Below are 72,089 nucleotides of genomic sequence, written 5' to 3' on the forward strand. Positions count from 1 at the left end.
AAAGAGTGGGATCGATTTGTCCTACTTCAAATCCACGATCTTGTAGCAACTCGGTAAGGTGGTCATACCACGCACGTGGGGCTTGTTTAAGGCCATAGAGTGCCTTATCGAGTTGGTACACGTGATCCGCGAAGTAGGGGTCCTCGAACCCGGGGGGTTGCTTGACATAAACCAACTCATTAATGGGACCATTAAGAAAAGCACTTTTCACATCCATTTGTTGCAACTTAAAGTTGTGATGGGAAGCATAAGCAATCAACAAACGAATGGATTCAAGACGAGCAACGGGAGCAAAGGTTTCACCGTAGTCGATACCCTCGACTTGGGAGTAGCCTTGTGCTACCAATCTTGCCTTGTTGCGAATGATGTTCCCATGAGCATCTTGCTTGTTCTTGAAGATCCACTTTGTTCCAATGACGTTGTGGTTCCCCGAAGGTCTTGGCACCAATCTCCACACCTTGTTGTACTCGAAGTTGTTTAGTTCTTCATGCATGGCATTGAGCCAATCCGAGTCTTCGAGCGCCTCATAGACCTTTTGGGGTTCAACACAAGAGACTAACGCATGATGTTCACAATAGTTAGCTAATTGTCTACGAGTGCTTACCCCCTTTCTTAGACTTCCAACCACGTTTTCCATGAGATGGCCTTGTGTGGTTAGTTTGGAAGCAATCTTCGCGGCACAATGCTCTAATTCTTCCTTGGGTGTGGAAGGAGGAAGGTTAACTTGATCATCTTGAGCGCCGTCTTGAGCTTGCTCATGATCTTGAACTTGCTCGAGGGGGAGAACTTGACCTTGGGCATCATTTAGAGGTTCACCTCCATCTTGAGGTTGATCTTGCCCTTGGTCTTGTTCATGAAGGTGAGGGCTTTCACTTTGTTCTTCGGAAGCGTGTGGGTCTTGGGGAGGTGATGGCTCCACTTGAGTGGAGCGTTGTCCTTCTCCTTCGGCCACAAGGGGTTCCTCAATGGGTAGGATATGACCAATACCCATTCTTCTTATGGCTTGGGGAGGAATTTCATCACCTACATCACAAGTACCACTTTGCTCCACTTGGGAGCCGTTATTTTCATCAAACTCTATGTTACACATCTCCTCAATGAGTCTGTTGGACTTGTTGAGAACACGGTAAGCATGAGAGTTTGTAGCATAACCAACAAATATGCCCTCATGAGCTCTAGCTTCAAATTTAGACAAATGAACACCTTTCTTGAGAATGAAACACTTACACCCGAACACCCGGAAGTACTTGAGATTGGGCTTGTTCCCGGTGAGTATCTCATACGGAGTCTTGTTCAAGCCTTTGCGGAGATAGAGACGATTGGATGCATGACAAGCTGTGTTGATGGCTTCGGCCCAGAAGTTGTATGGAGACTTGAACTCCGCCATCATGGTCCTTGCCGCATCCATCAACGTCCGGTTCTTTCTCTCCGCAACGCCATTTTGTTGAGGGGTATATGGTGCAGAATATTGATGCTTGATCCCTTCATCACTAAGAAACTCATCCAAGGTGTAGTTCTTGAACTCGGTGCCGTTGTCACTTCTTATTGTCAAGATCTTTGCATCATGTTGATGTTGAGCTTCATTTGCAAAGTCGATGACGGTTTGTTGGGTCTCACACTTCCTCTTGAAGAAGTATACCCAAGTGTATCTTGAATAATCATCCACTATCACCAAGCAGTACTTTCTACCCCCAAGACTATCAAAGGATGGGGGCCGAAAGAGGTCCATGTGGAGGAGCTCCAAGGGTCTCTTCGAGTAGATGATAGTCGTGGGAGGGTGTCCCGTCTCATGAAGCTTTCCTTCGATACAAGCACTGCAAACACGATCTTTGGCAAAACTAACATTCCTTAGTCCATGGACATGGTCCCCCTTGAGAAGACTTTGCAAAGATCTCATATTGACGTGGGCTAAACAGCGATGCCAAAGCCATCCCACATCAACTTTAGCCATCATGTCGCGGTCTTAGTGGGTTGCTCCGAGAAGTTAACCACATAGAGACCGTTCTCGACATGCCCAACAAAGGCTACTTTAAGAGTCTTGCTCCACAAGAGGGCCACGGTACCAATATCAAAGAAGGTGGCAAAACCCATGAGTGCGAGTTGACGAACGGAAAGTAAATTGAACGCAAGGGACTCAACAAGCATGACTTTCTCGATCGTTAGATCATGAGAAATGACAACCTTGCCAAGACCCAATACCTTAGAATGTGAGGCATCACCCCATTCGACATTGGTGGGCATAGATGGGATATTGTGCACGTCCACCACCAAGTCCTTGCTCCCGGTCATATGATTTGTTGCTCCACTATCGAGCAACCATGATCCCCCACCGGAAGCAAACACCTACAAGAGATCAATGCTTGGTTTTAGGTACCCATTGAGTAATGGGTCCTTTGATGTTAGTAACAAGGGTCTTAGGAACCCAAATAGACCATTCAATGTACTCATAAGGAGAACCAACAAATTTACCATAAACATGTCCATCACTAGCATGGCACAACACATAAGAGGGGTTAAAGTCGCCGGCTTTGTTGGGAGAGATGGCGTTGCGCTCTTTGGCTTCACCGATCTTCCCATTGTTCTTATTCTCCTTAGGAGCACCTTCTCCCTCCTTCACAAAGGTTTGCGTGAGCGGAGGAGGTCGATTGGTCTTGCTCTTCTTCTCCTTGTTCTTCTTCTTGTTCTTGGACTTGGGTGCGAACCCAACTCCCTCCTTTCCCACAACTTCCTTTTGATTGCTCAAAAGGTCATTTAGGTTCTTCTCACCTTGTATGCATGACACAAGACCTTTCTCGAGTTGTTCCTTCAACTTGGCATTTTCCTCCACAAGATGCACATGCTCACAACATGGGTTAGTAGCATTTGCATTATCAATTAAGACCATGTGAGGAAATGTGGCCTTTTCCTTAGTTAGCTTAACTTGGAGTTGAGCATGAGACTCCTTGAGGGTGGCATGAGCACTTTTCAAGACCTTGTGGGCCTTGTCAAGTACATCAAACTCTTCCGTGAGTCTAACATGATCAACCCCAAGTTTAGCCTTCTCGGAAGCTAGAACACGAGACACAACAAGAGCATGATCAAGATCTTTCTTTAGTTTAGCATGACCATCGTTGTGTGACTCCTCAAGAGCCAAACGATGCTCACGCTCTTCCTCAAGAGCATTAGAGAGATCCGATATCTCATCGGCATAGTCACGACTATGACTTTCCATCTTAGTGATGGTTTCTTCATGAGCCTCGATCATGTCATTGGCTTCACCAAGTTGTTCCAAGAGAGCAACGAAATGCTTCTTGGATTTGCCCTTGAGCTTACTCATGAAGGACTCAAATTCATTGATCTCCTCATTAGACCCCTTACCATTATCAAAGTCATCCGTTGAAGGAGGGTTAGGAATAATGGTGGTTTGATGTTGGGGGTTACCTTGTTGGTGGCCTTAGCCATGAGGCACTTGGCGGTGATTTTCTCATTAGGTGCATCGAAGAGAGACACCCGAGGAGTTGAGACAATGGCAACGGATGCCATGGCCATTGTTTCACCATCTTCATCATCATCGTCATCCTCATGGTATTCTTCTTGAACCACCAACCCACGAGAAGGAGTCTTCTTGGTGAAGTTGTTCTTGTTGGGGAAGGACTTGGCTTTGTCTTTTCGAACGAACTTGCCACCATTGTCTTCCCGCTTCTCGTATGGACAATCCGCAATGAAATGACTGACATTGCCATAGTTGAAACAAGTTCTAACTCGTTGCTTCCCTTTGAGGCCACTTGAGTTGTTCTTGTTGAAGTTGGGTCTTGTAGTCTTCTTACTCCAAAACTGTCTTGAGGCAAGAGCCATGTGCTCATGATAATCATACTTCGTGTCCTCGGGGTTGCTCTCCTCATCTTCCTCTTCTTCTTCTTCTTCCACACTAACCTTGGCCTTCAAGGCAAGATTGGGCTTCTTTGCCCTTTGGGAATGGAGCACCGCATTGTCGGCGGTCTTATCCAAGATGTTCATTGCAACAAACTCATCCAACACTTCACCAGAGGTCATGGAGTGGAAGTCCAGTCTTTGGCGGATGACGGAGGACATGGCCTTGTTGTAGGGCATCATGGCCTTGAGGAACTTGCGCTTGATCCAGTTGTCATCCGTGTCCTTACTCCCATGATCTCGGAGTGCGGCCGCAAGTTTGGTCACTCTTCGAAAGAGCTCACGAGGTTCTTCATCCTCTTTCATTGCAAACTCATCGGCTTCATCTTGCACCACTTCATAGTTGGAGCATTGAATGCTAGCACTTCCTCTATACATACGCTCGACACACTTCCATGCTTCTTTAGCCATGACATGAGGTCGAAGATGAGGGAGATCTTCGGGAAGGATAGCATCTTGGATGATGAAGAGAGCACTCTCATTGAATTGATTGTCCACTTCTTCTCGAGGGGTGAAGTTGCTTGGATCATGAGGATAGAAACCTTCTTCAATAATTCTCCAAAGGTTAGTATTCACATGTTTTAAATGACGCTTGAAGCGATAAACCCAAGAATCATAATCTTCATTTTTCACATATTTAGGAGGAGCACCGACATGATTCAAATGAGTAGAGGGGATCGGTCCTCTATACACCGGGGGTTCCACATGGGCAAAGATGCCGGTGCCATTTCTACCACTAGTAGAAGGACTCTTTTCATTGTTAGCTTCCCCCTTATCGGAGTTAGCATCCGTCACCTTGTTAGTGGGATCACCCACTTTCATTGGTGAGGTAGATAGTTTAAGTCCCTCTAGAAATTCAGTAAACATGCTTTTAACCTCGGCCTTCATGGAGGTTTTCAATGTGTCTAAAGCCACATTGAATTCCTCATGTGAGACCGAGGTTCCCCCTTCGGCCGAAGACGAGATGAGATTCACACCGGAGTGTTCCTCCGCAACGTCGTTGACGTCAACCATACTCTTCGGATGGCAAAGTCCTTAATAAAGAGACGAGGCTCTGATACCAATTGAAAGGATCGGTATGGTTGACTAGAGGGGGGTGAATAGGCAACTAACAATTTTTAAGCTTTTCTTTACCAATTTAAACTTTGCATCAAAATAGGTTGTCTAGATATGCAACTATGTGAGCAACCTATATGATGCAATATCAACTAACTCAAGAGCAAGCAAGGGATATAACACAAGTAGGCTTGCAAGAGTGAAGGCACGAAATAACCAAAAGTGGAGCCGTTGGAGACGAGGATGTGTTACCGGAGTTCCTTCCTTTTAAGGGGAAGTACGTCTCCGTTAGAGCGGTGTGGAGGCACAATGCTCCCCAAGAAGCCACTAGGGCCACTGTATTCTCCTCACGCCCTCACACAATGCGAGATGCCGTGAATCCACTATTGCCCTTGAAGGCAGCAACCGGACCTTTACAAACAAGGTTGGGGCAATCTCCACAACAATTGGAGGCTCCCAACGAAACCACGAAGCTTCACCACAATGGAATATGGCATCGAGGTGACCTCAACCGTCTAGGGTGCTCAAACACCAAGAGTAACAAAATCCACACTAGAAAGTATGGGGAAAGTAAATATCCTTTGGTGGAAGTGTAGATCTAGGTCTCCTCCTTCAAACCCTAGCACATCAACAAGTTTGAGTGGCTAGAGAGAGAGATCGGGCAAGAGAGCTTGAGAGCATCAATGGTGGAGTGAGAGAGGTGAGAGGTAGGTGTGGTAGGTGGAAGAACCACCTTATATAGCAACCCACTAAAATCCAACCGTTACTGCGTTTACAGTACTGCAGCGGTACAACCGCTCCTTGTCCCGGTACAACCGGGACTCACGATGTAACTGCAGAACCCTACCAGGCGGTACAACCGGACCATCGGGCGGTAGTACCGGTCATTAGCAAATAACCGGACCAACCGCCCAGCTACCGCACAACTACCGCACCGAAACAGAACAGAGTCACCCTTGAGGGCGGTAGTTGGGCGGTGCAGGGCCGGTGCAACCGCCTGGTCTTGATCGCTTGAGAGGCTAAGGAACGAGCGGAAGAACCGCTCGAACCTCCGGTTGTACCGGTTGAAAAGGAACAACCGGACCAACCGGGCCACCACCGCCCAGCCACCGCATCAGAACAGAAGCCTGACTGGTACATGGGCGGTGCATGGCCGGAACAATTGCTGCTGGACTTTGCGGAGTCAGATGGCGGTGCCACCGCCCAGAGGCAGCGGTACCACCGCTCGACAGTAGCAAAGAAGCATCAAGAGCTAGCGGTACAACCGCTCGGACGAGCGGTACAACCGCTGGGAACACACAGCAAGGATTAGATGAAGAAGGAGGCACTCTCTCGACAAGAAAAAGGGGTGATGGAGGTGAACGTGAATGGACTCCCCTATTCTATCCACAGAGAATTCCCTCTAGAGTGTACGGGATCCCTACGACCAAAGAGATAAAAGCGTAGAGGATTCCGTCTTCAAATGATTCCTTCGAGAGAGAACCACTAACCGATGAAAGCCTAATCATTGAGAACCTGAAACAATTAGCACAGGATTAGACCAACAAAGGGTTGTCATCATCATCCAAAACATAAGGTAAGGAAATGCCCTTTCAGCTGCCAAAGCCGAAGCCATGGATAGTCAAAGACATAATTAAGACACCTAGACTATTGAACACACAGGAGAACAGTGTCCTGGGGTTTCCGCCCCTCCAACCGCTCATCGACAGAGTAGCCAGCAGATGTCCCCCCCCGGTGATGTCAAAATCCGGGGTGCATACTTGCTCCTCTTTATGGATCTCCTATGACATCTATGGTTTCACAAGTAGGAAACTAACTTCTTTGGGTTTCTTCAAACTGTACTAGAAAGCAAAGTTTTCAAATCCTTAAAGAAATTCTGGAAATAATGCATGCACTACAAAAGAAATTTTATATACTAACTACTACGAATGACTTTTAATAACTTTTAAGAAGGGTCTTTTCCGAGGAAAAGCATTGAGCTACAAACGTTCTATAGTGACACTTGAGGGAGAGAGATGCAGAAGGGCAAAGGGGAGATCACGCTGGTATCTATTTGCGCTCCTCCCACGGCATGCTCATAACGCCTGTTAGGTCAAGGATGAAAGGATCGATATAATTGACTAGAGGGGGGGTGAATAGGTAACTAATAATTTTTAATCTTTTCTTTACCAATTTAAACTTTGCAACAAAATAGGTTGTCTAGATATGCAACTATGTGATCAACCTATATGATGCAATGACAACTAGCACATAAGCAAGCAAGGGATACAACACAAGTAAGCTAGCAAAAGTAAAGGCACGAAATAACCAAGAGTGGAGCCGGTGGAGACGAGGATGTGTTACCAAAGTTCCTTCCTTTTAAGGGGAAGTACGTCTCCGTTAGAGCGGTGTGGAGGTGCAATGCTCCCCAAGAAGCCACTAGGGCCACCGTATTCTCCTCGCGCCCTCACACAATGCGAGATGTCGTGATTCCACTATTGGTGCCCTTGAAGGCGGCGATCAAACCTTTACAAACAAGGTTGGGGCAATCTCCACAACTTAATTGGAGGCTCCCAACGACACCACGAAGCTTCACCAGAATGGACTATGGCTCCGAGGTGACCTCAACCGTCTAGAGTGCTCATACACCCAAGAGTAACAAGATCCGCTAGGGATTAGTGGGGGGAATCGAATATCTCTTGGTGGAAGTGTAGATCGGGGCCTTGTCACCCAATCCCGAGCAAATCAACAAGTTTGATTGGCTAGGGAGAGAGATCGGCCGGAAATGGATCTTGGAGCAACAATGGAGTGTAGGGTTGGAAGAGGTGGTCAACTAGAGGTAGGAGACACACCTTTTATAGTGGAGGACAACATCCAACCGTTATCCACTTAGACCAGCCTGCGACATGCGGTACTACCGCTCCAGGAAAGCGGTACTACCGCAAGGCCATGCGGTACTATCGTGAGGGACCACGGTACTACTATGGCAGTTGCAGAGACTAGAACATGCCCAACTGAGAGCAGTACTACCGCGGGAGCGGTACTACCGCTCCCACCTGCGGTACTACCGCGAGGCAGGTAAGTCCTAGCCTGGAAAGGGCACGGATGAATAAAATTACATCCGTGCCTACTTTCGCTGACAAAGAGACGATGCAAACATCCGTCATGGTACTACCGTGCACACAATGCGGTACTATCGTGGGGGTGCGGATGTAAAAAATTACATCCGCCCCTACTACCGTGAAGCAGCGGCACTGGGCCTGGGAACCACGGTACTACGGCTCCAGAGGAGCGGTACTACCATGGGCCCCCGCGGTACTACCGCCCTCGACGTGCGGTACTACCATGCAGGCGCGGATGTAAAAAATTACATCCGCCCCTACTACCGCAAAGCAGCGGTACTTGGCCAGGGAGCCACGGTACTACGACTCCAGAGGAGCGGTACTACCATGGGCTCCTGCGGTACTACCGCGCATGGGCACGGTACTACCGCAAGTGCCTGCTGTACTAACGCTCCAGGGAGCAGTACTACCGCAAGCTCAGCAACAGTAGTCCAGACACTCGCATAGAGGATAAACGGGGAATGCTCCAAAGAGCAAGGGAAAGGAGGAGACAAGGAAGGAAACGTGTACGTGATGATTCCACCCGGACCTTTTCGGCACGAACCCCCTCTTAATAGTACAGCTCTCCTACGACTCAAATCCACCAAAAGAAACGTAGAAAAACGTCGTCTTCAATAGTCTTCGAGGGGCACCGAACCATCTTGTGCCTAGCGATGAAGCAACTGAGAAACTCAAGGCACACAATTAGTCCGCAAAAGCATTGTCATCAACCAGCAAAACACTTAGGGATAAATATGCCCTTACAATCTCCCCCTTTTTGGTGGATTGATGACAATACGGGATTTGCACAAGGGGAAATAATAATGAGCAGAGGCAAACCCCTCCTCTCTAAAATGTAGACGGGCTCCCCCCTAGATGTGTGCAATCTAGATGGATGCTTTGGACTGCACATCACACAAGCTAGGATCAACACTCCCCCTATATTTTAGAGACAAGGCAAGTAAGACTAACAATCTAAGCAAGTGCATAAACAAAGGTAGCACAATATAACACAAGCTCACTAGGATAGGTAGAGTGCATACGTCTTACACCATATGAAGGACAAACTAAACCAAAGCAACCAAAACAACCGAAACAGGTTCAAACGAGACACGCAAACACACCGAACACGACACACGACTCGCAAATCCCTACACTCTCTCCCCCTTTGGCATCGAGACGCCAAAAAGGCAGAGAGGACACCTACACACAAGGGGTGGCTCAAGCAGAGAAATCATCCCTACGATCCTCGTTAGACCCGGCGGCAGGAATGGTCTCCTTGACGTCCCCCTCAGAATCAGTCCACCTCTAGCCTTGTTTCTTCATCCACTCAGCCTCTAGAGTGATGTGATCCTCAGACCCGCCAGACACGTCTTCTCCATAGAGCTTCAAGATCTTCTTGTCACGGCGGCGACTCTCCTTGGATGCCACGTGAGTCCTGTACTGCCCCTTAGCTTGCATGCAGAAAAGAGTCTTCATCTTGTCCTTCAGCTTCTTGGCCCACGAGGGCATAGAGGAACTATGGGAAGACCCAGCAGCACGGTCATCAGCAACATCCTCTGCTACAACTTCATCCTCATCAACAGCCCTCCTAGCAGGAGACGCCTCAGCATGAGTAGTAGTGTTGGCCCAGTTGGGCTTGACACGAAGACTGATGGGATCATGCCAAATCCAGTCAGGAGCAAGGAACTCATCACCAGGGTACTGCTTCACCTAAGTCTTGGAGATCAACAGAAACAGGGATGGTCCATAGATAGGCACCTTGCGGTTGAACACCGCAAACCGAAGCTCACACGACATGATGTGTGAGACATCAAGTGGCCGAGTCTGAGATACGCGAGCCTCCTCGCATAGGAGCATCATATCCACCATATAGGCATGAACCTTGTCCTTGTCACCAATGCGAGGGAACAGAGAGTTGCAGAAGATGCGATACATAATATCCAGAAATGAGTTGAGCACCCATGTCGACTTGCTATTGGCAAGAACCTTCTCAACATAGAACGACTAAAGCTTGTCCTTGTTCGCAGACTCAAAATTGGCATGGGGGCAAACACCCACTGGTGATTCAAGCCAGTCACAGGAACCTGGAGCAGATCCATGAACTCCTTCCAGGTAGCAGTCAACTGACGACCATTGGTCATCCAGGTCATCCTCCACTCCTCCCCATGGTGAAAGAAAACTGAGGCAAAGAACTGACAGATAAGCTCAGGGTCATAGTCAAGATGGAAAGAGATCACACGTTCAATATCAAACTGCTCCACCAAATCCAGAGCTTCTCCAAAGTACTCACGATACTTGTCCTTCCTCAGGTGATGCATGTCTATCCACTTGACATCCACGTAGGTATTTTGCTTGTTCTTGATGACATCCAGATAAGTGAGAGTCTGCTGCTTGGTCCAAAACAACTCACAGCCTCTGACGGTAGCACGAGGATTCACATACGGGTTGATCTGCCTGAGACGGATGTACTCAGATTGGGGTATCTCGTCCATGCCCTTAGCGGGTTCCTTGTGCTTGCTAGCGGTGGCCTCGACATGGCGCTTGGGGGCATTGGAGCCCTCTGTTGCTTCACCTTGATTGCGCAAACGCTTGGAGCCAGTGTCACGACTGGGATTGGAACGGCGAGAGCCACCACCTGAGACAAAAAACGCAAAACACCCACGACAAGCAAGAAGGATCAATGCAAAGACCACGGCAAAGCGAAAGAAACACGAAGAAAGCATACGTGGTAATTGCCATGAGATAGAATAGGCCCAACGGTAGTACTGCCTGGTGCTGTAGTACTAAAATTTTAGTACCGCTCCTAGTCGCGGTAGTACCGTGTGAAGTCACGGTAGTACCGGGGCTAGGAGCGGTAGTAAGATTCTAGTGCCGCAGCTCGTGCGGTAGTACCGCACCGGACGCGCGGTAGTACCGGAAGAGCGGTAGTACCGCACATGTTGCGTGGTAGTACCACACCGCGTCAGATCCAAAACCAAACTTTGAATCTGAGACGAACCGCGAAACCACGGCGGTACTACGGTTGATCAACTCTATCACAGGACAACATATCAGGTATAATCCCTACGCAATACTACTCTCCTACATCCTACTCTTGCAACGACTTAGCCTAAAGTCTCAAGAACAAATGCATCTCCCCAAAAACCTAGAGGCAAAGAAAACAACCAAAAGAAATAGGGATTTGGGGAAGGACCTTGTTCCATGGCAAGAGCACGTGGTGGGGAACGATCCCACCGGACGGAATCGCAGGAGAGCAGCTGGAGGCAGAGATCCAGCGAGGGACTCCAGCCCCGTTCTTGAGCGAGAGAGAGAGAGACGAAGAGGGGAAAACGGATGAATGGGTATGGGGGAGTTAGAACTCCCCCTGCCCGTCCTTATCCCAACGCGTCTGCGACAACGAGGTAGTACCGCATATCATCGTGGTAGTACCGCTTGGGCGGAAGTACCGCACCAAAGCGGTAGTACCGCTCCCCCAGGCGGCAGTAAAAAATTACTGCCGTGCTGGGGCGGTAGTACCGTGCTCTACATGCGGTAGTACCATAGCAGGCTGCGGTAGTACCGTGGGTTCAAGAAAAGCAAGTTTCAAACACACAAAAAGGAGATCTTCGCAAGGAAACTTCGGGCACAAGAGACACGACAAGAGCACGCTCAACACAGAGGCAGAAAAGCAGACGACAACCAGAAACAACCACGCGACACCACCTCTCAAAAAGGAGAGGGCGATGGCCGGAGCCACCTATGTTTGAGTCAATTGGTATGGCACCGCGAAGAATTATCCTTGGGCCCATGACCAACACTCGTCTTTGAAGCACAAGCACCATAAAAAATGGCTAATGTGAAAGAGTTGATCGATTTATGCATAATGGGGGGAGGGAGAGTTCATTGAGAGAATGGCACTCCCCATATGTCCATGATTGCACCTAAACTAGACAACAAGTTGAGTGAGGTGGGGTGTGCACGGGCTCAAGTCACATTGCTCGAATCAATGATATTTACCTCATGCCTTAACTCGCGAAATCTTGCTTGATCCAAGGGCTTCATGAAAATATCTGGAAGGTTATCATGAGTGTTGACATACTTGAGCTCGATCTCCCCTCGCCTAATGTGATCCCGGATGAAGTGATACCGAATCTCAATATGCTTCGTCTTGAAATGTTGCACCGGGTTGAGAGAAATCTTGATGGCACTTTCATTGTCACACCAAAGAGGCACTTTGTCACAAATGACACCATATTCCTTTAAAGTTTGCCTCATCCATAAGAGTTGTGCACAACAACTACCGACCGCCACATATTCCGCTTCGGTGGACGAGAGAGACACACAACTATGCTTCTTGGAAGACCAACTCACCAAAGAGCAACCAAGAAATTGGCACCCTCCAGAAGTGGACTTCCTATCCACTTTGTCTCCTGCCCAATCAGAATCCTTAAATCCTTCAAGCTTGAAGTTTGCTCCTCTTGGGTACCATAGGCCAAAGTTTGGGGTATGAGCCAAATATCGAAAGATTCGCTTGACCGCCACATAGTGGCTTTCCTTCGGTGCGGCTTGAAACCGTGCACACATTCCCATACTCAACATGATATCCGTTCTAGATGCACAAAGGTAAAGCAAGGATCCAATCATAGAGCGATATACCTTTTGATCCACTGCTCTACCATTGGGATCAATGTCAAGTTGGCACTTGGTAGGCATTGGAGTAGAAGCCGGCTTGACATCACTTAGCTTGAATCTCTTAAGCATGTCTTGAGTGTATTTGGCTTGGTTGATGAAGGTACCTTCTCTTCTTTGTTTGATATCAAAACCAAGGAAGAACTTCAACTCTCCCATCGAAGACATCTTGAACTTAGAGGTCATGAGAGCGGCAAATTCCTCATTGAAAGCTTTGTTAGGGGAACCAAAGATAATGTCATCAACATATAGTTGGCACACAAACAACTCCCCTTTGACCTTCTTAGTAAAAAGAGTGGGATCGATTTGCCCAACTTCAAATCCACGATCTTGTAACAACTCGGTAAGGTGGTCATACCACGCACGTGGGGCTTGTTTAAGGCCATAGAGTGCCTTATCGAGTTGATACACATGATCCGGGAAGTAAGGATCCTCGAACCCGGGGGGTTGCTTGACATAAACCAACTCATTAATAGGACCATTAAGAAAAGCACTTTTCACATCCATTTGTTGTAACTTAAAGTTGTGATGGGAAGCATAAGCAATCAACAAACGAATGGATTCAAGGCGAGCAACGGGAGCAAAGGTTTCACCGTAGTCGATACCTTCGACTTGGGAGTAGCCTTGTGCTACCAATCTTGCCTTGTTGCGAATGATGTTCCCATGAGCGTCTTGCTTGTTCTTGAAAATCCACTTGGTTCCAATGACGTTATGGTTCCCCGACGGCTGTGGCACCAATCTCCACACCTTGTTGTACTCGAAGTTGTTGAGTTCTTCATGCATGGCATTGAGCCAATCCGAATCTTCGAGCGCCTCAAAGACCTTTTGGGGTTCAACATAAGAGACAAACGTGTGATGTTCACAATAGTTTGCTAATTGTCTACGAGTGCTTACCCCCTTTCTTAGGCTTCCAACCACATTCTCCATGAGATGGCCTTTGGTGGTGAGCTTGGAAGCAATTTTCGCGGCATGACGCTCTAATTCCTCCTCGGATGAGGAAGGAGGAGGATCAACTTGATCATCTTGAGCGCCGTCTTGAGCTTGTTCTTGATCGTGAACTTGCTCGAGGGGGAGAACTTGACCTTGGGCATCATTTGGTGGTTCGCCACCATCTTGAGGTTGATCTTGCCCTTGGTCTTGTTCATGAGGTTGAGGGCCTTCACTTTGTTCTTCGGAAGCGTGTGGGTCTTGGGGAGGTGATGGCTCCACTTGAGTGGAGCATTGTCCTTCTCCTTCGGCCACAAGGGGTTCCTCAATGGGTAGAATATGACCAATACCCATTCTTCTTATGGCTTGGGGAGGAATTTCATCACCTACATCACAAGTACCACTTTGCTCCACTTGGGAGCCGTTATTTTCGTCAAACTCCACGTTACACGTGTCCTCAATGAGTCTAGTGGACTTGTTGAGAACACGGTAAGCATGAGAGTTTGTAGCATAACCAACAAATATGCCCTCATAAGCTCTAGCCTCAAATTTAGACAAAGGAACACCTTTCTTGAGAATGAAACACTTACACCCGAACACCCGGAAGTACTTGAGATTGGGCTTGTTACTGGTGAGTATTTCATAAGGAGTATTGCTCAAGCCTTTGTGGAGAAAGAGCCGATTTGATGCATGACACGCGGTGTTGATGGCTTTGGCCCAAAAGTTGTATGGAGACTTGAACTCCGCCATCATGGTCCTTGCCGCATCCATCAACGTCCGGTTCTTCCTCTCCGCAACACCATTTTGTTGACGGGTGTATGCAGCGGAATATTGATGCTTGATCCCCTCATCACTAAGGAACTCATCCAAGGTGTAGTTCTTGAACTCGGTGCCGTTGTCACTTCTTATTGTTAAGATCTTTGCATCATGTTGTCGTTGAGCCTCATTTGCAAAGTCGATGATGGTTTGTTGAGTTTCACTCTTACTCTTGAAGAAATATACCCACATGTATCTTGAATAATCATCCACAATCACCAAGCAATACTTTCTTCCCCCAAGACTATCAAAGGATGGAGGCCCAAAGAGGTCCATGTGAAGGAGCTCCAAGGTTCTCTTCGAGTAGATGATAGTCGTGGGAGGGTGAGCCGTCTCATGAAGCTTTCCTTCGATACAAGCACTGCAAGCACGATCTTTGGCAAAACTAACATTTGTTAGTCCACGGACATGGTCCCCCTTGAGAAGACTTTGCAAAGATCTCATATTGACGTGGGCTAAACGGCGATGCCAAAGCCATCCCACATCAACTTTAGCCATTAGGCATGTCGCGGTCTTAGTGGGTCGCTCCGAAAAGTTAATCACATAGAGACCATTCTCGACATGCCCAACAAAGGCTACTTTAAGAGTCTTGCTCCACAAGAGGGCCACGGTATCAATCAAAGAAGGTGGCAAAGCCCATGAGTGCAAGTTGACGAACGGAAAGTAAATTGTACGCAAGGGACTCAACAAGCATGACTTTCTCGATCGTTAGATCATGAGAAATGACAACCTTGCCAAGACCCAATACCTTAGAATGTGAGGCATCACCCCACTCGACATTGGTGGGCATAGATGGGATCTTTTGCACGTCCACCACCAAGTCCTTGCTCCCGGTCATATGATTTGTTGCTCCACTATCGAGCAACCATGATCCCCCACCGGAAGCAAACACCTACAAGAGATCAATGCTTGGTTTTAGGTACCCATTTAGTAATGGGTCCTTTGATGTTAGTAACAAGGGTCTTAGGAACCCAAATAGACCATTCAATGTACTCATAAGAAGAACCAACAAATTTAGCATAAACATGCCCATCACTAGCACGGCACAACACATAAGAAGGGTTAAAGTCGCCGGCTTTGTTGGGAGAGATGACTTTGCCCTTTTTGGCATCACCACTCTTCGCATTGTTCTTCTTCTCCTTAGGAGCACCCTCTCCCTCCTTCACAAAAGTTTGCTTAAGCGGGGGAGGTCGTTTGGTCTTGTCATTCTTCTTCTCGTTCTTCTTCTTGTTCTTGGACTTGGGTGAGAACCCAACTCCCTCCTTGGCCACAACTTCCTTTTGATTGCTCAAAAGGTCATTTAGGTTCTTCTCACCTTGTATGCATGACACAAGGCCTCTCTCGAGTTGTTCCTTCAACTTGGCATTCTCCTCCACAAGATGCACATGCTCACAACACGGGTTAGTAGCATTTGCGTTATCAATTAAGATCATGTGAGGAAAGGTGGCCTTCTCCTTGGTTAGCTTAACTTGGAGTTGAGCATGAGACTCCTTGAGGTTAGCATGAGCACCCTTCAAGACCTTGTGGGCCTTGTCAAGCACATCAAACTCCTCCTTGAGTCTAGCATGATCAACCCCAAGTTTAGCCTTCTCGGAAGTTAGCACACGAGACACAACAAGAGCATGATCAAGATCTTTCTTTAACTTGGCATGGTCATCGTTTTGTGACTCCTCAAGAGCCAAACGATGCCCACGCTCTTCCTCAAGAGCATTAGAGAGATCCGATATCTCATCGGCATAGTCACGACTATGACCTTCCATCTTAGAGATGGTTTCTTCGTGAGCCTCGATCATGTCATTGGCTTCACCAAGTTGTTCCAAGAGAGCAACAAAGTGCTTCTTGGATTTGCCCTTGAGCTTACTCATAAAGGACTCAAAATCATTTACTTCCTCATTAGACCCCTTACCATCATCAATGCCAACCGTCAAAGAAGGATTAGGAATAATGGTGGTTTTGATGTTGGGGGTTACCTTGTTGGTGGCTTTAGCCATGAGGCACTTGGCGGTGATGTTCTCGTTGGGTGAATCGAAGAGAGACACCCGGGGAGTTGTGGCAATGGCAACGGATGCCATGGCCATTGCTTCACTATCTTCATCATCATCATCGTCCTCACGGTATTCCTCTTGAACCACCAACCCTCGAGTAGGAGTGTTCTTGGTGAAGTTGTTCTTGTTGGGGAAAGACTTGGCCTTGTCTCTCCGGATGAGCTTGCCACCATTGTCTTCCCGCTTCTCATAAGGACAATCCGCAACGAAATGGCTCACATTGCCACAGCTGAAACAAGTTCTAACTCGTTGCTTGCTCTTGAAGCCACTTGAGTTGTTGTTGTTGAAATTGGGTCTTGAGTTCTTCTTGCTCCAAAATTGCCTTGAAGCGAGAGCCATGTGCTCGTGATAATCATATTTTGTATCTTTGGGGTTGCTCTCCTCATCTTCCTCTTCTTCCACAATAACCTTGGCCTTCAAGGCAAGGTTGGGCTTCTTTGCCCTTTGAGACCGGAGCACCGCGTTATCGGCAGTCTTGTCCAAGATGCTCATTGCAACGAACTCATCCAACACTTAACTTGAGGTCATGGAGTGGAATTCCGGTCTTTGACGAATGACAGAGGACATGGCCTTGAGGAACTTGCATTTGATCCAGTTGTCATCCGTGTCCTTGCTCCCATGATCTCGGAGTGAGACCGCAAGTTTGGTTACTCTCCGAAAGAGCTCATGAGGTTCTTCATCTTCCTTCATAGCAAACTCATCGGCTTCATCTTGCACCACTTCATAGTTGGAGCGTTGAATGCTCGCACTTCCTCGATAGAGAGACACAACGCAATGCCATGCGTCTTTGGCCGTGGCGTAGGGTCGAAGATGAGGGAGATCTTCGGGGAGAATTGCCTCTTGGATGATGAAGAGAGCATTCTCATTGAATTGATTATCCACGGCTTCTCGAGGGGTGAAGTTTCTTGGGTTATGTGGATAGAAACCTCTTCAATGATTCTCCAAAGATTAGTATTCACATGCTTTAAATGACGCTTGAAGCGGTACACCCAAGAATCAAAATCCTCATTTTTCACAATCTTAGGAGGAGGACCGGCATGATTTAAATGAGTAGAGGGAATCGGTCCACCATAAGTTGGAGGTTCCACATGGGCAAAGATGCCGGTGACATTTCTACCACTAGTAGAAGGACCCTTTTCACTGTTAGCTTCCCCCTTGTCGGAGGTAGCATCCGTCACCTTGTTAGTGGGATCACTCACTTTCATCGGCGAGGTGGACAGTTTAAGTCCTTCTAGAAATTTAGTAAACATGCTTTCAACCTTGGTCGTCATGGAGTCTTTCAGTGTGTCTAGAGCCACATTGAATTCCTCACGAGAGACCGAGGTTCCCCCATCGGCCGTAGACGAGGTAGGATTCACACCGGAGTGCTCCTCCACAACGTCTGTGGTGTCAACCATACTCTTCGGACGGTAAAGTCCTTAATAAAGAGACGAGGCTCTGATACCAATTGAAAGGATTGATATAGTTGACTAGAGGGGGGGGGTGAATAGGCAACTAACAATTTTTAAGCTTTTCTTTACCAATTTAAACTTTGCAACAAAATAGGTTGTCTAGATATGCAACTATGTGAGCAACCTATATGATGCAATAACAACTAGCACATAAGCAAACAAGGATACAACACAAGTAAGCTTGCAAAAGTAAAGGCACGAAATAACCAAGAGTGGAGCCGGTGGAGACGAGGATGTGTTACCGAAGTTCCTTCCTTTTAAGGGGAAGTACGTCTCCGTTAGAGCGGTGTGGAGGCACAATGCTCCCCAAGAAGCCACTAGGGCCACCGTAATCTCCTCACGCCCTCACACAATGTGAGATGCCGTGATTCCACTATTGGTGCCCTTGAAGGCGGCGACCGAACCTTTACAAACAAGGTTGGGGCAATCTCCACAACTTAATTGGAGGCTCCCAACGACACCATGAAGCTTCACCAAAATGGACTATGGCTCTGAGGTGACCACAACCGTCTAGGGTGCTCAAACACCCAAGAGTAACAAGATCCGCTAGGGATTAGTGGGGGGAATCGAATATCTCTTGGTGGAAGTGTAGATCGGGGCCTTGTCACCCAATCCCGAGCAAATCAACAAGTTTGATTGGCTAGCGAGAGAGATCGGCCGAAAATGGAGCTTGGAGCAACAATGGAGTTTAGGGTTGGAAGAGGTGGTCAACTAGAGGTAGGAGACACACCTTTTATAGTGGAGGACAACATCCAACCATTATCCACTTAGACCAGCCTGCGACATGCGGTACTACCGCTCCAGGAACGCGGTACTACCGCAAGGCCATGCGGTACTACCGTGAGGGACCACGGTACTACTGCGGCAGCTGCAGCGACTAGAACATGCCCGACTGAGAGCAGTACTACCGCGGGAGCAGTACTACCGCTCCCACCTGCGGTACTACCGCGAGGCAGGTAAATCCTAGCCTGGAAAGGGCACGGATGAATAAAATTACATCCGTGCCTACTTCCGCTGACAACGAGACGATGCAAACATCCTTCACGGTACTACCGTGCACACAACGCGGTACTACCATGGGGGTGCGGATGTAAAAAATTACATCCGCCCCTACTACCATGAAGCAGCGGCACTGGGCCTGGGAACCACGGTACTACGGCTCCAGAGGAACGGTACTACCGTGGGCCCCCGCGGTACTACCGCCCTCGACGTGCGGTACTACCGTGCAGGCGCGGATGTAAAAAATTACATCCGCCCCTACTACCTTGAAGCAGCGGTACTTGGCCAGGGAGCCACGGTACTACGACTCCAGAGGAGCAGTACTACCATGGGCTCCCGTGGTACTACCGCCCATGGGCACGGTACTACCGCTCCAGGGAGCAGTACTACCGCAAGCTCAGCAACAGTAGTCCAGACACTCGCATAGAGGATAAACGGGGAATGCTCCAAAGAGCAAGGGAAAGGAGGAGACAAGGAAGGAAACGTGTACGTGATGATTCCACCCGAACCTTTCCTACGCGGGCCCCCTCTTAATAGTACGTCTCTCCTACGACTCAAATCCACCAAAAAGAAACGTAGAAAAACACCGTCTTCAATAGTCTTCGAGGGGCACCAAACCGTCTTGTGCCTAGCGATGAAGCAATAGAGAAACTCAAGGCACACGATTAGTCCGCAAAAGCATTCTCATCAATCACCAAAACACTTAGGGATAAATATGCCCTTACAAAGGACAAGACGGAGGCGGAGGCAGAGGGTTGATGCATAGGAGCAGTTGATGAGGAGTGCGGCGCTATAGCCGATGAGCACGAAGGGGAAAGTGGTGGTGGTCCTCACTACCCCATCCTAGGGCGAAGGACCGCAACCCATCAACGGCGTTTCCAGCCTCATCCCCGCAGCAGAACCCATGGTGCAATGGATGCTTGATGGGATCCATGCGGTAGCGTTCAAGGGCGCGATCAACATGTGCATTTAGGTGGCTCGAGCGATAGGAATGTGTGAGCCTGTGAGACAGGGAAAGGAGCTGCTTGGTGATGGCCTCATCATGGTAGCATCACGATTCGGTATGGAATAAGGGATGTGTCAGTGTAATTTACCACAAATAACAAGTATGGGGCATCATACATATGCAGGAACTAGCTAGATGGGTGCACACGAGACAAGGATTTTACCTAGGTTCAGGACCTCGGAGAGAGGTAACGTCTTGTTGCCTGCCTTTGTAGATTTGTATTCATGCTTGTCTTCTATGAGAGAAAGGTTTGTCAGAAAGCACATATCGTGTATGAGATTGTATGAGAAGGTGTGTTTAGCCTACCGATAGGGGGGAACCTAGCCTTATATAGGTGGACAAGGGGTAAGGTTACGTGGGCAACAGTCCTTTTGCATGGTGAGATTGAGTCAGTTTACAACAAAATGAATCTAAATTACATGTATTGTACTCCAAGTTTGTGATGCACCCATGTATAGCTAGAAGACTCTGAGTCGCCAGCCTGGCGCACCCTATGATTATTAAGTTGTATTTTGTCCTCCGTGAGTATATCAAGGGATCATCTAGTAGGTATTGATCGTAATTGTCTTCCCTCCATTGGAGGCGATGCGTCGGCCCCATGGCTCGGTCCTACTGAGTGGACACGCTCTGTGAGGGGAATGAGATCCATCATTATGATTTTCAAAGAATTGAGCAGGACCCTCGGGCAGGTGAAATTGAAGAATTCTCTCTTCCAACCGCAAGAACCTCGCTCTTAGTGAATTTTATTTGCAGTCCTAATGTTTCCTCGAAGCATAAAGGGAGGAACTTGAGGTTGATGAGATTCATATATGACCCCTCAACCATAATCATGGTGTTGTCTGCATATTAAGGATGTCAAATCCCACCCCTCGTGGGATAATATGGCCCATTAGGCAGCGGATGTGTCTCGTGTGTCGTCTGCCTCAAGGACGTTTGAAGCTCATCTACCTCTAGGTTTCAAAGCAACAAGGAGAAGGGTCCTCTTGGTGAACACTCCGCGATGCACAAAAATAGGGGCAGATTACTCCAGTAATGTTAATGGTCATGCGGCCAACTATGATCAGCTACATCTCCCAGCTGACCCATCGCTGACTGAAGTCGCGACGCTCTGGGACTTCTTGATGGAAGTGCCAACCGAGGCGGTCATAGGCCTTTTGAAAGTTCAGTTTCAAGAATATTTCCTTCTAGTGTCTTGGTTAAGACGAGGACCCCGCAACGTTACTTCTTGCTGGATCTGGATCGCAATATCAAGTTGCTTTCCTGCAGTTAAACAATGATAAAATTTTGCACAGATAATGCGGGATGAAAGTTCGATATGTTCCTAAAAATATGCTAATTTGAAAGGTAGGAATTTTTATGGTGACCTATGAAATATGAACTCGAAAATGCCAACCTCGAGAGGAGTAGGCGATCTCACTGTGTAATGCGGGCAAACGGCACCTTCCTTTCCCAGCAAATGGTACGTAAGGCAATGGTTGTTATTGAAGTTCAGATCAGGGAATACCCTAGGTTTCGGCTTTTTCCAGTCCTATGCCCGCTGCCAGCCAGAACGGGATCCAAGAGGTGCAACCTTTGGTAAAAGTCAATTGGTTCAGGTGAATGACCTTATTCTCAACAAGTGACAACCTAGTGGCGCACACTTTGCAGAGGATCCTAAAATCCATGTTGACAACATACGGTAATCGACCGAAATCATCGAATATCTGTAGCCCCTACGTACTACCTTTCGGGGTGGGAGGGGGGCACCATGATGATCCATAGCCAAGTCTAGAGGCGTCGAGGATCCTCACATAGAATACCCGAAACATCCTTATTAGGTGGACCTTGATGACACTCCAGAGCTTCTTGAAGAAGCTAATCGGGAGGCCGTCTGGGCCAAGGACCAAACTAGGGTCCATTGGGTTGATGGCCAAAAGGACATCCTCCTCCTAGAAGAAGGGGGCTAAGAGCATTGTGTTCACCTCCCAATCCACCTGATGGGAAGAGAGCCAAGCCTCAAGCGCCAAGGAAACCCCACCTCGCTTCGATGAAAAATAACTCCTTGTAGAAAGAATATATGTGATCCGGTGCTCCGAGGGTCGGAGATTAGACACTCCTTGTGCCAAAGGCAAGGGATGGAGCACTTTCGGCGCCAACCATTCATTGGCCACAATGTGGAAGTAGGACCACATTTAGTGCTCCTTTGATTCAAATGAATTTAATAGGAATTTTGGAGGATTAAAATCCTTAGAATCCTTTTCTATGTCCATTATTTGATTCATAGGATTGAATTGTATAGTATTTTTTTCTAAGAATTGTTTGTACTACTTTCCATATGATTTCTAGCATCCACTCAAACCTCTTTAAAAGAACAATTTGTTTTTTTCCTATGATGCAATCAAACAACTCAAAATCATGTAGAACTAAGATGAACATGGCATTTTAATCCTATGTTTTTTCCTATTTTCCGCGTTTTTAGAATCCCGCGGATTAGAGATGCCTGAAACCAGCTCGCTCCAGTGCTTGTAGTCGTCGCTAGATGATTCACAGACATGGTTGTAATTTTTATTACCTCTGTTATTCGTTGTATTGACGTGATTAAAGATGTATAGATTGGGAGTTTCTAAAAAAAATGTTGGTTAATTCACCAACAACATGAAGGAAAGTGGTGGCCAAGCATGCAACTTTTTAAACGAGGCAGTACTCATTTTGATGGGCCAATTGATAAAAGGGAAGTGTGAACGAGAGGGAACGCGTCGGCGTTAATTACGTCTGCCAACCGTGACGGGTTGATGCAGCCATGAATGCCAACGAAGTTATCAACCACAAAGCTTTTCTGTGGACATAACTATGCAGTTACACCGATGGTGACGCGCGCAAACGAGGATTCACACGAGAGGCCATTTGAGAAAGAGGCAAGAGCACTAGAGACCTAGAAACTTGCATTGGATGTGATGGTTTAGTCCAGAAACTTGTAAAAGGTGATCAACTAGTCCATAAACTTACAAACTATGTGATGGTTTAGTCCACAGCCAATCAGAGGCGGACAATTGGCACCCAGCTGGCTGCTTCGTGGCACACCTGGTCGGACCGGCATTTTTGCGGAAAACCCCTCAACGCTTCAGGAAATCATGCCCGCATTCCCTATTTCCCTTGTCTTCTTTCCCTGTCCAAATCCCTAGCTCTCTCCCATTTCCCACTTTCCCCTGTCCCCGTCAGTGAGAGAATGAGAGCGTCCGGTGGCGGCGGCGGCTAGAAGAAGAGCGGGGGTGGCAGTGGCTTCCGATCCCATGGAGTAGGCGCCGACGCGAGATAAAGTCGCAGATCCCGGGAAATGGTGGTGGGTATATTCGCGCGGGCGCGCCGCGCATGGGTTGTTTTGTTGTCGGGGGGAGGCGGGAGCGCGACGGCCGCGGAAACGATGGCGCACGGCGGGAGGTGTCAGCCAGGCGGACGGAGGAGGCGTAGCGAGGCTAGCGCTGCGTGACTACGACTGGGTGCCCGTGGGTTGTGCCGACTAACTGACTGTGGCACTCCCTCGATGGTTGATCGCCAGTGCCGTGTCGTCCGTGTCCCCAGTGCTGAACCATAGGTGGAGCACGCTACGAGTACCAACTTTGCTACAACTCGAACATCTGTAAGGTTACAATAAAGTTGTGAACAGGTCGCGTCTATCACTGGCAGGGAATAGGTGGCACCATCAAGCACGACTCAACCTGCAGGCAACCGCATCCAAGCCAGACAAATATCGCAGGGACAAGTGAAGTGATACATCAGCTCTGTCTATTACTGCTTATCAAATCAACCAGATGCTTTCCTGGTTAACGCTACAAAATCATCCACCACTGGATTAGGCCGACATTTCTTTTCTTGGCAAGAGATCAGTAGTGACTAGCTGGTTGACTGTCACTCCATATAAACCTACAACGTCTTAGCATCTTCTTTGCCCTCGATTCCCGGGCACATCATCGATAGTTTCCTTTCAAACCCCGCATGTTCTTTCCAATCAGAGTCATCTGCAGCCCGCAGTCGCTGCCACTGGCTGAGAGCCACTGCCGACGTTCGTAGAGGCCGAGTTGTTAGAAAGGGCTCTGCCCCCTGGCCCTTGTTCATGGAGGCCTCAGCGTCCTTGCCGGGAAGTGGCGGGGCGTCCGAGCTCTTGGAGGCGTGCTGGTTGCTCCTGAACCGGGTCCTCAGCTTACTGAAGGGGTGCCAATGCCACCGGTTCTGCGACTTTATCTGGCCCATCAGCTTCCGATCCCCTCATTCTCTCACCGACGGGGACATGGGAAAGTGGGAAAGTGGGAAATGGGAGAGCTAGGGATTTGGACAGGGAAAGAAGACAAGGGAAACAGGGACTGCAGGCATGATTTCCTGAAATGTTGAGGGGTTTTCCGCAAAAATGCTGGTCCGACCAGGTGTGCCAGCCAGCTGGGCTCCAATTGTCCGCCTCTGATTGGCCGTGGACTAAACCATCCCATGGTTTTCAAGTTCATGAACTAGTTGATCACTTTTTGCAAGTTTCTGGACTAAACCATCACATCCAACACAAGTTTCTGGGTCTCTAGTGCTCTTGCCTATTTGAGAAACCCAGTCGTGCACTTCGGCATAAAAAAGGTACATTCTCCGCCTCACCATTGCTGGTGTGGTGTGCCCTTGCATGCTTGGTTTACTTTGAGTTACGCCTAGCTTGGAGTTGGAGGTGGTCGTCCATGGAGGCCAAGAGGAGGCAGCGCGGCGTGCTGGACCTGGAGGCGTAGTTCGCCTTCTTCCGGTCGCAGCATCGCCACCCGGTGAACGCCGCCGCGCACACGCTGCTCGTCGGGCCCATCCTCTTCACCAACCTCCTCATCCTCCACTTCCTGCCGCTGTCAGTGCCACTCGACCCAGCCTTCACCCTCGCCCTCGCCTACGCCGCCTCTTACCTTGCCGTCGACTGCCGCGCTCCTCTTCCTCGGCGCCTGGGCCGCCAGCCATGCCCTCACCGCCCGCCTCGGCTTCACGCTCTCCTGGAAGCTCGTGCTGGCCACGCAGCTCTTCTGCTGGACCTGGCAGTTCCTCGGCCATGGACTCTTTGAGGTAACATCATTTCATTGTTCTCTGCGTCTCCTTACCACCAGGTTCCTGTCGATTGCTGAATCTGCTCCTTCTTGCAGAAGAGAGGGCCGACGGTGAGAGAACTTCCTGAGGTGTTCCTCATGGAGCCATTCCTCATCCTGCTGCAGGTACAAAACATCAACAAATCTTTCCATTTAAAAAAAATCATGTGAATATGGACCTAGAAAAGATGGTATATATAAGAGTGAATTGCAAAAAACATCGACATTGAAGGCCAGAATTGCAGAAATGACAAGTCTGTAGTTTTGTGCCCAAAAACACTAATTCGCAGGCTAATTTTTTGCAGAAACCACAAGTCGCTCTGTTCGGTCGTTTTAAGTGGGATTATGACAGGTGGGTCCTGCTTTTGTCAACGTGGCGTGACTGTTCCTCCGTTTGGCTCGTTAGACGCCGTCAGACGCCGTGCGCGGGCCGTCTCGAGCCGGAACCCATTTGACCGGTCCATCCCTGCTAGCTCTTATCCATCTCTTTCCCTCCCCCGCACCCTCTCTCCGCACCCCCTCTCTCCTCAGACATGACGACAGCGAGTGGCGGCGGCGACTGCGGTGGGCCTGCCAGTGGCAGAGACGACAGACCACTGGAGGCGGATCTGTGCGGCAGCTCAAACCCCGGCGCCCCTTCGGAGAGCAGCCCCAACCCCAGCCCCCGGCACTCGCTCGAGTTCACGGCGGCTAGATCTTGGGCCAGGGCCATGAAGGCGGATCCAACGCAAAGCCACCAGTGGGGCTCGTCATTCAGCGGTGTCTAGTAAGTTTACCTCATTTGTACAGATTCTAGGGTTAGGGTTAGAGGTAGGGTTAGTATTCGGCGGCTGGATCTTGGGTTGTATCTATGTGTGGTTATTTTGATTTGCAGTGTTAAACCCTAGCTTGGATTATTCGGCAGCTGGATCTTGGGCAGTGCCAATTGATTAGAGCAGTGCCAATTGAGAACACATTAGAGTAGCAATGTCAGCTGTTAATTAGAGCAGTGCCAATTGAGAACACATTAGAGTATCTTATTTTGTTAATATGCAGTGTTAATTATGTACATTAGAGTAGAAAATTAGTGTATCTACATCTGTAGTTATGCACTGAAACACTGAATTTGATTTTATTATGGGCAGTACATTAGAGTATCTACATCTGTAGTTATCCATTGTTAATTAGAGCAGTGCCAATAAAGGGCAAATCAGAGTAGCTTATTTTGTAGTTATGCATTGTTAATTAGAGCAGTGGCAATAAGAGCAAATTAGAGTAGCTTATTTTGTAGTTATGTATTGTTAATTAGAGCATTGTTAACTAGAATTTTTGTTTTATCTTGTTCTGTAGTTTGGATGATGCTGTTTGGGAAGTTAGAATGCACTTCCATGAAAGAGACAACTTGGAGAGATCCCTATGCATTTCAGACATCACATATCACAATTTGGTAGCATTAATAGAGACAGAGGGATATGGGGTGAATGATTACATTTACTTTGTGAGGGAGCCTGGTGTGGGTATTGAAGGATTGGTAGAAATTACTGATGACATGGTCGATGAAATGCTTGACCATATTGCTAGTAAGGATGAGACTGTACTGAATTTGACAGTGATTAGGGCCACTGATCCAAGACCTGCAGATTTGAATTCAGGTTATTTGTATGAGGAGCAGGTTCCTTTGAGTCAATTAGGAGAAATCCCTGTCTATGAAGTCAATCCTTCTGGAGTTCTTTTCAGATCACCTGAGAAATCAAACAAACAGAGGCAGTCAGAGCCACTTCAGTTCTTTGCCACACAATAGAGCTCAAACTTACATATTGCTATGGAGCAAGATGAGCAGGAGACACTAATGGAGCTCAAGAGGAGAACCAAGATTGAGAACTTTAGGAAACATAAGGAGGCATCTGAGCATGTTCAAATGGTTAAGCAAAAACTACCAGTTCTTCTAATTGAAGATGACTCTGATCTGGATGCAGATGAGGACTTTCTTAACAGGCTTAATGAATTGAGGAGGCAGAGAGAGGACCCACTCCTTCATTTTGAAGGAGACACTGATGTGGATGAAGTGTATGGGGAAGATGAGGAGGAGTAGGAGCAAGTGGAGCAAGTGGAGGAGGATGAGCAGATGGTGCATGAGGAGGAGGAGCAGGTGGAGCAACAACAGGATCCACCAAAGAGGAAGGAAAAAAGAAAAGGGCCAACCAAGAGGTCACATTCAAGCTTGGAGCAAAGATTTGAGGATGTGTGGGCACCATCATCAGATGAGGAGCTAGATGTAGGTGATTTGAAGGAGGAATATGATGATGGAGCTGAGAATGCACCTTATATTCTGCCCAATGGAAGGAATAGAAGAGCATATAAAGCACAACCAAGGAAGTGGTACAGTGAAGAAAGAGAGAACCCAGAGGAGCAGTTTTGTAGAAAGCTTTGTTTCCTTAATGTGTACCAATTTAGGAGAGCACTCCAGACATTTCACATAAGTCAGAATAGGAACTATGAGTTCCACAAAAACTGCAATGACAACATCATAGTTGTCTGCACTAATGTTAAATGTCCTTTCTACATTGCAGCTTCTGTTCTTGCAAATGAAAGTACTTTTGGAATAAGAAAGGCCAATTTTTTGCACACATGCCCAGCAGTAGCAAAGAATACCAAGGTGACAACAAAATGGGTGGCACACCAGTGTGAGGATATGCTGAGAATTGATATTGGCACACTAATCACCACAATTATGCAGAATTTGAAGAAGAAATATGGAGTAGAGATCAACCCATATGGCCTATAGGGCTAGGAAACAATCATTGAAGGTTGTCCAGGAGACCAGAGAGGTCAATACATTAGGATTAGAGATTACTTGCAGGCTGTTTTGGACACAAACCCAGGAAGTAGATGTGTTGTGACCACTAAGCATCTACCAAAGCACCCAAGCAAGAACCCAAGGTTCCATGGCATGTTCTACTGTCTTAATGCTTGCAAATAAGGGTTTTTAGATGGATGTAGGCCATTCATAGGTACATTGTGTTGTAACTTGTGTATTGTATTTGTTATTTGGCCACATTAAATACACTGTCTTCTCACAGTTGTCACTTTGCAGGGGTAGATGGTTATTTTATCAAGCTGTCAACAGGTCAGCAGATCCTTGCTGCAACAGGAAGGGATGGAAACAACAACATATATCCTATAGCATTTGGAGTTGTTGACAAAAAGGACAAAGATAGCTGGACCTGGTTCTTAACACAACTAAAAGATGCACTTGGTGGAGAGAGTGGAAAGTTTGGGCACTATACTATCATTAGTGATAGGCAAAAGGTAAACTTCTCTTCTCATATTTATATTGTTCTGTCAGATATCATGTGCACATTGCTTTGTGAACAATTCAATTGGCCAAATATTTAGCTCTAGTTCATATTCTGTCAACAGGGCATTTTAAATGCAGTAAACCATGTATTTCCCAAATTGTCCACAAAGATTCTGCCTTAGACTCATATATCAGAATTTCCAAACAGCTGGTTTTAGAGGTGATGAACTAAAGAAATACATGGATGCAGCTAGCTACTCTTATACTAAGAATGAACACCTAGCTGCAATGAATGATTTGAAAAGAGAGTGTAAGGCAGATTGGGCATGGCTTAATAAAGTACCAATTCATACATGGGCTAGACATGCAATGGATTTAACCTGCAAGACAGACCTAGTTGTGAACGACATCAGTGAGGTGTTTAACAAAATGATCCTAGATGTTAGAGGCAAGCCAATAAAGACCATGCTGGAAGGAATTAGGACTAAATTGATGGTCAAATTTAACACCAATAGAACCAAGACAGAGACAACAAATTGGGAGATTTGCCCAACATATGCAGAGATGTTAGAGGAGGCAAAGTACAACTCAAGGTGGTGCCAATCTTTGATGGCTGGTCCTAACATTTACCAAGTTAGTAGTGGAGATTACACCTACTCAGTCAACTTGCTGCACAGAACATGTGGATGTAGGAAATGGGATATGACTGCTATGCCTTGCAATCATGCAGTATCTGCAATTGTGAAGGCTAAGTTGCAACCTGAAGACTTTGTTGATGATTTCTTCAAGAAGGCAATGTACCAAAAAGCATATGGGCATATCATATTTCCTGTCCCTGGTCTAAATCAGTGGCCAAGGACAAGAACTCAGGACATAGAGCCTCCAGTTTTCAGAGACAAAGTTGGGAAGCAACAAACAAAGAGGAGGAAAAACCCATTTGAGAAGCCAGCACCAAGAGATACATCTAGGATGGCATCCATTACTTGCAGCAACTGCAAACTTGTAGGGCACAGATACACTGTGTGCTCCAAGCCCTTGAAACCAGCTCTTGCAATGAGACAAAACCAGCATCAGGTTAGCTAAGAATCTTTCTTTGTGTTTTTGCAGTTATGTCTCCATGTGGGCACAAATAGAATTGTAGTTATGTCTGAATGATTGTTTTTGTTTTTTAAATGCAGCCAAATAGGTCAAATGCTTCTGCTTCATCTACAGCTGCTGCACCAACAAGGAAGAGGCCATCTCCATCTACATCAGATGTTGGGACTACTCCTCCCAGGAAGAAAGCTGCACCTGCTGCAAGTACACCTACTGCTCCTCCAAAGTGGAGAGCTGCACCTGCTGCTACTGCACCTACTGCTCCTCCCAGGAGGTCTCCAAGGAAGAATGCTACCCCATCATCTACTGCTCCTCCAAGGAGGTCTCCTAGGAAGAAAACTACCCAAGCTGGTGCATCTACTACATCTGCTGCAGGCCATAGGGGAACATTTCATGCTCCAAGACAAACTGGAAGGAAGAGGATAGTTTCCTACAAGACGAAGGAGTACCTATATGCTTCTGGTAACTAGATGTTGAATTTCATGCCTTTGTTGGCTGTTGAACTAGATGCCTTTGTTGGCAGGTTTGTTGAATTTGATGCCTATGTTGGCTGTTGAACTAGATGCCTTTGTTGGCAGGTTTGAACCAGATGCTGAACTAGATGCCTTTGTTGGCTGCTTTGAACCAGTTGCTGAACTTCATGCTGGATGTTGATGTTACTTGATGCCTTTTGTTGCCTTTTGATGGTTGTTGAACTTGAATGCATGATGTTGATGCTTGTTGAACTTGAATGCATGATGTTGATGCTGGTTGAACTTGAATGCATGATGTTGATGCTTGTTGAACTTGAATGCATGATGTTGATGCTTGTTGAACTTGAATGAGTCTAGGGTGGCTCGACGTCAAAAAACCCACCTAAATGAGTCTAGGGTGGCTCGACGTCAAAAAACCCACCTAAATGAGTCTAGGGTACCTCGACGTCGAAAAACCACCTAAATGAGTCTAGGGTGGCTCGACGTCGAAAAAATCACGTAAATGAGTCTAGGGTGCCTCGACGTCGAAAAAACCACCTAAATGAGTCTAGGGTGGCTCGACGTCGAAAAAGCCACCAAAATGAGTGTAGGGTGCCTCGACGTCGAAAAAACCACCTAAATAAGTCTAGGGTGCTTCGACGTCGAAAAACCACCTAAATGAGTCTAGGGTGGCTCGACGTCGAAAAAACCACCTAAATGAGTCTAGGGTGCCTCGACGTCGAAAAAACCACCTAAATGAGTCTAGGGTGCTTCAACATTGAAAAACCACCTAAATGCGTCTAGGGTGGCTCGACGTCGAAAAAACCACCTAAATGAGTAGGGTGCTTCGACGTCGAAAAACCACCTAAATGAGTCTAGGGTGCTTCGACGTCGAAAAACCACCTAAATGAGTCTAGGGTGCCTCGACGTCGAAAAAACCACCTAAATGAGTCTAGGGTGCCTCGACGTCGAAAAACCACCTAAATGAGTCTAGGGTGCTTCGACGTCGAAAAACCACCTAAATGAGTCTAGGGTGCCTCGACGTCGAAAACCACCTAAATGAGTCTAGGGTGCCTCGACGTCGAAGAAACCACCAAAATGAGTGTAGGGTGCCTCGACGTCGAAAAACCACCTAAATTCATCACATTCATCATATTGGAAGATCCATAGATAAGAAATACATAACTAATAAGTAGCATAATTGGGGGGTCCATACATGACCATTACATAACTAATAAGTACCATAACTGGGAGATCCATACATGAACATTACATAACTAATAAGTAGCATAATTTGGAGATCCATACATGACTAATAAGTAGCATAATTTGGAGATCCATACATGACTAATAAGTTGCATAATTTGGAGATCCATACATGACCATTACATAACTAATAAGGAGATCCATACATGACCATGAACTCCATGACCATTACTGCCCAGTGTGGCTCATTCAGCTAAGATTGCCTTGATCCCATTCATCTTGGCCTTCCTCTGCTCCACAACCTTCTCAAGCTCATCAATGCGGGCCTGCAACTTAGTCTTCTCTTCAGCAAGCTTCAGCTTCATGTTCCTAATGACAGTGGCTTGAGATACTGTCAGCTCCTTAACCATGTCATACTTCTCCTGGAGCTTGCTCTCATCAGGCTTCCTTTCCATCTGGGCCCTCCTCTCATTCTCATCCAAAAGGGGTTGAACATCTCCAACCAACTTGTCATAACTGTCCTGCAGCTTGATCTTCTCTTGTGTCAGTGAGTGAACAACAAATGAGTTCATCAGATTGTCCTCATTCCTGTCTCTCTTGGACTGTTCATACATATCCCACAACTTGGACAGTGCATTCTCCATTGTAGCTGGCCAAGATGGATCAATCCATTCAACAAGTCCACAGTTTTTAGCATCCTGTTCAATTACAATGTTAAACAACAACATATAAGCTACATGCCAAGATGAATTCTTTACTAATAACAAGTAGGCACTCCAACCAGTACCAACAATTAGGCAATCTAAATGAGTGCTTACTAACTAAAAGCAACTAGGCCAGCAAGATATAAGCTACATGCCAACATGAGTTCTTTACTAATAATGAGTGCTTACTAACTAAAAGCAACTATGCCAGCAGTACTTAATAACAATTTTTAATGAGTGCTTCCAACCCCAACCACATGCTGACATACAAACAAATCTCACTGCTCCACACTGTCACATGCTGACATATTAACAAATGACCTCATTGATCCACACTGTCATATGCTCACATATAAACAAATAAACATGCCACAACACTATGCACATATGCTCACATAAATACAATGAGTTAATTAACCCAATAAGCATTGGGCAAATATTTAAACAGACTAACTAACAAGCCAGATCTGCTAACTACCAAATTAAGTACTAAACAATGACCAAATGATTAGACCACAACAGCTAATCAACAGAAATTTGACACATACCTTCACAGCACAGCCAAGGAACCTCCTGCCAGTATGGATGCCCTCGAAAGCAACAAGTCTTTCTGCTCGCACCCCGTGTTCATGGCACAAAACAAAATCATTGCCCTCAAATTAAGAGTCATTCGTCGTAGTAGGCATCTGCGGTGCAAAGGAAAGCAAGAGATTTGGGAAGGAAACTTCAGATCTAGCTCAAGAAGAAAATCCCCAAATCCAAACCCTAACCCTATTTCTACCAACTCACCTTCACGATGCCGTCGTCTGAACCAGAGGTGGCGTACTGGTAATAGTTCTCACTGCTGTCATCATCCTCACTCCAGGAAACCATGGCGACGCGGTGGCGGCGGCGACAGCGGCGGTCGGAGATGTGGACGGGTCGACGGCGGCGAATGAGTTGGAGCTGAGAGCGCGAGCGAGCGAATGAGGGTTGGGGTGGGTGGGCCTGTAACGAGTCGCGGGGATGGACCGGTCAAATGGATTCCGGCTCAAGACGGCCCGCTCACGGCGCCTGACGGCGTCTAATGAGCCAAACGGAGGAACAGTCACGCCACGTCGACAAAAGCGGGACCCATCTGTCATAATCCCACTTAAAACGACCGAGCAGAGCGACTTGTGGTTTCTGCAAAAAATTAGCCTGGGAATTAGTGTTTTTGAGCACAAAACTACAGACTTGTCATTTCTGCAATTCTAGCCTTCAATGTCGATGTTTTTTGCAATTCACTCTATATATAATCTGATAGGATTCATAGTTTTAAATAGCCGGCTGCTATAGCCCACTATATAGGCTTTTCAGCAGGGTGCCGCTAAATGGTCGCCTTTACAAATATTCCGCTATAGCTCCGTTATAGCTGGTTTGGAGGCCCGCCGCTATTTTTCCATAGCCCGCTATTTAAAACATTTCGTAGTTTTAAATAGCCGGCTATAGCTCCGCTATAGGAACTGGATCTCTTAACAGTACTACGTAGCTGCTTGGCTGTTGTGTTGTGTGCGCAGATACTCAACAAACTGTTTGGCTATGAGCCATACCCTGGATTCAGCAAGAACGTGGATAAGAAGATGGAGGCCGATCTCAGTCTTAGGAAGAGCAGAGAACTCAAGCAGAGCAAGATGAACTGATCGCATATGTTCCGGTTGATTCTATAAAAGTAGCTGGCAAACTGTGACTACCATTTTGTGCTGTTTGTGCATGTTATCTTAGAAATTGTGCTATCGAACTTTATGTACACACGACGATGTTGTGGTATTTTAGCCTCGTGTGCCAGTCGCCGGGAAGGGGAAGGAGATGCAGCCTCGCCTGCAGCGAGCGCCATACTGAGCGGGCCCAGTGCACGAGAGGCCACTGCCTCTTTCTTTACTTTTCTGTATATCAGGTTTTCTGAATTCATTTTTTGCTTTATTTTTATGCTACCAGATATTCTAAATATATATACAAAAACACTTTACAAAAAACATTGAAAAAAAGTTAAACAAGTATTTGGAAATGTTAACTGTGTATAGGAAAAATGTTTCTCATGTATACAAAAAATATACAATGTATACGAAAAAATTGATCATGTATTTAAAAAATATTAATCAAACATCTGAAAAATATTAATCAATCATTTGATAAATGTTAAATCTGTACAGAAAAAATATTTTTTGATGCCCAAAAATAAAACGTGTCTGAAAAAATGTTGATCATCTATTTAAAAAATGTAAACAAAAAATGCACAACATAAAATTATTAAAATCAGATATACAAGATAAATATTTTAAAAACTAATTCTGTATTCAGAAAAAGTTAAACATGCACATAAAAAGTTCCTGATATATGAATATTCATTGCCATTAAAAATGTTTTCCATGTATTGTAAAATATTTACCATGTATTAAAAAAATTAGCTTATATTTAGAAAAATGTTAAATGTATATTAAAATGTATTAGATGCATATAAAAAATGTACAGTATGTATGAAAAAAATAGGCATAACAACATAAGATTTTAAAAAATATTAATCATGTATTTAAAAAAATGTTAAACATGTATATGAAATATGTTTTCTGATGTATATGAAAATGTTAAATGTGTACTGAAAAAAATTGACATGTGTTGAATAAAAAGAAACATATGAAATTCGATAAAGAAAATAAAGAAACCAATAAAAAGCGCGAAAAAAGACAAAGCAAAAAAAAAGAAGGAGAAAACCGATGTGAAAAGAATGGTAACAGTGAAAATCAAGGAAGAAACAAGAAAAGAAGAGAACATCGACGAAAAGTAAGAAAAAAACTAAGAAAACGAAGGAAAATGAAGAAGGAAAATAAAAAAAAATAACCACTGAAAAATCGGGAGAGAAACAAAGAAGAACAAAGAAAATAGAAAGAAAAGAAAATCGGTTAATAGAATGAAATAAAGAACTGATGAAAAAACAAAAGAAAACAAAAAGGGAAAAACCAGAGCAGAGCGAAGAGCAACACAACCTAACTACATTGAACAACAGCGAAACATCGATATGAACAAGCTGCGCTAAAGTGATGGCCCATACGCACTTTCTGTTTGAGATGGGACGGATGCTTACTCACTACATGCAAGAGATAGCATCCGCGTTGAATGGGAGTGTCCATGGGCCAGATCTAGAACTTGAATTGGAGGCCCAACTTCTCCCAGAATTTTAGGCCAAAGCGGTGTAAACATCGAAATCACTAATTGAGAAGTACTCATTGCAAAGATCACTCCCACCTTTCCAGATTGCGACAAGTGAGACGCTGCATGTGCGTCACTTGTCACAATCTGGAAGTTTTTTTTTCGTAGATCCGTTTATTCAAAACGTTTTATCTCTTAAATCGTCCGCCCAAATCTCGAACCGTTTTCACCGTTGGATTCCTCGCGTCAAGATCTTCAAAACTAGACCCCATGTTGAAAGGTTTTGATAAATTTTTTTTCACGAAAAACCGAAGCGGGAGCACGGGTTTTTCCCTTTCCGAAAGAGGCACGCCCGCTCCTCTCGCGAAATCACAACCGTGCCTCTACGGAAGCAAAACCATGCCTCTCGTGGAAAAAGAAAAAAACACGTTTTTTCTTATTTCCGAGGAGGCACGGCCATGCCTCCCACGAAAGCACAACCATACCTCTTGCGGAAGCAAAACCGTGCCTCTCGCGAAAGAAAAAAACAAAAAAAAAACGTGTTTTTTCGTTTCCGAGAGGTAAGGCCATTCCTCTCGCGGAAGGAAAAAAAGCAAAAAAGGTGTTTTTTTTTTGTTTTCGAGAGGCACGGCCGTAACTCTCATGAAAGCACAACCGTGCCTCTCGCGGAAGAAAAAAAGAAAACGCATTTTTTTCCATTTCCAAGAGGCGCGGCCGTGACTCTCGCAAAAGCAAAACCATGCCTCTCGCGGAAGCAGAAGAAAAAGAAAACGCGTTTTTTCGCGCAAAAAAAATTCTTGATTTTTTTATCCAAAAGCTAAGGAAGACCGGTGGAAAACCAAAACGTCGAAAAAAACCCGTTTAAAAAGCCGAAACGCGTGTGGAAAAATAAAAAAAAATAAAATCCAGAGGGAGCGTCCAGAACGCGACACGTGGCGGGCGACTCAGAGCATGCCAAGTGGCACTGATCGGTGTGAGGCTCCCAAAGGAGCGCTCGTCAACTAGTTGTTCTCTGTAATAGAATTGGCGCTTGCTTAATGCGAGACGGTAGCTTCTCTCGCCGAAGGACTTCTTATCTCCCGTAGCAACTGGGCCAACCCATTTATCCTTTTTTTCTCATGGCTGCCACGCGAAGTTAGCTCATGAACGGTCGAACGCTTCCCTGGTTCGACTCTATTTCTCTTTTCTCTCCTTTTTTTGTTTTTCGTTTGTTTTTCATCTCTTTTCCCTTGTTATTATGTTTTCTTTTTTACTCGGTTCTCACCGGTTTTCGTTTGTATGCGTTTCTTTTATTGTTTTTTTGCTTTTCTTTATTTCGTTCTTGGTTTCCTTCTTGTATTCTTTGTATCTATCTTGGTTTTCTTGGTTTCGTTCTTTTTGCATTGGTTTCTTTGCTTTCTCATTTCTTTTGTTTTATTTTCATTGTTTTTTATTTTCTGTTTTTATTGGCTTTCTTTGTTTTTCTTTGCTTTTTTGTTGATTTTTCACCACTTTCTGTTTTGTTCAACACGTGTTAAACTTATTTTCATTACATATTCAACATTTTCTTATACATAAGATTTTTTATATACATGGTTAGCATTTCCAAGAAATGTTAACATTTTTTCTGAATTTTTATGTCGATTTTTCTCATATACATTATATATTTTTCATAGGTATCCAATACATTTTTGAATACACGTTTAAGATATTTCAAATATATTTTTAATATTTTTTGAAAATATGGTCAACATTTTTCTATATACATTTAATATTTTTTATATGCTTGATTAACATTTTTCAAGTATAAGATTAACAATTTTCCTATACATGATCAACTTTTTTATACACATCTAGGAAGCTTCATATCCTTAACTAACATTTTTCAGTACACGATTTATAATTTTGGAATACATGGTCAATAATTTTTCTATACACGTTTAATATTTTCGAAATGCTTGATTAACATTTTCTAAATACATTATCATTTTTTCAGATACATTATAACTTCTTATCCATTTTTATATGCATTTTTATATACTTATTTAACATTTTTCTAATGATTGGATAACTTTCTGTCTAGTGTTTTTATGTAAAGTTTTTTTAATATATTTATTTTTTAGAATATTTGGAATTATAAATAAAGTAAAAGAAAGAAAACAAAAACGAAAAAAAAACATGAAAAAAATGAGGTTGTGGCTCTCGTGCGCCTGGGCCGGCCTATGTTGCGCTCAACCAAGCCGAAGCAATCGGCCTTTTGAGTTTTTGAAATTTAATCAAACTCACTTGTCACGTCCTGAGCACACGCTGCGTTGTGAGTCTGTTTACTTTTTATTTTTTTGTGTCTTTTTTCAGATTTTTTCAACTGCTGGTCAACGCAAGGTGGTGTTGTACTGCCCCGTGCCCGCGGGTGAAGGTGTGCTGCAAGGCGTGTATAAGCTGTGCTCCATCACGCTCCTTTGAACACAGTACAATCACAGATGTCCACATACATTTACCCCTATAATTACATACACGCACATCATACCTTATGAGCACTTTCGAGATATTGAACTGGCATCATATTTTGAGATTGATGAAGTCACCACATACGTTTTGTATTTATTGAGGAGCTTGTCTTGGATGTAGATATGTTTGCTCGTGTCTGTCTTCCGGGTCATCTGGAGGAGTTGGACTCAGAGACGGCAATGTCGTCATGGTGGAGCGCAAGGTTGTCAAAATGAAAGTTGAATCAACTGGGATGCAACAGGCATATATCTAATTAGTTCGTGGTAATTGTTTAAATATGTCAACAAAATAGGAAATTAATCATAAAATATTTCAATATTAATTAATATGGATGACAGGCATAATGTAACCATGGCTCCCTAACAGGTAGGTAGAACAAAGGGCAGGGTTGATTTTATATCGATGTGTTGCTTCCGATAATTTACCTGTCAGCAAACAGAAAAAACAATGATAGATCAAACTATGTGCTTTTGGTTAGCAACATACACGAAACACAATTTAAGAAACATAATGATGGTATGCCATGAGATATGCTTTCCTAGGTGAGTAATTTATGATCTCCAGAGGCCCTTTACACACTTACCTAAGCTGACAACTAACTCTATAATGCCATTAAGAGTTGAACACTATTATTCTGTACTATTTTTGACTTAATAATAAACCATGGTGCCATGATGGTAGTATATATTTTAGACTCGGATCATGGTATACACAAGGATCATCTATCGATTAAATTAAGTGCTAAAGTATGTGGTGTCAATATATGGAACTAGCTGGGTTGAGATTTGCTACATGCAGGGGAGTACTACAACATCAATTATATCATGCATGATGAGTTTGAGCTTACACAAACTTGTATTATCATGGGTCTACTTTTGAAATATACATAAAAAGGAAGTAAAACTTGTAGGAAAAATTATTGGTAGGTCAAATAATTTCATTCTTCTGGAATGTATGACCATATTAATAATGAAGTACTTGATTAGACTAAAGCTTCCACCCTCTCAGGTATACGCCATGATGGTGTTGCATCTACCCTTATATGCTTAGGCCTGGAACACATGCTCTGCTTTCAGGATTTATCTCTATAACAAATACACTGTTTGAGGAATCGTCAGAGTTTTCCCCGGGTTTAAAGTTTATACTGAAATATGTAATTTTGATTAGCAGTATAAGGGTCGGTAAAATGCCATTCAAGATATGTATTGACGGTAACGCGCAAGGCGCTCTCATAGGTGTGTAATTTATGATCTTAAGATGCTCTATGCGCTCGTGGCTGTTTGGTTAAATATAATTAGCCATGAGTTTATGGAAAACTAGTTGTTAGTTGGTTTTTAGTAAAATCCGTTTTGCTAGCAGTTTTGTGAATAATCAGTATAGGAAAAATAGTGTTTGGGTTAGGAAACTGTAAAGATGGACATGCGATTTACTTGTTTGGATAAAATTCCATATTCCTCTCTCTGTGAGTTGTGGAAGGAGGATGGCATGAAAAAAGTTTGGGGCGTGAGGAAGTTAGTTAGGATCCCGTATTGCTAAATCGCTTTTTTGGGAAAACAACAAATAGTAGTTTCTCTACAAATGTGAAATCCTGAGTTTACTTGAAAAAAGTTCTTCATATACGCGGGTTAGTTAGAATAGCCAAGAAAGATTCTATTCGGTTAGACAGTTTTTCAAGTTTATAGGAATTCTGTTTTGTATGTACTATCTATCCTGTCAACCCTAGCTAAGTTGTGAACTCTATAACACCATCAATACTTGAACGTACTACACTTCTGTCTTGTTTGGACTCCCGACTGAATCATGGTAGTTGTACATTTTGTACTCAGTGCATGTCACACACACCATGATTATCTACTATTGTTAAGTGCTAAGTATGTGTTGGGAAGATATCCAACTAGTTGGCTTGATATCGGGCACATGCAGGGGAGTACTCCAAAGTCAACTATATATCAAGATGGGATCAAGCTTACATAAACAGGTATCATGCATGTTCGTATGATAGTCCAGTATCAGCTCTGAGATCATGAATGGCAAACTGGAGGGGCTAATTTATGGGTGCGTGTGCTTATAAATAGGGTCTCTAGCTAGCTAGTACTCACATCAACATAACCACGAGAAAACACTTCCATTTTTCTAGATAGAGCTTTGAGCCGCAACATTTGCCTTCCGCTCTTGCAATGGCTTCCAGCTCCGTGCTTAAGATGGCCGCCGTTTTCATGCTGGCCCTATTCGCCGGCCAGGCGCTGATGGTTAAGCCGGTGACGGCAGAAGGACTAGGTAACCGGCATAACCTTTTGGAGAAGTATGATGAGACGCAATGTCGCGGATACGCCACATGCAATATTGTATGCTTCTACCAAGTTTTTCAAGTCTGCATCATCTACAGCCCTGTTGCATTGTGCAACACTTGGGCGTTTGAGTTCTGCAAGGACAAGAGATACTGAGGCATAAATAGCAGTGCAGCTCCTTTTGGGATGCATGCACAACTACACAAGTAGCTCACCTCATCAGTGTCAACTATTATTGTTCCTTGGTTATTGGCGTTGTGCGTTGTAAGAGTCCTAATATGTTCCTCCCTTTATTTCCAGCTATCATGTATCAATGGCTTAACCAACTATTTAATTACTTCATTGTCTGGCATCATGGTACTTGTTTAACTAAAAATCCCCCGTCGGATACAAATGTTTGTGTCATGTGATTATAAAATGGTTCCGTAACTGCAACATTTTTCGGTCCATGATGGCCATATAAGCATGCTCTTTCTACCCTTACCCATGAATCTTTTTTCATGAATGACCATTCGTTTGACAGATTTGGAATGTGGTTCGACAAAATGCCATAAAAAAATAAAGGATGTAAAAATATAAGGGATCTTGAAGCTGAATTGGCACTAACCTTGTAAATATTTTACGTAGTGGACAAGACAAATACTACATAGGTCATTGCCACACCCAGTTTTGCTAGATCATTGCAGATGATGCGATGTTTGACAACATATACATTCTAAACGGACACTCAAGGCCCATAGGGTGACCAGTGTTGCTTTCTTGTTAATCCGTGCCAACAGGGTACGAAAGTTTCTTCTTCTGTGAGTCCCTATCTTGTGGAACCCACGTCAACTGCCGTGATTGCATTGGCTTTCAGGGACCGAATACATCGAATCGAGGTTTTCGAGCGTTCTCTCCTTATTTACCTTGAGTACCCAAACCCATTGAGGTCGCCTGCCGGCGCTCTCTAGTAGTCGTCTAGGTGCTTGGGTCATCCTTCTTCTGGCTAGAGTCGCTTTGGCATCGATCCTTTGGACATTTGTTTCAACCCCCCAAGAACGTCTTTCAATGCCCCTACCACATATGCTACTGAAAAGAGTTCCGGCATTGAGCGAGCATTTTCTTGGACTATCCTGATCAAACATCTCTCATGCCTCATTTTACCAACGAAAACTGAAATTATATCCAGGTACGATAGATCCGTGGGAAGTCATTCCTTTGCCTCAAAAATCCGCAATTCCCAGATCAAAAATCCTATTTCCTGCTCCTCTAGTTTCTTAAACCAGCACTGTTTCCTTTTCCAGCAGGGATACTCCCGAAAAAAGGGCTTCCATTCAAAGTGGAAAGAAAGAGACCAGTCCGTTCTCCCTCTTTGCCTAGCGGTTAAGTAGATTGTAGGGCCCCTCCGAGGCCTCGCAACCAAGAGTGTTGAAAGTTGACCAGGAAGAAAATAAGTATCGAGGCTGGAATAGATAGATGAAACTCTAAAATGTTTCACCTTCTTCTATGGTCATTCTTATTTTTATGAAGTTGAAGTTTTGCTCTCACATGTAAGATTCGTCTGGCTTGTGGACATCACAACGCCCATTCACCTGTATCTCTTCAACATGCAAGCACTTCGTTAGGGCCGGTGTTCTTTTGGAAGTGGGTTCACTGTTTACGCCTCCATGGAATCTGGCTAGCTCAAAGAGTCCCCAGATGACCTTGAGTTGCTCCTAGCACCTTGCTAGGCATGATCTATGGTTTTCTCCTCATTCCCAGTGATATCATAAATGATTGGGACGTTCACCTAGAACGGAAAATCATTGAACGGCAGTGAGGAAGGAGTTGGGCGTTTCCTAACTTCCAGTGCCAGAGTGGTTTTTTTACACAAGGGGACGTTCCACCTACATTGCACCCATGATAATCACTAAAATCGAAAAAGTAGCTAAATAATTTGAATTTGCGGGCTCGGCTGTGACCAATTGTTTAGGGTGCTTATTTGGTGGCCAAATGACATCCTAGGAGCTCTTTACATAAAAAATATATCAAATTTTGTCCTCAAAGTTATGTACACATAGTTTGAGCAGAAGTTATATTTTGTATATATGAAGCTCATTTGATACCGTTTGGTCACCAAACTATGCAAGCACCTAGAATACTTGTTCAATAAAATGGCTCCAAAGTTATTTTTGCTATTTGTTATGATTTTACTCTTCAGCGTGGGTAAATTGCACTTCGGTGTAGCCACAACTTTTCCTTCCCGTCCCGCATATATGATGGTAGCAAGCTCGAGGTACCGGTCGGGAGTTTTTAGCTGGAAGGACGTGTCGATCGTGACAACAAGGTCATATCGATGCAGGGGTACTATTCTAGGGACGAAGCCATTAGGAGTTGCTTTTGACCGGGTATCGCAATACCCAAACATTGCTACATTAACATACATGAATTTGTATGATAGTGGGAAGTAACATCGAATTATGAAAATGACACAGGGAGACAATCTTCCCCTTTCAGCCCCCACGATGCGAATAACAACCTTACTCCTACTTGTCTAGAATTATATGTATCAACATGTATAGTATGTGTGACGGGGGGGGGGGGGGGATCCAGCGAGCCTTGTACACTAAGTTTGTAGCACGTTTGGTGACCAGTCTTGACCAGATGTGCAAGTTCGGATCTAGTCTAGGCCTGAAGCTAGGGCTTCCATTCAGTCATCTTGGCCCTCCAAGCAGAAGTTGTAATCTCTTTTTCATGGTGCTAATGTATTTATAAATGGTCTGGGTCAGTTGGCGCCTTCCTTTCCTAGCCTCCCGTTCATGAAAAGCTTGATAATTCCACTGTCATGACATGTCCTCCCTCCTTCCAAGGAGTTACAGGGGTACCCGTCGTCCAAATTTCACTGCTAGGAGTGACTCTCCGTGGGAGTTGGTTTGACATTCGCGAAAGTTTCCTTCAGGCTTACGCGGCTTAGCATGGGCCCGATCCACCTTTTGCCTACAACATATGACCTACCCGGAGACTACATCTTCACCCATGGTGAGTAAACAACTCCTTGGTTGGCCGCTCCACCTAGATACGTGTCGCCAAAAGCAACTCCCGATGTTCGTGTAGCTGAAGTGACGACCAGATCTGAACCCCGTGGATACTTGAACATATAACTTGGAGAGGAGAATATATGTTCTTTCATCAAATATCACGTTATTTCTACGTAGCTACATTGACTATCAAATTTTGCATTCGTTTTATATTTCTCTCAAAATTTGCTAAAACCCAAATATTTTTTTAATACACATGAAATTTCCATGTAACAATTTGCGTAAAACATCATCTACACAACTAATGAATCAACTGGGATGCAACATGCATATATCTAATTAGCTTGTGGTAATTGTTTAAATATGTCAAGTTGAATCAATGATAATAAAAACAAAATAAGAAATTAATTGTAAAATATTTCAATATTAATTAATGTGGATGACAGGCATAATGTAACCATGGCTCCTTGACAGGTAGGTAGAACAAAGGGCAGGGTTGATTTTATATCCGTGTGTTGCTTCAGATAATTTACCTGTCGGCAAACAGAAAGAACAATGATAGATCAAACTACGTGCCTTTGGTTAGCAGCATACGCGAAACACAATTGAAAAAAATGTAATGATGGTATGCCATGAGACACTTTCCTAGGTGAGTAATTTATGATCTCGAGATGCCCTTTACACACTTACCTAAGTTTACAACTAACTCTATAATGCCATTAAGACTTGAACACTATTGTTCTCTACTATTTTCGACTTAATAATGAATCATGGTGCCATGGTGGTAGTATATTTTAGACTCGGATCATGGCATACACAAGGATCATCTATTGATTGTTAATTAAGTGCTAAAGTATGTGGTGGCAATATATGGAACTAGCTGCTTGAGATTTGCGACATGCAGGGGAGTACTATAGCATCAATTATATCATGCATGATGAGATTGAGCTTACACAATCTTGTATTATCATGCGTCTACTTTTGAAATATACATAAAAAAGGAAGTAAAACTTGTAGGAAAAATTATTGGCTGGTCAAATAATTTCATTCTTCTGGAATGTATGACCATATTAACACTACTAGGGAAAAGCCTAGCAGTAGCGCAGGTTTTTGGCCTACCAGTAGCGCAGGTGGCAGCGCTACTAGTAAGGCGCTACAGCTAAAGGTTAGCAGTGGCGTGGGTTTACCCGCGCTACTGTTATATCCACTTAGTAGTAGCGCTTCCTGGAAAGGGTGCTACTGGTAATTACTAGTAGCGCTTCTTGCAGCCCGGGCTACTACTATTATTCCGTATTATATTTCTTTTTTATTTCATGTTGTATTCATACACCTTTATACAAGTTTTCATACAATAGCAATTTAGAGATTGTTTTTACATCATGATGAGTTATTATATCACTGGGTGAAAGAACTGTGGACTAGTTTCAAGTGGATGGACATCCACTTGAAACTAATCCGCGGTTCTTTCACCCAATGATATAATAGATATCATCATAATCATATCATGAACAACTTATCATCATAATACATCATTGTCATATAACACCTCCTCATGATCATCATTTTCATCAATGAGACATCATATAGCAAGTTGGTCACTAGTCATAATCACAACTCCTCCTCCTCATCATCAACTCTAACACATTGTACCACATAATAACACATTGTACCTAGGACCTACTTCTCTTTCATAGGACCTACTAGCTTCTCTTAGGTAAAATAGCATAAAACAAGATAGGCCCTGACTCTCCATTATGGAGAATGGAGATTATCCTGTCTCCAATTCTGGCCCTTCACAAAATATTGCTTCCAAGTAGCTCCCTATGATTGACCATACATTTTTTCCAATCTTTGATTGTCATGTCTTCATCGGTTTTAGAAATCTGATATGGACAAGAGTGATTCGTAGGATGACCTAGCCATATGTTCAAAACATCAAGGCGACCTTTCTGAAACATCAGATGAGGCACACAATCCTTCGGGATTTTCTGTTGAAAAACATAGTAACAACTTTATAGTTAGCAGTGTAGTTTAGTTTTAGAAGAATTTATGCAAAAGATGCACGGATGTCGTAATAGTAAAAAAAATCTTACCATGACATCTCCATGGATGTTACTGTAGTTCAACACGTGCACAAGTGGAACGTATTGACCATAATGTGGAGGAGTTTGATAATAGATATTGCAATTCTCAAGATCAGTAATAAATGAGATCAGATGATTTTTCTCCTGATAAGTTAATTCTGGGCCATCGATGTAGTAGGTTCTGTCTACCATCTTCTGCACATTCTTTGAAGAATGAAAATAAGCTGTCAATGGAAATAAGCTATCAACTATTTTGAAATAAACAATATAAATTACTTAATAACTATGTTTGAGAAACTCACATAGCAGTAGAATTGGAAGCGTATCAACAAGGACCCAAATGTCCATATTGTCTTGGGCGATGTCAGGATCACCAAGATCCATGGTGACAAGCATACCCTCATGAAAATCATACATCTTGCAAAGTGCTTCCCAATTCAAGCAACCAAAATGGTTACACTCTCAGAATTGTACAAATTTACCTCAAAATCCATACCATGATGGGTGCTTAGGTGAATTTTCATTGTTTTCATACTTTCATGATCTTCAAAATCCATCCTCTCCAAGACATAGCGTCTTGCATGGCATAGGATAAGCTAGTCGAATTGTAAAGGACAAAAAATACATGTTGAAGTAGTTGAAGTCGTGCTTAATTACAAAAAAAAAACACTTCTCGTCGTTGCGTACCGTTTCAACATCGAAATTCTCCTGGAGCTTAATGTTGAAGCGCCGACCTTCATCCAGGTGAGGCCTGTCTCGCAGACCTCGGTCGTTGTTGCACCAGTAGCACTCCCCCGGGAGACTTTCGTCGTCCGGTGACGACATTTCCTATGTTCATAATTCAAAGATTAAACTTGTACAATTAAATATATGTACCACAAAAACTAAATTAGATCATTATTATTCATCATAGTTGACTATCGGTCTGCCGAGTCTTTTCTTGAAAACTCTCAGCTCATGTGGTGTATATATTCGACCATGGGTGACGGTCGCTCCTCCCTTCGTCCCCGAGTGCATTACACCAAAATGTTGGGCGACTGAAATTCACGGAAAAATCTGGCATGACCTTTGCTAAAAAAGAACATATCGAGCGCCTGAAATTTGTCGGAACGGAAATTAATCAACACTTCGGCAAAACATAGGCAACTCGGAGGTGTAACCTGCAAACATGGCTGGCCGCTTGGGCAAGCACATATCCTATTTGAGCAACACAAGACATACATGTTTATATCTACATCATATCAGCATTCAAACTTGATGGTCATTGCATTTCAATGGTTGAAAATATGAACAAAAACATTTCAATATATCTTATAGGACTCATATTGACATGGAGATTTGACTGGTCTCACCTCAAGGTCGTAGGGGGTCGGTGACGGGGACGACAGCAGGGATGATGGAGGGGCTCCTTGATTTTTGCAAAAACAAAAACCCTATAAGCTATCAACTAATCAAATGCATATGCCTTGCATAGTGGGCTCCAATTTGAGCATTCAAAATAGGAGTACTTCTCCTATTTGAGCATTTAATAAGCAAAACCAAATCGTAAAATAAATAAGTATTCAAATTAGCATGCATTCAATAAGCAAAACTAAATCATCTCTTGCATCCGTACATCATCGAATATTATCACTAATACATCTCAAATAGTATTATACATATAACATCACTAATACAGCTAAAACCCTAGCAAATGACGGGCATCAGCGCGGGTGGTGGACATCCAAAGAGAAGGAACCATCACAGGATCATAGCTCCAGTGAGATCCCTGAAGAACCTGCCCTCCAACGCAACCATGTAGCAACGGACGTGCTCGTCCTCCTCGCTAACACAGTTACGTACCACCTCCGCGGGGTCCTCAAGCCTCCGCACCGTCACTGGCCCACGCGACGGCCACCAAAGAAGGTTGAGGTCCACGATGGGCTGGCTCCTCACCAAGCTGTGCCCCCCGGAAGGTAGCACCTCCCAGTACCAGCCCGGCGGAGCCCAGTCCTGGACATGGCCCCTCTGATCAAGCAGGCGTCCTCCACCGAGTCGACGACGAGGATGCGGGATAGGCATCGTCGACGCCGATGCGGGAATAATTGCTTTAACTAAAAAAATAACAACAAATGTGATATGTTCAAAACATGACATGTCCACTTCAAAACGAATCAACCTAGAATACTGTTAAATACACCTAAAAATAAAGTAGTTCTATTAATTTTCTTCATAAAAATAAACTAGTTCTATACTAAAATTTTAATTAGACTAGTTCTATTAATTCAACTAGTTCAACTAAGCACTTACTATAAATAAAAATAAACTAGTTTCTTAGTAAAAATAAACTAGTTCAACTAGTTCTATTAATTTTCTTACTAATTCTATTAAACACTTACTAAATAGTAAAGAAAACTATGTTATACAATAGTAAAAAAAACTACAGTAAAAACATAAAAAAAATAAAGATGGAGGGAGGACGGGGCGGGAGGGGGAGGAGGAGGATTGAGGAGAGAGGAGGAGGGGAAGGAGGCCGGTGCGATCGGAGGAGGGAGAGCAGGGAGAGAGGAGGCGTGGGAGGAGGGGGAGGCGGCTGTCGGTGTCAAAACCGGCGGATCTTGTGTAGGGGGTTCCAAACTGTGCGTCTAAAGCTAATGGTAACAGGAGGCGGTGGACACGATGTTTACCCAGGTTCGGGCCCTCTCGACGGAGGTAATACCCTACTTTCTGCTTGATTGATCTTGATGATATGAGTATTACAAGAGTTGATCTACCACGAGATCATAGAGGCTAAACCCTAGAAGCTAGCCTATGATTATGATTGTCATCGTCCTACAAACTAAACCCTTCGGTTTATATAGACACCAGAGGGGGCTAGGGTTACACAGAGTCGGTTACAGAGAAGGATATCTATATATCCGAATTGCCAAGCTTGCCTTCCATGCGAAGGAGAGTCCCATCCGGACACAGGACAAAGTCTTCAATCTTGTATCTTCATAGGCCAACAGTCCGGCCGAAGTATATAGTCCGGCTGTTCGAGAACCCCTTAATCCAGGACTCCCTCAATAGCCCCTGAACCAGGCTTCAATGACGATGAGTCCGGCACGCAGATTGTCTTCGGCATTGCAATGCGAGTTCCTTCTCTGAATACTCCATAGAATATTTTGAACACAAGAATCGTGTCTGGCTCTGCAAAACAAATTCCACATACCACCGTAGAGAGCACAATATTCCACAAATCTAATCTGCTGACAACTTTTTATAGCGTGACATCACACCATGGCCCGGTCATTATTCGAACCATTTTCACAACCAGCTACTGCACACATTGCGAGGCGGTTTCCTTGGCACGTCTTATCAAAGCAGAGTTTGTGTCCTCTTATCACGAGATTCTCATCAATACGGGCGTGGGTAACCCAACCGTGCCATCAATCGTGGCGCTTGGGGAATAAGCGATTTGAATGGGAAAGTGGGGAGGCGCACAGTTTCTACCGCCTTTATAAAGAGATAGGGATTCCCCTTTTTCACCCACGCCTTCTTCCTCCTTCGCTCATCCATTCTCGCACTCTCGAGCTCCAGCGCTCAAGTTCTCACTTCCTCCGTAAAGCCATTCCAGACATGTCCAGAGAGGGAGGCAAGTGGATGGCCTCCTCCATTACGTAGGAGGACATCACGAAGCTCCGGGAGGCCGGATACTTAGCCGCAGACATCGCGCACCGGCTCCCAGACGAAGGGCAGATCATCCCTACTTCGGAACCCCACGAAAGGGTTGTGTTCCTCCCCCACTTCGTCCATGGACTGGGATTTCCCCTTCACCCATTTGTCCGTGGGATCATGTTCTATTATGGGCTGGATTTTCTCCTACATGGAGACCGTGAAGGGGTGGCAGTCGGGGTGGTTCTACATCACCGAGGCGCGAGACGCCAACTGGGCGGCGGCCCCTGAATTTCGATCCGGCATCCCCATGCGGCTCACCTCCTGGAAAAAGAAGGGCTTAGCCTGGCGCGCACCTGTGGAGCTGACCGGACTCCAGAACTTTATCAAAAATATGATAAGCAAGAAGATCAAGCTTGTCAACATGGTTCAGGTCATGCTCTTCCACCGGATCCTCCCGTGTCAAAGAAGGGCATTCAATATGTGGGAGTTTGATTCGGCCAAACACCAGACACCGCAAGAGCTTTTCGGCACGACGCACAAAGATGTCTGGAAGGTGCTGTTCAAGGCCGCCGAAGTACCTCCTCCCACTACCGAGGACCGCGGACTCAGCGCAAAGCGCCCCGCCAATCCGGTAAGCTCTCTAGATTTCACAAGATCTGCCTTTCTCAGTATGTTCGTGGGAGGAATCTAAGCCACCATGCTGGTTTTAACAGGACTATGTGGCGACAGCGAAGCGAATCGACTGTCCGGCTCCGCTACCCGAAGATCCCGCAACTGCTCTCCTGACGGAGATGCTGTTTTCGGTGCCCTATGAGGTGCCGGAGAAGAAGGCCAAGAAGAAGGCCACAGGGACCAGGAAAGGTCTCCGGCGCAAGGTTGTGTCGGACTCATCGTCCGAAGACACCGAGGCGAACTCCTCCAATGAGAATGAGGAGGAGGAAGAGGAAAATCCTCCCCCCCCAAACCAAGGGGGAGAAGAAAAGGTAGGCCGCCCCGTCTGGGGAGGCCGAAGGGTCCAAGAAGGGAAGGACCCTCCCTCCGGACCACTCCACAACAGCCGCCTACACCGACGAGGAGTGGTTGCCCAGGGACAAGCCCCGGGCGAAGTCGTAAGTATCCAGACACTTATAATACTTTTGGTATGTTTTGTTTTATTGCTTCTTATCACATTAAATGCGATTGTGCAGTCCATCCAAAGCCCACATCAACGTATCCTCCTCGGATGGTTCTCTGAGCTAGTCGGAGATGAATAGCTATTCACTCCCGACGGCCACCACCCCCCGGCCCGCGGACGACACCGAGATGTTGTCTCAGAGGATACCAGAACAGGGGGAGACGGTTCTGGAGACGCCTCAAGGCGAAATCCCAGAAGCTGGACACATGAGGGGGAAGACCCCATGGATTCTGATGACGGGGGCCGCGGCAAGTCTGGCACCCAGCCGGATACTGCGCCGGAACCTCCAATGGTTCCGGATTCAGGTAGGCAGCCCCTCGCTAAGGAGGGCGAGCCGCCTGTGCCGATGACCTCTGTCCATCCAGAGGCATCGGACAATTTGCTAGAAGCGCTTCCGGCGCTTCCATTAACGAAGAGCACTGTACTCTTATGAGTACGGTTATTGAGAAGGTTCGGTCCGCCAAAAGCGGATTGACCGAAGCCTGCGCTAGCCTCCTAACAGGTTTTAAGGTAAGTGATCACATTATGAGGAAATATCACAACATAGACAGTAGCCCCTGATGCTTTATTTGGTGTTTGGAAGGAAAGGCTGAACAGAGGATCAAATAACATCCATAGGAGTCTAATCATGCTATGCGTATGTGAATAAGCAGGCGTCACTGCTGGCCGCTGCCGCCCGCACTGCGGGGGTCTCCGGACTGAAGCGGGACCTGGGGCAGGCCGAGGGAGAGCTCGGCCTCGTGAAGAGATCGAGGAGAACAAAGGTAAATGATACCCCGTCCGTGTGTTATATAAAGGAAAAATCATTGATGCTAATAGAAGCATTATGAAACTTAATAGGGGCCATGACCGAAGTGGCGGCCCTTAAGAAAGCGCTGTCCAAGGCCGAAGACAAGGCGGCCAAGGAGTGCACCGAGCGTGAGAAGCAGGAGGCTCGGGTAAACGAGGTCCAGCAAGAGCTCCAGGACTTCATCAAAAAATTCGAGTCCTTGTTGCATGACTCCAAGACGCAAGAGTCCGAGCTTGCGAAGGCCCTCCAGAGTGTGCAAAACGCCAAGGCCGAAGCCCAAAAGGCCCTCCAGGAGATCCAGGCGGCCAAGAAGATAGTGGCGGGTAAGGCATTCATTATGCAAAGCAAGCATGTGAAGGAGACTTTCCTGTTGCTTACCCGAATTCGGAGCTCTCCAGGAGCGTTCGCGGATCTGCCGCACAACATATCGGATGCCGCGGAGTTCTACCGTGCTAAGGATGGGAGCTCGACGGAGAAGTTGTTCTAGTCCCAGTATATTGGGGCCGAACATCCGATGTCCTTGAGCGACCAGCTGAAGCAACTGGTCGAACTGCACAAAGCAGCCGAACTGGCCATGAAGGACCTTATAGTCCGGCTATGGCCTGGCGAGCCCTTGCCTGGCAGCTATTTCGTCCTTGTAAAGCGGATGGTAAATGCCTGTCCGCGGCTTGAAGTCATTAAGCGGTCCTTCTGCATTGAAGGTGCACGCAGGTCCTTCGCCCGTGCGAAAGTGCACTGGGCAAAGATGGACGCCGAGAAGCTGGCGACGGAGGGGCCGCCGAAGGGGAAGGAGCACCGTCACCCCGAGAATTCTTATGAGGGTGTCCTGAAGGGTGCCCGCCTTGTGGCGGATGAATATGCTAAGGTTGTAATATTTGAATGAATGTACTCATGTCATCTTGTAATATGAAAAACGAGTTTATGTGCGCTATATAACGCTTTGTTGATTTAAAACATTACCTTATGTGCAGCCGTTTATAAAATCTGAGAGATGGCTAGTCGTCGGCTTCTGCCCCCATGTAGCTAGTACCGGGGTGTTCGGGATAAATCTAAACACTATTTATCCAAATTTTTGGTCCTTTAAGGAGGTGTTTTAGCGCAGCGAACAAGGCAATCGGACTATACAACTTTATCACTCTCACTTAGCCATAGAAGTCTACAATTTTAAATTTTGGCGAAGCCCCTAGTATTCGGAAGGCCAAACTTGGGGAGCTATGCACACCTAAATTGGACAAGGACGATTCCTCGCCCGAAGCGGAAAAAATCTTTAAGGATTTGAGACCTCTTTAACAGCGACCAACTCTCGCCGCATCATGACAGTCAGTTTTCGGCTTTCTCTACTGAGGTGCTCGTCCGGAAGAACCGGGACACAATCGCAGTAGTTCTCCCTGCGCTACCTTAGCCGACACAGCGAAACGTAAGGCACCAAAACATGGGAGCCGGGCAAACCCAACTATTGACCCAAGACATGATTCGGAGCTGATGCATATAATGCTATAAGTTCAGGGTGCCGCACTGTCGAAAGTGTTCGGACTTTTCTTGCCGTGTTATGGGGTACACTGAGGCCCCTGGCGAACTGAACGTACCAAAGTGTACGGGTGCAACTTGTAGTAAATAAGCAGTCTAGGGAAAAAGAGGAAGAAAATATAATAATAAGTTGACACCGTATTTTTTCCATTGTTATCTATCTCTACCTTATACATATATATATATATATATATATATATAATTATAATTTAATTAATAAAGCGAATAGAGTTTCTAGTCGTCCGTCAAAAAAAATACCCTTAAAGTTGCTATAAATTACCCGCTATGCCACTCATAAGTCAAGAAAACGATTCGATTTTTTCAAAGTCATCGTCGCGCACAGGAGTTTATAAAACAAATACCCCGCTCATGTCACAGACGCTCTACCAGCTCAGTGGTTGAAGCATATCTTCTCCACTGCGTAGACCCGGGTTCGATCCCCAGGGTCGTCCTATTTCCTCTACCTTTTTGTCAAGCACCTCCTCCCTCCCACATACGCGTTCATGGGCCGGCCCGTGGGGCGTGACGCCCCTATTCTTTTTTCATTTCGCTTTTTCTTTTCTCATTTCTGTTTTTGTTTTTCCTTCTTTAAATTAATTCGAGATTTTCAAATTACAAAAGGTTGCAAGTTTTGAGAAAAATATTCGAGAAATCATAGAATGTTTATGAATTCAAAAAATGTGTGAGAACTCATAAATTTTCCGCAGTTTTAATTTTTTTGGTGATTCACAAAACTGTTCGCAAATTATAAAAAAATCACAATTTTTCAAAATTAGTTCCCCAATTATAAAAAAAGTTCATCGATACAAAAAAGGTTTGCTAACTCAAAAAATGTTCATCAATTCAAAAAATATGCATGCATTTCAAAAAATGTTCGTCTGAACAAAACAAATGTTCATGAATTCGAAAACAATTCATGCATTTCAAAAAATGTTCGTCTGAACAAAACAAATGTTCATGCATTTAAAAAATGCCCAAAATTTTAAAACAAATGTTTCTCGATTAGAAAAAATGTTCGTCGATTCAAAAGTCTTTCATGTCTAGGATTTGGGTAGTTTTTGGAAAGTCTTTTTATGTCTAGGCGCTAGGAGTAGTTTGTGGTCCATGAAATTTGTTTTTAAAGTTTTAAACAATCTCTTGCGCGCGTGCCATGCAGTGGCAAGCTCATTGCCTTGGGATTTATCACGTCAAATGCATTGCGATCACATGCATATCGTGTACATCATCAACGAGGGTGTGGGAAGAAAGATAAGTGGAAACATGGTGAGCCACCATGTGAAAATAAAGAACACTCATAATTTGGGGTATTGAGTCATATTTATTTGGCTGGCGTGTAACTTTTTTGTCTCCCGTTGCAACGCACGGGCATGTTTGCTATATCTCTACCTAATAATAAAGCAGCTACGGTTTCTGGTCGTACGTCGTCGCTGGCGATTTGCAAAAAAGTCCCTCTGCGTATGTGAATTCAACCCGCGGTCCTTTTTAAAGTGGCTAATCTGGGAAAAAAAACGATTCATCATGTCGGGGGAGCGCGAAGCTGACGGGGAGGTGGCGGGCCGGAGGCAGGGCGTGCTCCAAGGCGGCCCAGGCGGCAGATCAATGGGCGCTCCTCTCGGTCGTCCTCCTCCCGGCCGTAGGATAGGCAAGAGGCGACTCTTGGTTGGTGGTCTGGGCGGCGGATCCGGATGCTCCGGCGTGGATCCGGCGGTGGGGCGGACGGATCGAGGCGGAGGAGCACGAGGCCGACGGAGAGGTGGCCGGCCGGGGACGGGCCGAGCTCCAAGGCGGCGGGGTTGTTCCATGGTGACTTCCCTATAGAAAACAAAGATTAGAAACAGAGAGAAGAAGAAGGTAAAAGCCGAGAGAGAGAAGGAGAGAGGGGGCGGCGACAGCTCCTGGGCTGGCCTGCTCGTCGCACAGCTGGAGCTCCTCTCCAGGCGCGGTCGGAGGCAGGGAGGCCGGGCTACTGGAGTGGCAAAAAGGGAGGATTTGCGATAGAAACGAGTGCGGTTGCGTGCTTTTGCCGTAAGAAGAAATATGTTTATTATCAAAATAAATAGTACCACCTCGCTGCTTTGTAATCAATCAAATCAATTTATATACGGCGGTTGCTTGATGCAGCAACAAGCACAGAAGGGAACAGATTAAACTCAATGGAAGGCTACGAAGGAACAACTTAAGCACACAAGTAGCGGCTGCTTTGAGGCATCAACAACCAGAGGAAGGGAACAACAGGAAGAAGTACAATCTAATAGCAGGAGGACGACGGCCCCTTGAGGAATAGAAAATGCGTCAACACAGTATGAAGCTAGCCGGCTTGGAGCACCAGCCACACTCCTCAAACAATTTACCAGTGTACAAGTTGAAAATGCGTGTGTCGCCTGCCCCTTGGAGAGCAGCGAGCCCTGCCTGGCAAAGCCCGCACCTTGCACAGTCGAGCACGACAATGATTCAATTCTTTATTCGGGAAAAGTATTAACATTGACAGGTGTCAATAATTTCTTAAGGTTTTTTATGGGATTTCTCAAGGGTTTTCAATTGTACACATACATCGATCAAAAGGATGTAGCTTTTAAAATAATATCAAAGTGATTTGTTAGCCGGAGAAAACGGTTACACAATATTAAAGGCTGTGAATTTTGATGGTATATACTATAATTATTTATGTGCTATTTATTATTATTTTTAATGAAGTTATGTGCAAAAACACACTCTACACATTTCTATCAGTATTTGTGTTACTCGCGTGCATTGTCTTGGACATTGTGGCCACTGTCGATAAGAGCAGGAAGGAGGTTAAGAGGTGACATAGGTGGGCATCGTGTTAGAAAAGATCGTGTGGACCTACGGAGGTCTGAGCCATACTTTTTGAAGTACACACATGCAAAAAAAATTCTCTCCCGTTGCAACGCACGGGCATTTTTTGCTAGTAATACCTAAATAGTTCATCCCCACTGTTCTATTTCTCTTGACATGCAAGCTATCCACATCATCAAATAGACCCCACATGATTTTCTATATCATCTATTTTCCCACTACGTGATTCACATCATCTGCTAATGTCATGAATTTATTTCCACGAGAGAACTCAATCGCTAATATATCATCGTACAGTATACCCATATGACTCTCGGTCTTCTGAGGATGACAACTGAGCCACATTAGTTTGTAACTGAGGGGGCACGACCTTCCTGGGAACTCATCGTTTCCCCTTCCCCACGAGGCGGTCAGCCAATTTCTTATTTATGCGTCCACTTCAACCGGCCACGGCGAGGTGCTCCCTCTGCCCCCAGGGCTTGCAGCTGATTGTCTTTCTCAGTGTGATGGTGGATGGACGAGGTTACCTCCGCCTATCTGCATCACCTCTCTCTCGATCTCGATCTCAATCTCAATACTCAGCTATCCATTTTTTTTACCATGTACATGAGACCAGGAGCAGGTCGTCGCACCACGTAACCGTCGCCAGGATGCCCGGTTGCTCTTAGCCTGCGTTCTCCACCTATGATGTCTGCTGATTCTGCTGCGCACATCCGCGTGTTGTACGGGGTAGCACTGTAGAAAGAGCATACAAGCTCGGATCTTAAATCCAGTAATCCTTTGTATGTCTCCCGTGCCTACTTTTACTGGCCTCTCTTGGCTGCACGCATACCACCAAGTAGGTAACAAAGCAGCAGATTTATTTTCTCTTTTAATGCTCTGTCTCGATCCAGCCAGCATCGGCTTGAGTTGGACCTCTTCCAAATTGTCAAAGTTGTTTTGCAATCTGGATGCTATGTATACCTAGCACTACGTAGGTTGAGCAAGTCACGAACCCAAGAAAAAAGAAAGCTGGGAGTTCATTATTGAAGGTGCAGACAAACAAATTGTATTTTAAATAGTATCTTTGCATATATTCTGTATGATGCCCTGCTGTTCATTTTGTTTATTTTCCCCCCTTCTCTAATTAGTGTGCTTATTTCCTACTAATATTTTTGTATTAACATGTATGGTTGCATTGTCTTATTTCTTTTGAAATCAACACTGTACTTTTGATTGCCAGTAAGATACAAAGATCATATACAAATTTTGGTGACATGACTGGTCTTATAGACAGACTATGTAAGCTGATTTCAGGTTATAGGCAAACCAACTTCTACCGTTTTCTCTTTCTTAATCAAAGATAGGTAAAAATATCCTGCCTCTGAAAACATCCTTTTCTTTTATTTTCTTTCTTTTTTCTTAGCGTGCACCTCTATTTTAAGCTCTTTGTAGTGTCCCGTGCTGAGTTGTACCTTCAGTATTTGTTTATCTTATCCCCATTATAGTTGGTCCTTGTTTTCACATATGCTTGCAGGTGCCTCCATAAGGACAGCAACTACGAGGTACAAGGTGTGCAAGGTGTGCCTATGTTCCATTGTTCTGTCGAATATTACATGGCTCACTATGTAATTCAAAGCCATCTCTCTTGCTTCGTGCAACATAAGTTAGGAAGAAAAGAATGTTGTCAAAAATTAATGCTTATATGTTGTTGCTTTAGTCGTTCCCTGTTTCAAAAGGTAGCTAACAACAACTACCAGGGACAGGGAGGTAGAAGGTGTTCAAGGTGTGTTTATGTTCTATTGTTCTATCAAATATTATGGCTCACTCCGTGATCCAGAGAAATCTCACTTGCTTCCAGAATCGTAGTTAGCAAGAAAACAATGTTGTTTGAAAATTGATGCTTATACACTATTGCTTTAGTCTTTCACAATTTCACCTAAATTTTTTGGCCCCGAATTTTTATTGATGCATGATTGTCACCATCTACTCCTGGTCTGACCATGCTAGATAGTTTTATTCTCAAACATTGATACTTTAAATTTTTAGCCGTTATCCCGGCGATCCAGTCATGCCTGCTAAATTGATATATCATTGCATTACATCTGATAAGCTCTAACATATATTGCCATAGGTATGCGAATATCAGCTCATTTCGGTTGCCATTGGTAGTGTTCATTTCTGTACTGATGTGCCCAGTATGTCTTTTTTTTCCCACTTGGGATCATATTCTGTAGTTCATATTTTGTTTAATATAGCGGGATAAGAAGAGCCAGAAAAAAGAGGCAAGGTGTAGATAGTTTTTACCCACTCGATCAACTACCTTCAGTTGTGCCCTTCGTAGTGTTCATTTCTTTAGTGATGTGCCCATTGTGTGATTTTGATTGTGGGATCATAAACTACAATTCATTTTTTACACCAGAATAAAATGTTCGGACTGTCAGACTATTTTAATGCAAGGTGGGACTGTTCTTACCTATCAATTATGTTCATATAAAAAGCCTACAACTATCTTTCTTTGTACATGAAATTTATTTAATTTTTTGGAGATCAATTATGCACTGACACCTGCATACATCTCAATTTTGACACAACATAATCCCTATATCATATCCTATAACACTAAAATTGATCCCGACTAACTATCTTTCCTTCCCATTCAAACTATCCATGTCATCATAATTAAATCTACAAGGGGCATCGACCCTTTCTCTTCTCGCTTCACCTCGAACTGGTACCTCTGTTTGATCTCGCAATGATTTGTTCCTGACCATAACATAAAACAAAAGATATCTCATAATGCAACTATTACATTATACATGTTAAATTCCCTTTATTTTACTCAATTTTGACACAACACAATCCCGATATCATATCCTATAACACTAAAATTTATCCCGACTAACTATCTTTCCTTACCATTCAAACTATCCATGTCATCATAATTAAATCTACAAGGGGCATCGACCCTTTCTCTTCTCGCTTCGCCTCGAACTGGTACCTCTGTTTGATCTCGCAATGATTTGTTCCTGACCATAACATAAAACAAAAGATATCTCATAATGCAACTATTACATTATACATGTTAAATTCCCTTTATTTTACTCAATTTTGGCACAACACAATCCCTATATCATATCCTATAACACTAAAATTGATCCCGACTAACTATCTTTCCTTCCCATTCAAACTATCCATGTCATCATAATTAAATCTACAAGGGGCATCAACCCTTTCTCTTCTCGCTTCGCCTCGAACTGGTACCTCTGTTTGATCTCGCAATGATTTGTTCCTAACCATAACATAAAACAAAAGTTATCTCATAATGCAACTATTACATTATACATGTTAAATTCCCTTTATTTTACCTTTTTGTTGCGGAGAACCTCCCTTTTTTCCAAACTAAGATTTTTTATATAAAAAGTTTTATAAGGATTCACGCAGCAACGCGCGGGGTATCATCTAGTTTAAATAATACGTCAAAGCGTATGTATACAAGTAGTGCGATGAGCAAAATAGGACTATTTAACATATCCTAGCCAAGGGTAAGCAGCGTGTGGGTATATAAAACAGGTATAACGATCGTTACCAGAGACCACCTGGGTATTCCCTTATACGTTGAAGCTTCTTACCTCCTTGGTTTTTCCCTCCTGTGATGAGTCCGATACTCTAGCTATCTAAAAGGGCTTCCATAAAGTTGGGTCTTGAAAGAAAGAAAATGATGAAGGAATGCGGGTTCTGGGGCGGTCGAGCCGCATTGTGGACCGCGTCGTAGCCGTGCCTCCGCCTATGCCCATGGTATTTTTAGTGCGTAATTATGTACGCGCGGCACAAATTTCGCCGCTTGACTGGGACTAGGACGGAGGCCGAATTGCTAGTCGAGCTCTGGACGTGCCGGACGATCCTGTTGCAGGGTAATCCGAACTCGTTTGACAATGTTCGGGGTCTTTATCGCCGGCTTGGCGGTCTGCCTAAGAAGGCTGCTTTGTACTTCTACTGCGAGGGCCGCAGTGTGCTGCTCCGTACGAAGCAAGCGTTCTGTGTTTCCATTGACTATTATAACCCCGCGAGGTCCTGGCATCTTGAGCTTGAGGTATGCGTAGTGTGGTACCGCATTGAATCGAGCAAATGCGGTTCGTCCTAGTAGGGCATGATAACCACTACGGAAGGGGACGATATCGAAGATTAACTCTTCGCTTCAGAAATTGTCCGGAGATCCGAAGACCACTTCGAGTGTGATTGAGCCCGTGCAACAGGCCTCCAGACCTGGTATGACACCCTTGAAGGTGGTTTTTGTGGGCTTGATCCTTGAGCGGTCGATGCCCATTTTGCACACTATATCCTGATAGAGCAGGTTTAGGCTGCTGCCACTGTCCATAAGGACTTGTGTGAGATGGAATCCGTCGATGATGGGGTCAAGGACCAATGCGGCCGAACGCCATGACGAATACTGGTAGGATGATCCCTGCGATCGAAAGTGATCGGACAAGAGGACCATGGTTTGAACTTTGGGGCGACTGGCTCCATCGCATAGACGTCACTTAGTGCACGCTTTCGTTCCCGCTTGGGAATATGGGTTGCGTATATCATATTCACCATTTTCACATGGGGAGGGAATTTCTTCTGTCCTCCTGTGTTCGTCGTCGTCGTCGGCGGACGGTGGGTGGAGGGCTACCGGCGGAGGAGGGAGGAGGGACGAGGGGGCGGCCGGAGGAGGAGGGGGAAGGGGGCGATCGGAGGAGGAGGGAGGAGGGCACGGTGGGAGGAGGAAGGAGGGGAGGAAGGAGGAGGAGGGAGGATGAGGGATGGAGAGAGTACCTCGGTGGAGGAGCAGCGCGGCGGCGGACGATGACGGCGGAGGACGAGGGGCGTACGGGGAGAGTGACTGAGAGGGAGAGTGAGTGAGAGGGTCGGCCGCGTGGGGAGGATAAGGTAGGGTTAGTAGTAGCGCGGGTTCGTGAAAAGCGCTACTGCTACGGAGCATAGCAGTAGCGCTGGGTACGGTTACACGCTACTACTAAGTGGGGCTAGCCATGTGCGCCCGGTTCAAACTTAGCAGCAGCGCGTTTTGCTAGTACGCGCTACTGCTGAAATAATAGCAGTAGCGCGGTTTATTTACACGCGCTACTACTAAGTAGCAGTAGCGAATGATTTTGTCCAGCGCTACTATTAAGATGCTGTGTATGAGGTTTTCCAAGTAGTGTAATAATGAAGTATTTGATTAGACTAAAGGTTCTACTGAACCCTCTCAGGTATACGCCATGACGGTGTTGCATCTACGCTTATATGCTTAGGCCTGGAACACATGCTCTACTTTCAGGATTTATCTCTATAACAAATACACTGTTCGAGGAATCGTCAGAGTTTTCCTCGGGTTTAAAGTTTATACTAAAATATGTAATTTTGATTAGCAGTATAAGGGTCGGTAAAATGCCATCCAAGATATGTATTGACGGTAACGCGCAAGGCGCTCTCATATGTGTGTAATTTGTGGTCTTAAGATGCTCTATGCGCTCGCGGTTGTTTGGTTAAATATAATTTGCCATGAGTTTATGGAAACTAATTGTTAGTTAGTTTTTAGTAAAATCCGTTTTGCTAGCAGTTTTGTGAATAATCAGTATAGGAAAAATAGTGTTTGGGATTATGAAACTGTAAAGATGGACATGCGATTTACTTGTTTGGATAAAATTCCATATTCCTCTCTCTGTGAGTTGTGGAAGGAGGATGGCATGAAAAAAGTTTGGGGCGTGAGGAAGTTAGTTAGGATCCCGTATTGCTAAATCGCTTTTTTGGGAAAACAACAAATAGTAGTTTCTCTACAAATGTGAAATCCTGAGTTTACCTGAAAAAAGTTCTTCATATACGCGGGTTAGTTAGAATAGCCAAGAAAGATTCTATTCGGTTAAACAGTTTTTCAAGTTTATAGGAATTGTGTTTTGTATATACTATCTATCCTATCAACCCTAGCTAAGCTGTGAACTCTATGACGCCATCAATACTTGAACGTACTGCACTTCTGTCTTGTTTGGACTCCCGACTGAATCATGGTAGTTGTACATTTTGTACTCAGTGCATGTCACACACACCATGATTATCTACTGATTGTTAAGTGCTTAGTATATGTTCGGAAGATATCAAACTAGTTGGCTTGATATCGGGCACATGCAGGGGAGTACTCCAAAGTCAACTATATATCAGGATGGGATCAAGCTTACATAAACAGGTATTATCATGCATGTTCGTATGATAGTCCAGTATCAGCTCTGAGATTATGAATGGCAAACTGGAGGGGCTAATTTATCAACGCGTGTGCTTATAAATAGGGTCTCTAGCTAGCTAATACTCATATCAACACAACCACGAGAAAACACTTCCATTTTTCTAGATAGAGCTTTGAGCCGCAACATCCGCCTTCCGCTGTCGCAATGGCTTCCAGCTCCGTGCTTAAGATGGCCACCATTTTCATGCTGGCCCTATTCGCCAGCCAGGCTCTGATGGCTACACCAGTGACGGCTTAAGGACTAGGTAACCGGCACAACCTTTTGGAGAAGTATGAAGAGACGCAATGTCCACTAGTAGAAAACAGGGCATTTGTCCCGGTTCGTAAGGACCTTTAGTCCCGGTTCATGAACCGGGACTAATGGGTTGTTACTAATACCTCCCCCCTTTAGTCCCGGTTCAAACACGAACCGGGACAGATGGTCCTCCACATGGCCGGTGCGCCAAGCCCAGGCAGGGGGGCCTTTGGTCCCGGTTGGTGGCACCAACCGGGACCAAAAGGCATCCACGCGTCAGCATTCCAGTGGCTGGGGTTTTTGTTTTTTTTGAAAGGAGGGGGGGGGGGGGTTTTGGGGGGTTTGGGGGGTTAATTTAGGTGTTTCATATATTGTGTTAGCTAGCTAATTAATAGAGAGAAGTGTCCTCTCTTATGTCCGTGCTTGGTCGATGCTACGTACTATATACATAAGTGATCGAGAGAACCATTGAGTACAGAAGTTCGTCATGCATACCGAGAGAAGTGATCGATCGACCTCTCCTTCTCCGAGAGATTGGTCGAACAACAAGTTTTTCGTATCATGTATCCAACGCTACTAGCTACATACATGTACAATATGTATAAGATCTCTTAATTACAATCCCCTAGCATTTGAAATCAACTTCCACATGGTATTATCCGGCTTTATTGATGACATGGTCAAGAAAGAATCCCGCCAATTCCTCTTGAATTGCTTTCATGCGATATGGTTCTAGGAGTTCATTCCGCATTTGCCATGTCTAATTTGAAGAAGGGGGTTAATTAATACATATATATGAATGAAACTCAACAGAAATGATGGTGTAATAAAATGAAATTGTGAATATTATTGCTTACGCATTTCATATTGTCTTTTAGAGTAGCCCCGCTTGTTTTTCAAAGTCGCGTTGTGGATGAACTCGCACACGTAGTATCCACAGAAATCATTCCCTTGTTTCTGCCACAAGCACTTTACGAGAAATAGAGGTCAATCAAACTGATAATGAAGCATTATAAATGGCATTGATGAAAGTATAGCTATAGAATCAATGGGAGATGCGCGCAACTAGCTAGCCAGTAGTACTTACTTTCGGGTATGTATATCGCAGCTCCTTCGGTAGTCCCGGAGCTTCTGCGGTGAACTGTTTCCAAACCCTGCAAGACAAAGAAAATAATTATTATTACTTGAGATATCAGGAAATGAACAAAAAGTTGCCGGTATGGTGCGATAATGATCGATTGAACTTACTTGTTGAGCAATTCAGTCATGTCCGCATAGGTTTCGGGATCTTTCCGTCTCGAGTCTAAGACGGTTACTAGTCCCCGCTCAAGCTTAATCTCCAGAAGAACATAGTGGTACATGCGCACGCATGCATAACTCATCAATTACATTACTATAACCTCGCTCGAGTAATAAGGGAAACCGAATATGCACACGCCAGTAACACTCACTTGCCATTGTAAGGAAAGAGTATGGTATCTTTGTTTTGATTTTTGATCAACGATCGTAGCAAGTTGTCCTCGACCTCTTTGACGTCCTTTTTAACCAGAAATTCATCTGTGATATTTGTGTTAATGAACCCAATATCATAAATTTTTTGTTTTTTGCACTCGATGATCTTCAATCTGCATAATATATTGAGGATAATTAATTATAAATACATGCAATGAAAGAGCCGAGCTATATATAGAGACTTAATGACAGAAATAGTACTTACAGACAGTAGCAAAAGACCATTAGTTTATCGAGGGCCTTTTGATTGAAGAACGTGAAGAAATCATCAAATGGAACAGTCAACAGATCAGTTGCAACGAGGTCATGCTCCTCTTTAATATTCAGATACAAAGCATTCGTCCCCCCAGACTCTCTGCAGGTTTTCATGTACCAATTATGGAATCTTCGCATCATTGTTGTCAGAGATTTTTCATCTTTGACGAGAGGCTTCCCGTACTCGTATCTGTGTTCGTCCACCTCCAAGAAATCAGGAAGTTGATCGTCAGGCAGGTAATCTTCAAGATTGCCATAACCAGCCACCGTCCTCGGAGCATTAGCGACGATGTTGCCACTAGACACATTGAGCGGGGGGCACGATTGGTTTTTTTGTTCGCCGAGCTGGTCAATTTTTTTCGCAGCTGCTCGTTCTCTTGACCTTAGATGTCTGACAGTACTTACCGACCACTCCGCTTGGAGATATGTCTGTTCAGTAATGCGCTCATAGTTGCTTCTCGGCGGAGACTTTGCCGGTTTCCTCAGGGCATCGAGAGTGCGCTTTGCTTTCACCGGATCTACCTTCTCCTCCGGAGGTGGATGTCTCTTTGCTTTCACTCCTTCAAAGAACTCCTTCACGTGGGTTCGCACGATCGTATCATTTTCCTCCCCGGTTCTCTCATACGGTAACTTCTCTAGAGGCTTGAGAGGTGGTCCGTATCTGTATTGCCTCCCGCCTCTGGTTGTGCTGCTAGACGCCAGAGCAGACGGAGCGGCTGCGGCGTCTGTCTTCTTTCGTGCTTGCTTACGAGGCGGAGGAGAAGGAGTACGACGCGCCGGAGCAGCCGGGGCAGCGGCAGGTCTCTTTCGCCCTTGCTGGCGAGGCGGAGAAGGAGGAGGCTGCTGGCTGCTCGGGAGCGCCGGCGCAGGCGGAGAAGGAGGCGGAGTGCCTCCACGCACCGGAGAAGGAGGCGGAGTGCCGCCACGCGTGCCCTGATCGTCACTCGCCAGAGGAGGAGGCGGTGGAGGAGGTGGAGTGCCATGACTCGCCGGAGGAGGAGGAGGAGGCGGAGGAGGCGGAGTGCCCTGACTCGCCGGAGGAGGAGGAGGAGGCAGAGGCATCCAGTTCGGAAGGTTGATGAGCTCCTTCCGCCATAGGCATGGAGTCTTCAGAGCAGAACCCAACCTAGTCTCCCCTTCACCGGTGGGGTGATCAAGTAGGAGGTCCTCAAATCCCTCCGTTATTTCATCCACCATCACCCTAACATATCTTTCTGGAATCGGCCGGCAGTGATAAGTTGCTCTAGGTCTAGTAGGATAAAGAGAGCCAACAACCGCCTTGACCTTCAAATTCATCCATCGCGCCATAATGTGGCAATTTTGAGACTCCGTGATAGCATCCACATGATAGCTGGCAGGAGCCGTCAAGACATGCTCCGGCTGAAGCAGCTTGGTGGAAGCCACACTGCTTCTCCGCTGAGATGGCGGGGTAGCTTCGGGGGAAGCTTCGGTAGGTCGTTTGCTGTGATCTGATGCCTCTCGTTCCTCTTCTTGTTCCTCTAGCCCCATTACCCTTTCGTGCAGCGCCTGCAGTTGGCCCTGCTCCAGTTTCTTCCTCCTCTCGTGGGTTTTGTAACCCCCTGCGTCCGGAAAACCAACCTTCCACGGAATGGAGCCTGGCGTGCCTCGTGTCCGTCCAGGGTGCTCAGGATTCCCGAGAGCCATTGTGAGCTCGTCCTTCTCCCTGTCTAGAACGAACGTCCCTTGCTGCGCTGCATTGATATAGTGTTGAAGGTTCATGAGGGGTATTTGCAGTTGCTCATCCGTCCAATGACACTTCCCTGATACAGGGTCCAAGGTTCCGCCAGCCCCGAAGAACCAAGTCCGGCAATGGTCTGGCCAGTAGATTGTCTCTGGTTCGATCCCTTTTTCAAGCAGATCATTCTCCTCCTTGTACCACTTAGGCCGGGCTTTGAGGTAGCCACCTGACCCCGTGCGATGGTGAAGCTTCTTCTTCGCAACATTTTGCTTGTTTGTCGCCGACATCTTCTTACTCTTTTCCGATGTCTTGTGGGCCACAAATGCGGGCCAGTGATCTTTGATCTTCTCATATTTGCCGATGAATTCTGGTGTCTTTTTTTTGTTGACAAACTTGTTCAGCTCTTTCCTCCACCTCCTGAAAAGGGTTGCCATCTTCTTAAGAGCACAAGACTTGATTAATTTCTCTTTAACTGGCTTCTCAGGATCCTCCTCTGGCGGTAGGGTGAAATTTGCCTTCAGCTGAGTCCAAAGATCTTCTTTCTGCATATCATTGACATAAGACACCTCAGGGTCTTCCTCCTTAGGCTTATACCATTGCTGGATGCTGATCGGGATCTTGTCCCTAACAAGAACCCCGCACTGAGCAGAAAATGCGTTGTTTGTCCGGATGGGTTCAATCAGTTCGCCGTCGGGTGCGATTTCTATGATCTCAAACCTTTCATCCGAGCTCAACTTTTTCTTCAGGCCTCGTCTCCTTACCGAAGTTGTGCTCGATCCGGAGGGCTAGAAATTAAAAGGAAGAAAGAGAAGAGTAATTAATATGTGTACATATACCAAAACAATGGATGCATCAATTAACTAGTCAACACGGGCTTAACTAATATATATATACCTGGCCGGACTCGGTTCGATCACCGGAGCAGTCAGCACGGCCTCCTTCTTGTACCTCCATTGTGTCACCGGAGCCATCATGAACATAGCCCTCTTCTTGAACCGGCATAAATGGGCCCAAGCCATCATGAACATAACCCTCTTCTTCACCCAGTCCTTCCTGACCATCGGTGTCGTTGAGAAATGACGCAACTTCATCACTTCCTTGTGCAATTATGTGCCCCAACATCGCTTCTGTTGCTTCATCTCGGGAGTGCTCCATAGTTTCTGCAAATATTTACAACATGTCAATTATTATTCAAACATGGTACAGATGGATATATATATATATATATATATATATATATATATATATATATATATATATATATATATTAGTGGCAAACGTAGAACTAGCTAGCTAATCACAATAAGGTATCATGTTAGTGGCCTCGACGCTGCTTCTCTAGGGTTTGGGGTCGCCTCGACACAACGCTTCAAGGGTTTGGGGTGGCCTCGACGACAACGCTCTTTTAACTTGGTAAATTTGGGTGGCCTCGAGAGTTTTGGTCGAGCGAGAGGGCCGAGGGGGGTGCTGCTGTTGTATAGGTTATCACGGTCGAGAGGGGGTATATATATCGACCGCCCCTCATGTCGAAGTTATCTCGAGGGGGCGGCGAGGGCGAAGGCGAGCAGCCTGACGGCGACAGACCCGATAAAACATAAGAAAACGAAGAAGAAATAAAAAGAGGAGAAGAAAAGAAAATAATTAAAGAAAAGGAAGAAAAGAGGAAGAAGGAAGAAGGAAGAAGAAGAAGAAGAAAGGAATAGAGGACAAAACGAAAAAATAGAATTTTTTTCTTCTATTTTTTCTTCTTCTCCTCTATTCCTTTCTTCTTCTCCTCTTCTTTTTCTTCTTTTTTCTTCTTCTTATTTATTTCTCCTCTTCTTTTCCTCTCCTCTTCTTCTTTCTTTCCTCTTTTTTTCTTCTTCTTTCCTATCCTTCTTTTTCTAAAATTGTAACTTTTGCATATATAAAACTTTTCTAAATTGTAACTTTCTATATATGAACAAAAAACTTTCCATGAACAAAAAAACATTTTTAACATATATATTTAGCAAATTCTAGCCACATACATCACATACACATATACATTATAGCCACGTACACATATACATCACATATGAACAAAAAAATAAACTAATAAAAATAAAAAAAACATATAGCATCATATGAACAAAAACATATAGCCACATACATACACATAGATTATATATATATATATATGAAAAAAATAATTTAAACTAATAAAAAAACAGAGCCGGGCAGAGGGGCATGGCGGCAGCGGTGGCGCCGGCGGGGCAGGGCAGGGGTGCAGGTGCGCTAGGCAGGGCAGGGGTGCGGGAGCGAGGCAGGTGCTCACAGGGGGGTGGCGGGGCACATCGGGTGGTGTCGGGGCAGATGGCGTCGAGGGCGGCGGGGACGGCAAAGTTGAGCAGCCTGACAGCGTCAGAGGTGGCGACGACAGTGAGGTGGACCAGCCCGATGACGACGACGAGGTGGAGTAGCCTGACGGCTCGGCGGCGACGGCGACGAGGCAGATCGAGCAGTGGGCGTCGGGCGGAGAAGAAAGGGATGGATTTTGGAGAAACTGCTAAGTGCTAGTTATATATGAAGAGAATTAGTCCCGGTTCGTGAAACCAACCAGGACCAATGCCCCCTTTAGTCCCGGTTGGTGCCACCAACCGGGACCAAAGGCCTCTTTTCAGCAGCCCAAAGGGCGGGAAGCGGCGGCCTTTGGTCCCGGCGGCCTTTGGTCCCGGTTGGTGGCACCAACCGGGACTAATGCCTCCCCCTTTAGTCCCGGTTGGTGCCACTCGCTAGTTGAGAGGGGTGCGTAGTGGTTTATAAGCCCCACTGCCGCACCCCTCTCGAGCTCCTCTCCACCGTAGGCTTGCGGGCCTATTTACTACTGCTTTGCCTGATGGGCCTTCTGGGCCTACTGCGGGCCTGAATCCTGGCCCATGGTAGGGTTTCTAGTCGTATTCAGGCCGTGGGGGCCCAGTAGGAGGCATTTTTTTGTTTTTTTTGTTTTCTTTCTTGCTTTATTTATTTTATTTTGTTTCTACTTACAACAAAATACTTATTGTTGCTATTTTTAATTATTTTCCAGTTTTTTTGTTTTGTTTTCTGCATTATTTATTTTCTTTTGTTTTTTGCTTTATTTTTTAATTCTTTTTGCTTTTAGTTTTAGAAAAATTATAAACTTTCTGTTAGTGCCATTAGTTTTCAAATTTGAAAACACTTTTTTTGTTTTTTTTGTTTTCTTTCTTCTTTATTTATTTTATTTTGTTTCTACTTACAACAAAATACTTATTGTTGCTATTTTAATTGTTTTTTGTTTTGTTTTCTGCATTATTTATTTTCTTTTGTTTTTTGCTTTATTTTTTAATTCTTTTTGCTTTTAGTTTTAGAAAAATTATAAACTTTCTGTTAGTGCCATTAGTTTTCAAATTTGAAAACACTTTTTTGGTTTTTTTGTTTTCTTTCTTGCTTTATTTATTTTATTTTGTTTCTACTTACAACAAAATACTTATTGTTGCTATTTTTAATTATTACGAGGGCCGAACCATAAGACATTAAAGCATTTCAAATGAACTATGAAAAAGTTGAAAGTTGGCATGGTATCATAAATTCACCCACATAGCATGTGCATGTACAAAACGGACAACGGTATCATACTCGTCTGTTACAAAGTTGGCATGGTATCATCATAATAGTTGCGGGAGAAAGTCTTCACTTTTTCTTCGCTTGTGTCATTTGCTTATTGCGCCGTAACCATGGATAATCTTCATCGTTTATCAGGATGCTGGGGTCAGTCTTGACTTTGAAGGGAGGAATTTCATGAAACTTTTCATAATCTTCAGACATGTCTGTCTTGCCCTCCACTCCCACGATGTCCCTTTCTCCTGAAAGAACTATGTGGCGTTTGGCTCATCATATGATGTATTCGCTTCCTTATCTTTTCTTTTTCTCGGTCTGGTAGACATGTCCTTCACATAGATAACCTGTGCCACATCATTGGCTAGGACGAACGGTTCGTCAGTGTACCCAAGATTTTGCAGATCCATTGTTGTCATTCCGTACTGTGGGTCTACCTGTACCCCGCCTCCTGACAGATTGACCCATTTGCACTTAAACAAAGGGACCTTAAAATCATGTCCGTAGTCAAGTTCCCATATGTCCACTATGTAACCATAATATGTGTCCTTTGCCCTCTCGGTTGTTGCATCAAAGAGGACACCGCTGTTTTGGTTGGTGCTCTTTTGATCTTGGTCAATCGTGTAATATGTATTCCCATTTATATCGTATCCTTTCCAAATCGTAACAGTCGAAGATGGTCCCCTAGACAACAAGTACAGCTCATCACAAACAGTGTTGTCACCTTTGAGACGTGCTTCCAACCAACTGCTGAAAGTCCTGATGTGTTCAAATGTAATCTAGTTGTCACACTGCTCCGAGTGTTTGGAGCGCAGACTGTTCTTGTGTTCATCGACATACGGGGTCACCAAGGTAGAGTTTTGTAGAATTGTGTAGCATGCTTGAGACCAAGAATATCCGTCCCTGCATATTATTGAGTCCCTTCCAAGCGTGCCTTTTCCAGTCAGTCTCCCCTCATACCGCGATTGAGGGAGACCTATCTTCTTAAGGCTAGGAATGAAGTCAACACAAAACCCGATGACATCCTCTGTTTGATGGCCCATGGAGATGCTTCCTTCTGGCCTAGCACGGTTACGGACATATTTCTTTAGGACTCCCATGAACCTCTCAAAGGGGTACATATTGTGTAGAAATACGGGCCCCAGAATGACAATCTCGTCAACTAGATGAACTAGGACGTGCGTCATGATATTGAAGAAGGATGGTGGGAACACCAGCTCGAAACTGACAAGACATTGCACCACATCACTCCTTAGCCTTGGTATGATTTCTGGATCGATCACCTTTTGAGAGATTGCATTGAGGAATGCACATAGCTTCACAATGGCTAATCGGACATTTTCAGGTAGAAGCCCCCTCAATGCAACCAGAAGCAGTTGCGTCATAATCACGTGGCAGTCATCAGACTTTAGGTTCTGAAACTTTTTCTCTGACATATTTATTATTCCTTTTATATTCGACGAGAAGCCAGTCGGGACCTTCATACTAAGCAGGCATTCAAAGAAGATTTCCTTCTCTTCTTAGGTAAGAGCATAGCTGGCAGGACCTTCATACTGCTTTGGAGGCATGCCGTCTTTTTCGTGCAAACGTTGCAGGTCCTCCCGTGCCTCAGCTATATCTTTTGTCTTCCCATACACGCCCAAGAAGCCTAGCAGGTTCACGCAAAGGTTCTTCGTCACGTGCATCACGTCGATCAAAGAGCGGACCTCTAGGTCTTTCCAGTAGGGTAGGTCCCAAAAGATTTCTTCTTCCACATGGGTGCGTGTCCCCCAGCATCACTCGGAACAGCTAGTCCGCCGGGACCCTTTCCAAAGATTACGTGTAAATCATTGACCATAGCAAGTACGTGATCACCGCTACGCATGGCGGGCTTCTTCTCGTGATCTGCCTCGCCTTTGAAATGCTTGCCTTTCTTTCGACATTGATGGTTGGTCGGAAGAAATTGACGATGGCCCAGGTACACATTCTTCCTGCAGCTTCCCAGGTATATACTATCGGTGTCAAGTAAACAATGCATGCATGCGTGGTATCCCTTCTTTGTCTGTCCTGAAAGGTTACTGAGAGCGGGCGAATCGTTGATGGTCACGAACAGCAACGCCTTTAGGTGAAATTCCTCCTGTTTGTGCTCATCCCACGTACGTACACCGTTTCCATTCCACACCTGTAAAAGTTCTTCAACTAATGGCCTTAGGTACACATCAATGTCGTTGCCGGGTTGCTTAGGGCCTTGGATGAGAACTGGCATCATAATGAACTTCCGCTTCATGCACATCCAAGGAGGAAGGTTATACATACATAGAGTCACGAGCCAGGTGCTGTGATTGCTGCTCTTCTCCCCGAAAGGATTAATGCCATCCGCACTTAAAGCAAACCATACGTTCCTTGGGTCACTTGCAAACTCATCCCAGTACTTTCTCTTGATTTTTCTCCACTGCGACCCGTCAGCGGGTGCTCTCAACTTCCCGTCTTTCTTACGGTCCTCACTGTGCCATCGCATCAACTTGGCATGCTCTCCATTTCTGAACAGACATTTCAACCGTGGTATTATAGGAGCATACCACATCACCTTCGCAGGAACCCTCTTCCTGGGGGGCTCGCCGTCAACATCACCAGGGTCATCTCGTCTGATCTTATACCGTAATGCACCGCATACCGGGCATGCGTTCAGATCCTTGTACGCACCGCGGTAGAGGATGGAGTCATTAGGGCATGCATGTATCTTCTGCACCTCCAATCCTAGAGGGCATACGACCTTCTTTTCTGCGTATGTACTGTCGGGCAATTCGTTATCCTTTGGAAGCTTCTTCTTCAATATTTTCAGTAGCTTCTCAAATCCTTTGTCAGGCACAACATTCTCTGCCTTCCACTGCAGCAATTCCAGTACGGTACCGAGCTTTGTGTTGCCATCTTCGCAATTAGGGTACAACCCTTTTTTGTGGTCCTCTAACATGCGATCGAACTTCAGCTTCTCCTTTTGACTTTCGCATTGTGTCCTTGCATCGACAATGACCCGGCGGAGATCATCATCATCGGGCACATCCTCTGGTTCCTCTTGATCTTCAGCAGCTTCGACTGTTGCAGCATCATCGTGCACATCGTCTGGTTCCTCTTGATCTTCAGTAGCATCACCGTATTCAGGGGGCACATAGTTGTCATCATACTTTTCTTCTTCGTCGTCTTCCATCATAACCCCTATTTCTCCGTGCCTCGTCCAAACATTATAGTGTGGCATGAAACCCTTGTAAAGCAGGTGGGTGTGAAGGATTTTCCGGTCAGAGTAAGACTTCGTATTCCCACATATAGGGCATGGACAACACATAAAACCATTCTGCTTGTTTGCCTCAGCCACTTCGAGAAAATCATGCACGCCCTTAATGTACTCGGAGGTATGTCTTGAACCGTACATCCATTGCCGGTTCATCTGCGTGCATTATATATAATTAAGTGTGTCAAAAATCATTACAGAACATCATGAATAGATAATTAAGTGACCAAATTAATAGAAGTTCATCATCACATTAAAACCAAAGTACATACATAGTTCTCATCTAACAACATAAAGCTCTGCAGAGCATCTAAATTAATTAAACCATACATTGAAACTATGTAAAACATTTCAATGCGAAAAAATGCGATCATAATCGCAACCAATGTAACAACTGATCCAACGGCATAATGATACCAAGCCTCGGTATGAATGGCATATTTTCTAATCTTTCTAATCTTCAAGCGCATTGCATCCATCTTGATCTTGTGATCATCGACGACATCCGCAACATGCAACTCCAATATCATCTTC

The 72,089-nt window shown here is 45.0% G+C and overlaps 1 protein-coding gene, 1 long non-coding RNA gene and 1 pseudogene across 2 annotated transcripts; 2 read left to right on the forward strand and 1 right to left on the reverse strand.

Annotated features, from left to right (window-relative positions):
• The first annotated feature begins 24,651 nt into the window (after positions 1 to 24,651).
• On the forward strand, positions 24,652 to 33,433 carry LOC123084249 (2-hydroxy-palmitic acid dioxygenase MPO1-like; annotated as a pseudogene).
• Positions 26,041 to 29,850, forward strand: LOC123083027 (uncharacterized). Its single transcript, XM_044505188.1, has 2 exons — positions 26,041 to 28,326; positions 28,438 to 29,850. Exon 2 carries the CDS (start codon positions 28,460 to 28,462, stop codon positions 29,396 to 29,398), a length of 939 nt encoding a protein of 312 aa, XP_044361123.1. The 5' UTR covers positions 26,041 to 28,326; positions 28,438 to 28,459; the 3' UTR covers positions 29,399 to 29,850.
• Positions 33,434 to 53,201: 19,768 nt separating the features above from the next.
• On the reverse strand, positions 53,202 to 54,368 carry LOC123083028 (uncharacterized). The gene is made up of 2 exons (XR_006439188.1): positions 54,271 to 54,368; positions 53,202 to 53,731 (listed from the first exon to the last, which is right to left on the reverse strand). It is a non-coding gene; the product is annotated as an uncharacterized lncRNA (long non-coding RNA).
• Between the last annotated feature and the right edge of the window lie 17,721 nt (positions 54,369 to 72,089).

Source organism: Triticum aestivum, chromosome 4A (assembly GCF_018294505.1).
Source record: "Triticum aestivum cultivar Chinese Spring chromosome 4A, IWGSC CS RefSeq v2.1, whole genome shotgun sequence".
Classification (NCBI taxonomy): Eukaryota; Viridiplantae; Streptophyta; class Magnoliopsida; order Poales; family Poaceae; genus Triticum; species Triticum aestivum.

Excerpts from the sequence above, each read along its gene's own strand:
- LOC123083027 (XM_044505188.1), top strand. The coding sequence starts at position 28,460 with ATGTATTTCCCAAATTGTCCACAAAGATTCTGCCTTAGACTCATATAT.